This window comes from Nicotiana tabacum, chromosome 5, assembly GCF_000715075.1.
Source record: "Nicotiana tabacum cultivar K326 chromosome 5, ASM71507v2, whole genome shotgun sequence".
In the NCBI taxonomy this organism is placed as follows: domain Eukaryota; kingdom Viridiplantae; phylum Streptophyta; class Magnoliopsida; order Solanales; family Solanaceae; genus Nicotiana; species Nicotiana tabacum.
In genome coordinates, this window is record NC_134084.1 from 164,384,485 (window position 1) to 164,456,573 (window position 72,089).

The 72,089-nt window shown below is 39.0% G+C and overlaps 1 protein-coding gene and 1 pseudogene across 1 annotated transcript; one reads left to right on the forward strand and one right to left on the reverse strand.

Annotated features, from left to right (window-relative positions):
* Positions 1 to 26,671: 26,671 nt before the first annotated feature.
* Positions 26,672 to 27,396, reverse strand: LOC142181077 (pectinesterase inhibitor 7-like). Its single transcript, XM_075253209.1, has one exon. The coding sequence runs from the start codon at positions 27,290 to 27,292 to the stop codon at positions 26,672 to 26,674; it is 621 nt and encodes a 206-aa protein (XP_075109310.1). The 5' UTR covers positions 27,293 to 27,396.
* A 1,642-nt stretch (positions 27,397 to 29,038) lies between these two features.
* Positions 29,039 to 58,134, forward strand: LOC107789367 (DNA (cytosine-5)-methyltransferase DRM2-like; annotated as a pseudogene).
* The last annotated feature ends 13,955 nt before the right edge of the window (positions 58,135 to 72,089 follow it).

Here is a 72,089-nt window from a genome sequence, read left to right on the forward strand (position 1 = left end):
TTCATTTTTGTCCAACACAAAACAAAACCAAAAAAATAAAAAATAAAAAGTGAATTATCACTATTAATAGTTTTATTTTTTGTTTTTTTATATATAAAAAAAATCCGAAAATATTTTATTTTATTTATTATTTTTATTTTAAAAAATATATATATATAGTAATTTCGGAAATGATTTTAAAAAAATAAAAAATAAAAAAAAGTAAAAGAATGTAGAAAATTTAAAAAAAGTAAAAAGTTTTAAAAAATTTAAAAGTAAAATAAGGTTGGAATTAAAAAATAAATATAAAGGTATCTGAAAATTTAAAAAATTTAAAGTAATTGAAAGTAGCATTTTTAAAAGAAAAAGAAAAGATAGTGGTTTGTTTTTTAAAGAAAAGTTAAATAAAGTGAGATTCTCTTTTAAAAAAATAAAAAGTGGAATTTTAAATAAGATAAAGTAATTAAAGTTGGAATTTTAAAAATAAAAGTAAATAAAGGTGGGATTTCTTTTTTCTAAAAAAATAAAAGCAATTTGTAAGTGGGATTTCTTTTAATTAAAAAAATAATAAAATAATAAAAAAACAAATCTGAAAATTTCGAAAATTTTGCTATAAATAGAAGAGAAAATTTAGGAAGAGGTGGTGGAAAAAAGAGGAAAAACTAGATAGAGAGAAGAAGAAAAGAGGGGGCGGAGAGAGCAGTATACACTCGATATACACTCTGGATACACAGAATATACAGGGACAGAATTCATTTTGAAGAGTGTAAAAAATATAGAAACAAATTTTCTGAAATATTGAGAGTGGAAGAACACCATAGAGAGTTCAAATCTAGAAATAAAAAAATAAAGAGAGATTTCCGCACTATTTGTCTTCTCCATTTTTACTAGTTTTCTCCGTGTTGCTGGGATTTCTGGACTGAGGTGTTGAAGCTACTGTGTTGGGCTTTCTGCTGCTGTATGTTGCTGTGTTACATACTACTCTCCTACTTCTTTTCTTCTTGTACTGCCATTTTCAGGTACACATTTGTACACTCTTGGCTTGAAGCGAAAAAAATGAAATATTAATCAGGCTTTGTTTCTATTGAATTCCTCCTGTTTAGATTTGTGTTTGAATATTAATTTTTCTCTCTTTGTATAAAAATGTAGTTGATTGATTAATGAGTAATAAGGTTACATATGTATAACTTCTTCATATAATAATGTTAGTTTAAATTAATCGAAAAATAGTTAATCTGTTTTGATATTATGGTGTGTCAATCTCATGTTCTAGTATTATTGAATAAAAGAATATAGAATGAAAGCAGTTTTTCTTTGAACAAACTCGATCGCAATTTTCCATTCGCATTAACCGTAAACTAATAACTAATAAGTTACATCTTTTCAGCATGTAATTAATTGAGGTATTTTCTTTTGTTTTAGAGACAACTTAATAGAAAAAATGTAGTCACTGTAGGTTTATCCTTAAAAATAAAAATGAGATGAGCCTCGCCGAAAAATACAAAAATCGTGGGGCCCTCAGTAAATATTTGCTTTAAAATTGCTTAGACTTCGGGATGGACCGTTTGGCAAAATTCCATGGCCTTCCTAAAATAATGATACGCTAGTCACTTTAGGCGCGTATTTAATAACGTTATCTCTTTAAACTCGGGTGCACATTGATGTGACCCAAATCCAAATCTCAACGGAGTCGAGATATGTCAATAACCACGGGTGCATTGATGTAACGTGGTTCGAGATATGTTTTCACGACTTTGCAATTCTCGTAAAATAATAATTATGAAATCGGTAAAAAGATAAAATTTGCACATAAGTTCACATTTGTATAAAATCAGATAATCAAGACGAATATGACAGTTGAGCGACCGTGCTAGAACCACAGAACTCGGGAATGCCTAACACCTTCTCCCGGGTTAACAGAATTCCTTATCCAAATTTCTGGTACGCAGACCGTAATATAGAGTCATTCTTTTCCTCGATTCGGGATTAAATTGGTGACTTGGGACATCCTAAATCTCCCAAGTGGCGACTCTGAAATAAATAAATAAATCCCGTTTCGATTGTCCTTTAATTGGAAAAACTCCCTTGTACCCTCGCGGGTGCGGAAAAAGGAGGTGCGACAGCTCTGGCGACTCTGCTGGGGACTACTTTGACCCAGAACCACTGGTTCAGGATTAGAAATTCGAGCTTAGATAAATTGTTATATTTGGCTTTATCTGATTTTTACATGTTTTGAGCCTAATGTGCTAAATGTTGCCTTTACCGCTTTGATATTATCTGAACTGTATATAAACTGTGTCGAAACCTACTCTTCTTACCTCCGGGGATGTGCTTACTGGTTAAGACTCCCTATTCTGTTAGTGTCATACCCTAAATAAAAGAGGCTTGGAAAGTTTCTAAGCCAGTTGGCCTTTTGGTTCCCGGACAGGAGCTCCTTCCTCAACTCGAGTGGTCCGCTCGGGTACACTGTCTAGAACACCGACCCAGGTTTTGAACATAGAATAACGTGACTTCATGCCGGATCCCTAGTAGGAACGTTTGTTTGCATCACGTGCATTTGACTTTGGAGGCTCAACACAGGGGTTGGGTCTGTCTAGGACAGGTGTACCAAAAATGAAAATGACCATCCTGATGCATCTTACTTGCTACTACTTGCGCATTTATTTGATTCGGACTTGTGTGCTGACTGACTTGTGAATATCAGGAATAATATTTTGTAATTGAAAAAAAAACGAAATAGCGGTTAGGGAATTGATTGTTTATTTTTGAAAAGAAAACAAATGCCCAAATACTGTCAAAACTCTGCCGAAATTTTAAAAAAATGAAAAAAAAATGTCTTATTAGTTTGTTTTATTAAAAGCTAAGAAAAGAAAAAAAATCGTTGTTCTGTCTTGTTGTCCAAAAAAAAATATAGAAAAAAAATAGTTTGTCTTGCCATGAAAAATGAAAATAAAAAAGAGTCTTATTTTTAAAAAAATGTTTTTTATTTTTATTTATTTGTTTATGAAAATGTCAAAAAAAAAACAAAGAGTTGGGCGTTGAAAGTGGTTTTATTATTTGTTGCAAATATATATATATAAAAAAAATCCAAAAAGTTTTTCATTATTTCCAAAAATGTATATATATATTTATTTGTTGCAAAAATATTTTTCTTGTCAAAAAGTCTAGAAAGGTTTTTAGACTCCCAATTTTCAAAACAAAAAAATCCAAAAAAATATTTTCCATTATTGACTTCTTTAGAAAGTTTTTTTTATTATTAAAAAAAAAGTATATATATATATATATAATAAAAAAAAATCCGAAAATATTTCCTTCTTCTTTAAAAAATTGAAAAGGAGTTCAAATTTCAAAAAAATATTTTTTTAGAAAGCATCTCTTTTATTAAAGGTAAAATTCCAAAAAATATTTTCTTTCTTCTTTAGAATAAGAGAACAAATGAAAATTCAAAAAATATATCTTCCTTTTACTTTTGAAATTCTCAAAGTTCTAATCAAAAGAAAAGGAATTTTTAGAAGTCTTTCTTTCAAAAAGAAAATCAATCAAAAATCCAAAAAATAAATACTTCCTTTCTTTTTTCAAAGCAGTTGTTTTACAAATTCAAAATAATAATTTAAAATTAGTTTATTTACCTTTACCCGAACTACGGGGGTTTGATTCTCACCGGATGTGAGATACGTAGGCAACCCTCATCGGGTCCAACCCCCCTTTTGCTAAAAAGCCAAAAACAAACAAATAAATAAATAAAAAAACATTTCATAAATAAGTCGGGTGATGTCCAACCCCACCTTTTGCTAAAATAGCCAAAAGCAAATAAATAAATAAAAAAAACATTCAAATTTTTAATTCTGTCATAAAGAGGTCGGGTGACGCTGTTTTGTCAAAACATAGCCGAATGTTCCCGAAAGGGACGCCGGAAGGCTGACTTTGCATAAACAGCCACCTTCGGATCATTTTTAAGATTTGGTCCAGTTGACGCGCACAGCCTTAAAAATTTTCGTCCCCGAGGCGTTGAAAGGTCGTGTTTGCAATGTTGAGTTTTCTATTTTTGAAAAATGATAAAAAAGAGTCATAAATAAGTAAGGGTGATGCTGTTTTTGTCAAAAATAGTCGAATGTTTCCGAAAGGGACGTCGGAAGGCTGACTTTGCATAAACAACCACCTTTTGGGTCATGTTTAGGATTTTGGTCCAGTTGACACAGCCTTAAAAAATCTTTGTCCCCGAGGCGCTGAAGGGCCATGTTTGCAACACCACGTTTTTATTGTAATTTGAAAAAAAAAAGAGTTAGCGGTCAGGTGAATACCTTTGGGTTTTGTCAAAAATAAGCCAAGCCAACTTCGGCCGCGTCTTAAACCGTTCTTGCCGAAATAGCCTTAGAGTATCTTTCAGTTGTCGAAAGGCTATTTTCGTAAAAGAATAGACAAGTTTGTAAAGTGTCATAAAATAATCCTCCCCGGCCTCAAAATTCATGTGAAATTTGGAAGGGGCCACATTTGCAAAAATAACCATTTGGTTGCATTTGACAAACGGGGAAAGAAAGCTGGCCGTTTGTTTTTGAGTTTGTAAATCTTTTGATTAGAATATGCGGGTTGTTTGATTTTCAAGTTTGTAGGTCATCTTTAAACCTTTGAAACCCAGTTTGTTTTAATATGAAAATTTAAAAAAAAATGTTGAGTATTGTTTATCTTTATTGGTCCGAACTACGCAAGGTCTGATTCATGCGGGGTCATGATACGTAGGCAATCTCCATAAGATTCGACCGCAACAAAAAAAAAAGCAAAAAAAAAAAGAGAATGAAAAAGAAAAAGAAAAAAAAAGAAATAAAAAAGGGAAAAATGAAAAAAAAAATCAAAAAAAAAAAGAAAAAGAAAAAAAGATGTTGTCAATAATGAGGACCGGCTGAGTCCATTCTAACCTGTTTTGTTTTGAATCACAAAGAAAGAAGGTGGTTGGTTTGTGGTAAGCCGGAAATACAAGATCCAAAAGCACGCTTTGCGGGGATCAGGCGTGATGACAGAAGCATTCGAGTCCTATTGGGAACTTGTTGACTAAGGGTGATGATATTGAAGTTGGCAATGGTCTGGCAATACTGATGCAAAGCTCAGTGGCTAAGATGTCAGTTTCGCTAAAGTGGGAGGACGCTCCGTTCCTTGGTTAACAAGAAAGAAGCATTTGGTGGCTTATTTTGTTGTCATTTCTGTTTGTTCGGATTATTAGGATTGTAATTCGGATTTTGTTTTGTGTCAATATCTTTCCGCTTATCTTTCCGTTTTGTCACAGCGGTTTGTTTAAGTTTGTCCAGGTTGTTTTAGGATTTTATTTTGGTTTGTTTCGCTTGTCTTGTTGTTCAAACCATTCCACCGGTAGTCTAAAGCAAATCCAGTCTTTTATTATTTCCAGTCATCTTTTTGTTTAGTCCTTTTATCATTTTTGTTCAGCGCCGATTCTAGTGACATGACATGCGCACACAGTTTGGGCCTAACCTTAAAAGTTAATCATAAAACCCTGGAAAGGCGATCAGACCATTTAAAGGAAATAAGGACGGTTGAGATTATTCAGAGCTCGAGTCATATGGAACTGGGGCAAGTAAAATATAAAGAAAACCGTTAAAATCAAGATTCGCCAAATTGGCATGAGAATGAGAGTGTCACCCAACGGTGCCTTAGAAATGACAAAGGAAAAATAAAATATTTAACATAATTGTCAAAGTCCAGCACCATCGGAAGAGACTATAAATCTATTGTTTAATTGTGTTGTTTGCACTTGGCATGTTTTGAAGACTGGAATGATGAAGGCATTTTGTTCTGCTACCCAAACACTTTATCCTTCGTTACCCCTTTTTGAGCCTTATTTATTTTCTTTCATACCCCTCGTTCGGAATCAGTAGCAACGAAGAGAAAAAGAGAAAGAAAGAAAACAACAAAACGAAAAAAAGAAAAAAGAAAAGAAAATAAAAGAAAAATGATAGCATAAAAAAAAAAGAATGTCAAATGAAAAAAGAGGAATTGGGAACTACGTTTGACCTGATTCCTCAAAGAGGATACGTAGGCGCTTCACGGCTCGGTCATAGTTTTGAAAAATGAAAAAAAATCAGTTAGGATATCCCCAAGCAAGAAACTGGGGCAAAGGTTGCGTTTATTGTGAATAAATCTAATTCCGAAGGTTGTAACTAATAACCCAAAATTAATGTATTTTTTTAGCCTTTTATACCCTTTCTTTCTAGCCTATCCAAAACCCACATTACGGTCCAAAGAAAGACCTTCTGACCAGTCTTCAAAAGATGCCAAGTCAGACAAATGAGAGTCTTACCGGCGAACATAACATTCTGTTCCACAGCAGAAAGGACTCTAATCTCCAACAGAAAGAGTCATACCGGCGACACTCCAAATCCCCAGCTGGAAAGTAATACAAATGAGAGAGTCTTATCGGTGAAAACCTTCACAGGCACCATAAGGCGATGAAAGTTGAGAGAAAACTAAAATGAGAGAGGCTTGATAGTGAAAAAACCCTTCGGGCACTACAAGTCGAATAAGATTGGGAATCATATGGGGAATCGTCAAGGGAAGGTCTTGAGAGACGATTGACAGCAGATGATAGGCCACATACGCATGTCATGGCCATTAGAGTCGGTATCTGCGTTTGATAGATTTTTATTTATAGTTCCTTTTGTTAAAGAGTCATCTTTTCCTTTGTCTTTATTTTGTTTCTTTTTATTTTTTTCCTTTCATAGGAAAATTCCCTAGTAGAGTCTGTTTGGTCGGAACCAGTGGGAAATGACTTCAAAATAGGCCATCAACTAGTACATCCAAGTGGTACAAGGAACAGGCGCAAAACCCGTGTCAAGAAGGGTATCCCTATCAAGATGAGATTGATAAAAGGGATGGGCCAGTGTCAGCAACTAATATCATCCCCAGCAAGTTTGATAGCATAATGGAACACAAAGCTGGGAAAGGAGAAAGAGGAAACCATCCCCAACAATAGTGGCATGACCGCTTACCATGTTTTTAAACTAACAAATTTTTCTTTGATTTAGAAACAGGGAAAATGAACGTTATTGATGGCGGAAAGACAGGCCATAAAGAAAATCATCAAACCGGGGCAGAAAATTTTCTCATTGTGAAAATTTTCTCGAAGACAGGCGCCCACCTGAATAACGAGAGGAATACTTTTATGTCTTAGTATAGACATGCGCCCACCTGAATAACGAGAGGAATACTTTTATGTCTTAGTATAGACAGGCGCCCACCTGAATAACGAGAGGAATACTTTTTGTCTGTGCATTTCATATTTCAGGCACCCACCTGTATAACAAGGGAATACATATCATGTCTTTACTATTAGGTGCCCACCTGTATAACAAGGGAATACATTCCACGTCTGTTCCAATAGGAGACGCACTTCCTAAGCCTAGCCTTTACCAATAGGAGACGCACTTCCTAAGCCTAGCCTTTACCAATAGGAGACGCACTTCCTAAGTCTAGTTTTGCCAATAGGAGACGCACTTCCTAAGCTTTACCCATAGGAGACGCACTTCCTAAGTTATTTCACCCATAGGAGATGCATTTCCTCCTAAGTTTATTTTTACCCATAGGAGATGCATTTCCTCCTAAGTTTGTTTTAGTTTCACCCATAGGAGATGCATTTCCTCCTAAGTTTGTTTTAGTCCACCCATAGGAGATGCATTTCCTCCTAAGTTTGTTTTAGTTTCACCCATAGGAGATGCATTTCCTCCTAAGTTTGTTTTAGTCCACCCATAGGAGATGCATTTCCTCCTAAGTTTGTTTTAGTTCCACCCATAGGAGATGCATTTCCTCCTAAGTTTGTTTTGGTCCACCCATAGGAGATGCATTTCCTCCTAAGTTTGTTTTAGTTTCACCCTTAGGAGATGCATTTCCTCCTAAGTTTGTTTTTTACCCATAGGAGATGTATTTCCTCCTAAAGTTTATTTTTACCAATAGGAGACACACATCCTAAGTTAAGTTTCACCAATAGGAGACGCACATCCTAAGATAAGTTTCACCATTAGGAGACGCACTTCCTAAGTCAATTTCACCAATAGGAGACGCACATCCTAAGTAAGTTCCACCAAGAGGAGACGCACATCCTAAGTTAGTTTCACCAAGAGGAGACGCACTTCCTAAGAAAAATTTCACCAATAGGAGACGCACGTCCTAAGGAGACGCACTTCCTAAAAATAGTTTCACCAAGAGGAGACGCACATCCTAAGTTAGTTTCACCAACAGGAGATGCACATCCTAAGTTAAGTTTCACCAAGAGGAGACGCACTTCCTAAGTAAGTTTCACCAAGAGGAGATGCACATCCTAAGTCAGTTTCACCAATAGGAGACGCACATCCTAAGAATAGTTTCATCAATAGGAGACGCACTTCCTAAGAATAGTTTCACCAATAGGAGACGCACTTCCTAAGCTAAGTTTCACCAATAGGAGACGCACTTCCTAAGCTAAGTTTCACCAATAGGAGACGCACATCCTAAGGAGACGCACTTCCTAAGAATAGTTTCACCAAGAGGAGACGCACTTCCTAAGAATAGTTTCACCAAGAGGAGACGCACATCCTAAGTTAGTCCTAAGATAAGTTTCACCAAGAGGAGACGCACTTCCTAAGAATAGTTTCACCTATAGGAGACGCACTTCCTAAGAATAGTTTCACCAGTAGGAGACGCACTTCCTAAGCCAAGTTTTACCAATAGGAGACGCACTTCCTAAGAATAGTTTCACCAATAGGAGACGCACTTCCTAAGTTTAGTTGTACCAATAGGAGACGCACTTCCTAAGTTATTTCACCCAATAGGAGACGCACATCCTAAGTTATTTCACCCAATAGGAGACGCACTTCCTAAGTTAGTTTTACCCAATAGGAGACGCACTTCCTAAGAAAAGTTTCACCAATAGGAGACGCACTTCCTAAGTTTATTTCACCAATAGGAGATGCACTTCCTAAGTTTATTTCACCAACAGGAGACGCACTTCCTAAGTATAGTTGTACCCATAGGAGATGCACTTCCTAAGTAAGTTTTACCAATAGGAGATGCACTTCCTAAGTTTAGTTTTTCCCAATAGGAGACGCACTTCCTAAGTTTATTGTACCCAATAGGAGACGCACTTCCTAAGTTCAGTTTTACCATAGGAGACGCACTTCCTAAAGTTCAGTTTTACCATAGGAGACGCACTTCCCAAGTTCAGTTCTACCAATAGGAGACGCACTTCCTAAGTTTATTGTACCCACAGGAGACGCACTTCCTAAGTTTATTGTACCCAATAGGAGACGCACTTCCTTAAAGTTTAGTTTTGCCCATAGGAGACGCACTTCCTAAGTTTACTTTTATCCCATAGGAGACGCACTTCCTAAATTAAGATTTCACGCATAGGAGACGCATTTCCTAAATTATTTTCATTCATAGGAGACGCACTTCCTAGTTCAAAATCATTAAGGTTTCACCCATAGGAGACACACTTCCTAAGACTATTTAACCCATAGGAGACGCACTTCCTAAGTTTAATTTCGTGCATAGGAAACGCACTTCCTGAATTAAGTTTACTTTAGGAGACGCACTTCCTAGTTTGGCTTTTTCAGGTTATACTTTTACTTTAGGAGATGCACTTCCTAGTTGGGCTTTTTCAGGTTATACTTTATTTCAGGAGACGCACTTCCGGAATTGAGATTTCACCCTTAGGAGATGCACTTCGTAGTTTGATTCATTTTGAGTTCGACCATAGGAAACACAATTCCTAGTCTAGTTCTTTGAAGTTTTCACCCTTAGGAGACGCACTTCCTAGTTTAGCTCATTCCGATTCAACCATAGAAGAAGCACTTTCTAGTTTGAGTCCTTGAGGTTTTTTTAGCAGACACATTTGCTAGCAAGAGTTTTGGTTTTACTCGTAGGAGATGCACATCCTAGCCTAGTCTTTAGTTTACTCTCATCATTGCATCAGTAGTATAAATAGGTTACAATTTTGCTAACGACTCACAAATCTTCCCAGTGCAAACTGGGTTAGGAAATTCTCGTTTGTTTTGTTTGTTTTGGTTGTAGGATCCCACCTGGAGAATAGAGGTTGTTAAATTCAAGATGATGAAGCCAGGCGTCTGCCCATAATAACAGAAGAATACATTCCAGTCTTTACTTTTCAAGTGTTGAAGTTGGGAGCCCGCCCAGATAACAAAGGCATACATTTCAGTCTTTAATTTTCAAGTAGTGAAGTTGGGAGTCCGCCCAGATAACAGAGGCATATATTCCAGTCTTTACTTTTCAAGTGTTGAAGTTGGGAGCCCGCCTAGATAACAGAGGCATACATTCCAGTCTTTACTTTTCAAGTGTTGAAGTTGGGAGCCCGCCCATAATAACAGAGGCATACATTTCAAGATCAAGTCAGAAGACAATAAAACAGAGGGTTACAACAAGAATCTCCAACAGGAAACAATAAAATCTCAGCACCGGAAACAGAAGGTTGCAACAAGAGGTCCCAGCACAAATTCAGGCGCATGACTCAAAAGGAAGAAAAGACGCGTCTTGAAAGAAGCAGCTGGTGAACATTAAATCATGCCCAGCATAACAAGTCTGATGAAGAAAGCCGTACCCACCAGTGGAACCGCCAAAAGCTTAATGAAGAAAGCCATGTCCCCAGCGGACCGAGCAAAATGATGAAAACTGGTATTCAGAAAAGCAGATGGCCAGTATCATTCCAAAATTCACGGAAGAAAAGCACCGGAGGAAACACAAGTCGACAAGAAAGCAAGGCAACAAGAACAAATTTCAATCTAGCCTAGCTTATTGTTTTCTTTTAAGCACGGTGTAACAAGGAGATCGGTAAGTAGTGATAACAACATGCAACAGCAGTAACATCGCAGTCCCACGGTAGTCCCAGCTACCCAAACTTCCCGAACTACATTAACCTGATTCCCCTTTAGCCAGGGATATGTAGGAAACCTTTGAAGCAAAGGTTCGGTTAAATCTTTTTCAAAAAAAAAAAATGCTTCACACGGAGTACTCGGATGGACAAAAATCGCTCGCTTTATCTTTGCACGAAAACCCTTCGTGTCTCCGGGCAAAGAGGGGCAGCTGTAAGCACGTGATTTTTGCCCTATATGAGAAATACTCCCAAAAAAATGCAAAATAAAATGATTTTCCTTGGTGTGCAATTTTGAGTATTTTTGTGATATTTTTGGATAATTATTTGTATTTGTTTGTGTTTGCTTATTTGTTAAATTAATAAAAAATATAAAAATATGTCGCATTTTGCATGTAGGATTTAATTCTACAATTGTTAGTAATTAAATTAGTTTTACAAAAATTAAAAATTACAAAAATAGGCACCTTTTGCATTTTTAGCATTTAATGTCCAAATATACAATTTTATGCTTAATTATTACTTAATTGTGCGTTAATTGTTATTGGAAGTTAATTTGCACTTTTATAACTTAATTTAGTTCTTAATAATAATTTAAGTACTTTTATAATTTAGTTTTAGAAAAACAAAAGAAGAAAAAAGAACAAAAATACAAAGAAAAATCGGATTGGGCCACTTCTTCAATTTCAAACCACAGGCCCAAATAATTGCCTAACTTTCCCCATGACCCGGTCCGTTTTAAACCGGGTCGATCCGGTCCGCTCCATTAACCCAACACCCCTTCTTCATTTTTGTCCAACACAAAACAAAACCAAAAAATAAAAAAATAAAAAGTGAATTATCACTATTAATAGTTTTATTTTTTGTTTTTTTATATATAAAAAAATCCGAAAATATTTTATTTTATTTATTATTTTTATTTTAAAAAAAATATATATATATAGTAATTTCGGATATGATTTTAAAAAAATAAAAAATAAAAAATAAAAAAAAAGTAAAAGAATGTAGAAAATTTAAAAAAAGTAAAAAGTTTTAAAAAAATTAAAAGTAAAATGAGGTTGGAATTAAAAAATAAATATAAAGCTATCTTAAAATTTAAAAAATTTAAAGTAATTGAAAGTAGCATTTTTAAAAGAAAAAGAAAAGATAGTAGTTTGTTTTTTAAAGAAAAGTTAAATAAAGTGAGATTTTCTTTTAAAAAAATAAAAAGTGGGATTTTAAATAAGATAAAGTAATTAAAGTTGGAATTTTAAAAATAAAAGTAAATAAAGGTGGGATTTCTTTTTCTAAAAAAATAAAAGCAATTTGTAAGTGGGATTTCTTTTAATTAAAAAAATAATAAAATAATAAAAAAAACAAATCTGAAAATTTCGAAAATTTTGCTATAAATAGAAGAGAAAATTTAGGAAGAGGTGGTGGAAAAAAGAGGAAAAACTAGATAGAGAGAAGAAGAAAAGAGGGGGCGGCGAGAGCAGTATACACTCGATATACAGTCTGGATACACAAAATATACAGGGACAGAATTCATTTTGAAGAGAGTAAAAAATATAGAAACAAATTTTCTGAAATATTGAGAGTGGAAGAACACCATAGAGAGTTCAAATCTAGAAATAAAAAAATAAAGAGAGATTTCCGCACTATTTGTCTTCTCCATTTTTACTAGTTTTCTCCGTGTTGCTGGGATTTCTGGACTGAGGTGTTGAAGCTACTGTGTTGGGCTTTCTGCTGCTGTATGTTGCTGTGTTACATACTACTCTCCTACTTCTTTTCTTCTTGTACTGCCATTTCCAGGTACACATTTGTACACTCTTGGCTTGAAGCGAAAAAAATGAAATATTAATCAGGCTTTGTTTCTATTGAATTCCTCCTGTTTAGATTTGTGTTTGAATATTAATTTTCCTCTCTTTGTATAAAAATGTAGTTGATTGATTAATGAGTAATAAGGTTACATATGTATAACTTCTTCATATAATAATGTTAGTTTAAATTAATCGAAAAATAGTTAATCTGTTTTGATATTATGGTGTGTCAATCTCATGTTCTAGTATTATTGAATAAAAGAATATAGAATGAAAGCAGTTTTTCTTTGAACAAACTCGATCGCAATTTTCCATTCGCATTAACCGTAAACTAATAACTAATAAGTTACATCTTTTCAGCATGTAATTAATTGAGGTATTTTCTTTTGTTTTAGAGACAAACTTAATAGAAAAAATGTAGTCACTGTAGGTTTATCCTTAAAAATAAAAATGAGATGAGCCTCGCCGAAAAATACAAAAATCGCGGGGCCCTCAGTAAATATTTGCTTTAAAATGCTTAGACTTCGGGATGGACCGTTTAGCAAAATTCCACGGCCTTCCTAAAATAATGATACGCTAGTCACTTTAGGTGCGATTTAATAACGTTATCTCTTTAAACTCGGGTGCACATTGATGTGACCCAAATCCAAATCTCAACGGAGTCGAGATATGTCAATAACCACGGGTGCATTGATGTAACGTGGTTCGAGATATGTTTTCACGACGTTGCAATTCTCGTAAAATAATAATTATGAAATCGGTAAAAAGATAAAATTTGCACATAAGTTCACATTTGTATAAAATCAGATAATCAAGCCGAATATGACAGTTGAGCGACCGTGCTAGAACCACGGAACTCGGGAATGCCTAACACCTTCTCCCGGGTTAACAGAATTCCTTATCCAAATTTCTGGTACGCAGACCGTAATATAGAGTCATTCTTTTCCTCGATTCGGGATTAAATTGGTGACTTGGGACACCCTAAATCTCCCAAGTGGCGACTCTGAAATAAATAAATAAATCCCGTTTCGATTGTCCTTTAATTGGAAAAACTCCCTTGTACCCTCGCGGGTGCGGAAAAAGGAGGTGCGACACCATTAATCATGCTCGGCTGGAATTCTGAAGACATACTCTCGAGGAAGTGCATGCCAAAGGCTTTGACCTTTCTGCAGAAATTGAGAAGGTGAAGGCTTTGGAAGAAGAGGCAGTTGCACCGCCCTCTATTGATGAGGATTCTGTCAGCGGCTCCGAGAGTGGGGAGGATGAAGACAAAGTCCCCGAGGGAGAAGAGGCCTCCAAAGATCAGGCTGCCGAAGGTCAGACCACCGAAGATGTAGTTTCGGTAGATGTTGCCCCTGAGCGAGTGACACCGACGATAGACTAGGTCCTTTTTAATTTTATGTATAGGCTCCATGGGGGAGTTTTATAAATGTGTTTTGGACCATCTCTAGAATATAAAAGACTTTTGCTTCATATTTGTTTTTGTGTTAAATTACGCCTTGCCTTCACTTTTGAAATGAGATTTGGTGTTGTTGACGATCAGTCTGATTTATTGGACTTAGAATATAACACCCTTAGGTTACCCCTTAAGGTTCGAACTTCGAGCCGAGTCTTAAGTTAATTCGACGTCAGCTCAGGGTGAAGGACTTTTGAGTTCAAGCTAGGTAAGGTCTTGAGCATGGTGTGTTTCGGCTTTTAAGCTCCTTAAACATTGGCTCTTAGGCTTTTAAATATCGGCCCTTAGGCTCTTTTGGGCTGGCCCTTAGGCTCTTTAGGTAGGGCCAATTCGGCCTCTAAAATGGCTATAAGTGTTTCCCTCTTTCCGACTAAAGACTTAGTGAAAAATTTGGTATGCCTTAGCATGTATTTTTTGTATTCATATTCGTTCGATTTTTTCGAAGGTTTGATTGATTGGAACCTCGTTTGTAATTTGATATGCAACGTTAATCGAATACCTTTTGAGGTTTTTTCGAAGGCTGATGTTATCAAAGCCTTCATGTTATTCGAGGGATGATTTTATCGAAGCCCCTTATAATTTGATTTTGCCGAGGGTAGCTTGATTTAACCAATTTTTTCGAAGTATTTGAAGGCCTTTTAGTTTTATGGTAGAAGTCAGATGTCTCCGAGCTGCATTATTTCGGTCGTAGCCTTTTCCTATGACGGTAGTCTCTTATATAGCCGTAGCCTTTAGTCCCTGAGTGTGATGGTCTTGGCCTTAATATCGAGAGGATGCCTCTTTGAGGTCTTGTGAGCTCGAGTGTGCCTTTTTGAGGTCTTATAAGTTTGAGTGTGCCTCTTTGAGGTCTTATAAGTTCGAGTGTCCGATGACTCGATGTGTCGATTGTCGATGACAGTCCCCGAGTATTTGGGTACATTCGGGGTTTTGGCCCTTGAGCCGTTAAATTGTGAAAATAGTAGACTTCTTTGAGGCACAAAGTTTTTTGATATAATAAGAATGCTTCTTCAAATAATGCGTACATGTTTTGTCGCTGGGTGCTGGACTATTCTATATAGATACGGTTCATTTGACTGTTTGGCCCATTACAACATTCCCCTATCGAGGACCTCCTTGGCATGAATTGCTTTCTTTGAGAATGCATCCTCCAAGGGTGATGTCCCCAGTGTTCGAGGTTGATTGAAAAGGAGCCTTGAATACTCGTTAAATATTCCTTAGGTAGCATATAGATGTTGCCTCGTTAAAAACCTTGCCGGTAAAACCTATTTGGGACAAAACCCGATCTAAGGGAAAAAGAGTGCAACACATGATTTAAAACCTAAGGTCTTCGAGCTGAAAGGTGCCTCGATGTTTCCAATCGAACATCTGCAAGGAGCTAGTTTTAAATACAAATGGAAAAGGGGGGAAGGTCATACCTCGCCAGTAATAGCGTTTGAGCAACGGTACATTCCAGTTGTTTGGTAGCTGCTCGCCTTCCATTGTGCTAATTTGCAGGATCCTTTCCCGATGACTTCGAGGACACAACACGGTCCTTCCCAATTGGGGCCTAGTTTCCCTTTGTTTGGGTCTCGAGTGTTGAGAGTGACTTTCCTTAGGACTAAGTCCCCGACTCAAAAATATCAAAGGTTCGTCCTTCTGTTGTAATACCTTTCGATCCTTTGTTTTTGTGCGGCCATTCGAATTAATGCGGCCTCGCGTTTTTCATCTAGTAGTTCGAGAGAAGTGTTCATAGCTTCGTGATTTGAGTCCTCGATGGCATGCTGAAACCTGATGCTTGGTTCCCCGACTTCAATTGGAATCAATGTTTCGGACCCGTATACCAAAGAAAATGGGGTCTCCCTCATGCTCGATTTCGATGTCGTTCGATATGCCCATAGCACCTCGGGCAATATTTCTCTCCATTTCCCCTTTGCATCACCTAACCCTTTCTTTAAGTTTCGAATAATGGTTTTGTTTGTGGACTCTGCCTGACCATTTGCACTTGGGTGGTAAGGCGCTGATAGAATCCTTTTAAATTTATGGTCCTCGAGGAATTTTGTTACTTTGTTGCTGATGAATTGTTTCCCATTGTCACATGCTATTTCGGCAGGTATCCCGAACCAACATATGACGTGGTTCCATATGAAGTCGATGACTTCTTTTTCTCTTATCTTCTCGAATGCCTGTGCTTCTACCCATTTTTAGAAGTAGTCAGTCATAAACAAAATAAATTTAGCTTTACCTGGTGATGTTGGTAGGGGGCGGCGATGTCCATCCCCCATTTCATGAATGGCCACAGGATAGGATCGAATGGAGTTGTTCACCAGGTTGACGGATCATTGGTGCAAATCTTTGGCATTTATCACACCTTCGAACGAATTCCTTGGTATCATTTTCCATGCTATCCCAATAATACCCTGCTCTGATCACCTTGTGAACTAAAGAGTCGGCACCAGAATGGTTCCCACAAGTGCCCTCGTGGATTTCTTGTAATACATAATCGGTGTCCCCGAGTCCCAAGCACACTTCCAATGGTCCATCGAAGGTTCTTCTATACAACGTTCCATTTTCATCAATTGAGAATTGAGCTGCTTTGGCTCGAAGTTTTCTCGACTATTTTGGGTTCATGGGGAGCTTCCCATGCTTCAAGTAGTCGATGTACTTATTCCCCCAATCCTACGTTAAACTTGTTGAATTAATTTCTACATGGCATTCTTCGACCACCGACCTCGATAAGTGGACAACAGTGCTCGGGATGATATCATCTTCTTCAATCGATAAACCCAAGTTTGCAAGTGCATCTGCCTCGCTATTCTGTTCTCGGGGTACATGGTCCACTGTCCATTCCTTGAAGCGATGCAATGTCACTTGAAGTTTGTCTAAGTACCTTTGCATGCAATCATCTCGAACCTCGAAGCTCCTGTTTACTTGATTTACTACCAAAAGAGAGTCACACTTTGCCTCGATTACCTCTGCCCCAAGGCCCTTGGCCAGTTCGAGACATGCAATCATGGCCTCATACTCGGCCTCATTTTTAGTCAATTTAGAAGTTTTGATAGATTGCCTAATGACACCGCCCGTAGGCGATTTTAAAATGATGCCGAGCCCGGATCTTTTCACATTCGAGCCACTGTTTGTGAAGAGGGTCCATACCCCAGATGATGTACCCGTTTTTAGTAAGAGTTCCTTTTCTACTTCGGGTAAGAGGGCAGGCGCGAAATCGTCTACAAAGTCTGCCAAAATTTAAGACTTGATAGTTGTTTGAGGCTAATATTCGATATCATACCCTCCAAGTTTGATAGCCCATTTGGCTAATCTTCCCGATAATTCGGGCTTATGCATGACATTTTGAAGTGGGTACATAGTCAATACACATATAGGATGGCATTGAAAATATGGTTTTAATTGCCTGGATGCACTTATTAATGCAAGAGCTAACTTTTCCAAATATAGGTACCTGGTTTCAGCATCTCCTAGGGTCCGACTTACATAATAGACAGGAAATTATGTACCTTGATCTTATCGAACCAACACGCCACTTACAGCCACCTTGGACACGGCTAAATACAAGTAGAGTGTTTCATCCCCCTTCGGAGTATGGAGTAGGGGTGGGCTTGAGAGATATCATTTTAATTCTTCCAAGGATTGTTGGCACTCCGGAGTCCATGCGAAGTTATTCTTATTCTTGAGTAGGGAAAAGAAATGATGGCTCTGATCTGATGATCTCGAGATAAATCGGCATAGGGCAGTTATCCATCCGGTCAGCCGTTGTACAACTTTCACATTCTTCACTATGGTGATTTCCTCGATAGCTTTGATTTTATCAAGGTTGATCTTGATACCCCTGTTCGACACTATGAAGCCTAAGAACTTGCCCAAGCCGACTCCAAAAGTGCATTTCTCTGGGTTGAGCTTCATGTTATACTTTCTTAGGATATCGAAGGTCACCTGCAAATGGGTCAAATGGTCCTCTGCGCGTAGGGACTTAACTAACATGTCATTAATATAAACTTCCATGGATTTGCTTATTTAATGTTCGAACATCTTATTAACTAGGTCTTGATACGTGGCTCCTGCATTTTTCAGCCCGAAAGGCATTACATTATAACAATACGTACCATACTTCGTGATGAACGAAGTCTTTTCCTGGTGTCACACCTCCTTTTTCCGGCACCCACGGGGGTACAAAGGAGTTTTTCCAATTAAAGAACAATCGAAACGGGATTTGTTTATTTTATTCAGAGTCGCCACTTGGGAGATTTATGGTGTCCCAAGTCACCGGTCGAATCCCGAATCGATGAAAAGATTGACTCTGTTTAACAGTCCGCGAACCAAAAATCCGGATAAGGAATTCTGTTAACCCGGGAGAAGGTGTTAGGCATTCCCGAGTTCCGTGGTTCTAGCACAGTCGCTCAACTGTTATATTCGGCTTATTTATCTGATTTTTAACAATTAAGAACTTATATGCGAATTTTAACTTTGAACCGCTTTTATCAATTTTATTATTATTGTTATTATTTTACGGAGAATTACAGCGTTGTGGAAATGCATCTCGAACCACGTCACAACCAGTGTACACGTGGTCGTTGGCACATTTCGACTCTGTCGAGATTTGGGTTGCATAAATGCACACCCGAGTTTAGGAAGGAAAGATTAATTAAGGCGCGTCCTAAAGAGACTATTGTATCGTTATTTTTGGGAAGAGGCCGTGAAAATTCACTAGATGGCCAACTCCAAAGTCTATCCGGTTATTGAGTCCTTTTATTGAGGGCCCCGCAATTTGTGATTTACTGTGGCGAGGCACACCTCCTTTATTTTAAGGACAATCCTTAAGTGACTACATTTTTTATTTTTAGTTTGTCTCTAAAATAAAAGAGAAAAATCCTAGTTAATTACATGCTTAAAAAGGTCATCACTTATTTATCGGATTAAAGCAAAACACAACCGGAAAATTACAATCAAACTTGCATAAAAGAAGATTGTTTCATACCCTATTCTATAAGCCAATACTACTGAAATTGAAATTATAAATAAAGACGGAATTGACAAACAATATATTTTCAAAAAAAAGAAACTAATTATCCTATAACTAATTTAAACCCACCTTATTAGATGAAATAAACCGATGGAACTAATTGTTTTCAAATACTTGAAACTAAGCCAACCTTAATTACTAATGATTACGAAAGTTTGCTTAAGCTTGATCATTAATTTAAATAACCTATGGGATTAGTGTACTTAGCCTTACTATATTGAATCGCGCTTCAAATATATCAAACCTACGGATTATACGAAATTACTAACCAATTATATTTGCCTAATACTTACGGATTTTTATTACTAAGAAAAAAAATCACAAACTTCAAGTTACTTCTATTCCTATATTCGTGAGTTCAAAGCTAGATTTTACCAACCAATTAAATCGATTCACCACATTAACTAATTACCAATTTAGAGTTGGATGTGATTCCGAAGCTACATTATTTTAAACATATGAATTAACAAAACTAAAACTGATAACTATGCAATTCCTACGAAAATACGTCAAATAGTTCAACAATCTAACAATTTTGCTCAAATTAAACAGGCATATTGTATTAACATATATTCACGTCATGTTAAGGATCTTAGGTCCGTAATCTAACGTTATGCCCTATCTAGCTGTTAATCAATGATCTTACAAGAATAGTCTTAATACAACATGCCTCTACCCTTCATATAACTGGAAACACATAGCTAATATCTAACTAAAATACAATTATTCTATAATTAAATACAGAAATCTTCTGTCCATTTTATTTCGACTTTAATAATCAAACGTCGAGGTGATTCAAAGTAATGTACCTGATAATAGAACAGAAGAAGAAGGTGAGGATTAGTAGATCAGTAGCAGACAACAACAGCAATAACCAGCAATGACCAACAGAAATAAACCAGCAACAGATTTAAACAGACCAGCAGAATTCCAGCAATACCAATAACAACACAAACACCCAGTAATTGAACAAACTGAGTTCGGATAAAGTCAGAAGCAGAATCAATGGACTGCCAAATAGATTTAACAATCAAAGGACAAAAACCAGTGTTTGGAACCTATATTCTGTCTAGGACTCAATGGAATAGTATCTTGTGCCCTTAAACTCTCTCTTCAAACTGATTCAAAACCCAAGATCTCCTCCCAGATTCCTTTTTCCTCTCTTTTTTCTTAGTTTTCTTTCTGCTATTCTCTCTCTCCTTCTCCTCAAGGTTTTTTTAAAAGTCCTCTCCTTTTTTAACTCCCCTCCAACACCTTTTATACAAGTCTGCCCGACCCCCTCTTTTATTCAAATCAGAATTTCCACTAAAATCTGATTTTTCACTTTAAATCCCACTAAGGCAATCTTTTCCTTATTATCAGCCCTCATTCCCTTTTGTTCCCCATTAGTGTATTAATTAATATTCCACTAACAAAGCACTAATATTAAAATATAATCCTAACTATTTCATTCCTAAATCAGCCCTAAAACCCCTTAATATTACTGCCTCCTAATACAACTATTCAACTGTATTAAAATCTTAATTCTGAAATCTGTTTAACTAACAATTAACCAAAACTGATTTGATTACAGCTATAACCAACTAAGCTAGTACTTTAAGGAAGAAAATACATCAAATATAAAGGTTCCAGGGATTCAGAACAATGCTCCTAATCAAAACAGAATCTGAATTAATCGGATAACTAACAATTTGAAAACTATAAACAACAGAATGCCGAATGATTCAAACTATACGAACGACCTAATCAACGAAGCTTAATTAGTCGATTACGTATTAAAATTGACACTGAACAAATCAGCAACAAAGAAATAGGCAATTCGGGTAATTTCAGTGTTATTGACAGAATCATGGATTAACTGGAAACTAACTAATCGACGCAACTTATTAATCGATTACACACATAATAATTACAGCAAACATAAACAAATGACAGATTTGGACCAAATAAAAAGGTCTATTGAAGATGAAACAGAATTAATTAAAAGAAAAGTAGAAAAATCACACAAACTACTAAAATAGGCAACGAGATACACATAGAATACATGAACAGAAAGAAGGAAAGGAAAAATACCTCTGAATCTTAAAAACAAAAATGACCTAGTCTCGAACCGGACTTGACCTCTTTGAGGTCGAACGGACTTTAATCGAAGTTTTCTCAACTGAGAATACCTTGATTAAGGTCTATTAGACCCCAACCCTTCATTTAATCGGACAGACCCTAAGGTTTTGGATTTTTTAGGGTTCATATAGTCGATTTGGGGCTTGAAGGTTTCTGGTTAGATTCGAACCAAACCAAGCTTGGTTTGGTTACAAGTGAGGTCAGGGGAGTAACTGGTATGAATTTGGGGTGGGTTGGGGTAGGTTTCCGTTTGGCTCGAATCTTCAAATGAAGATTCGAGAAGATGGGGGAAGATTCGAACCACGAGTAACATATTTGGAACGGGGGTGGTCAGATGGTCTTAGGGTGTTAAGGTGGTGGTCGGCGGCATTGTTGCCGCCGGGTTTCAGGCGAAGGGGAGCTAGGGCGGCTAGGGTTTGGGGGGTTTCGTCTCTGAGACGATGATAAACAGGAAGACGAGGTAGGGTGTTTGATTTGGGGTGCGGGGTGATATTGAGGGCTTATATACGAAGGGGAGGGATGGATCCTGGCTGTTGGATCAGGTGAGATTGATGGCCAGGATCTCTTTACTTAAGGGAACGGTGTCGTTTTGGTTGAGTGGGGATTGGGTCGGTCTCAGACGGGATTGGGTCGGGTCATGAGGGAAGGCCTGGGAGCCATTAGATCAAAAGCAATGAACGGACCCGATTAAATACAATCACACGGCGTCGTTTGGTTTAATGAAAGAACTGAACTGGACCGTTAGATCTATTTGATCAACGGTCCAGATGGAAAATGCCAATACGGCGTCGTTTGGTTGTCTTTTGAGATTAACTGGATGGGCACCATCAAAATGACGTAGCTCTTGCCCTATACTACGTCGTTTGGTGGTCTTTGGGTTGACAGACTTGGGCCAGGTAGGGGGTGCAACCTTTGGGCCTGACTTCTCTTTTTAAAAACTGGCCCAGTCCGAATTTTCTTCATTTTTGAACTCTTTTCCTTTTTCTTCTTTAATTTTTTAATTTAAACACAAATCCTAATTAAATTGTAAAATCAAAAATAAAACTACACAAATATTAATTAACACTTACAACAATTAACACACAAATTAAGACCTTAAAATAAAATCACACAATGATAACAAATAGAATAAAACGCATATTTTTATGATTTTCCTTTTAGAGCCAATTAATGGTTTAATTATTTCTTAAATGCATAATTAAATCCTAGATATGCAACATGTATTTATTTATTTTTTGTATTTTTTCAATTAACTACAAACAAAGTAAACATTTAAGGACAAAAACACAAACAATTATCCAAAAATGCCACGCAAATCCTAAAAATTGTACACCAAGAGAATTTTGTTTTATATTTGATTTCTTTTGGAGTAGTTTTTGTGAAGCAAAAATCACGTGCTCACACCTGGTCCTCCGGGTTCATTTGAATTTGGTTGTACCTAGAGTAGGCATCGATAAAGGTAAGGATCTCGTGGTCGGTCGTAGCATCAATCAAACGATCGATGTTGTGCAATGGGAAGGAATTCTTTAGGGCATACTTTATTCAAATCTTTGTAGTCTACACACATTCTAAGTTTATTCCCCTTTTTAGGAACTATCACTACGTTAGCTAACCATTCGGAATATTTTACTTCTCTAACGGATCCTATCTTGAGAAGTTTTGTTACCTCTTTTTTGATGAATGCATGCTTTACCTCGGACTGAGGTCTCTTCTTTTGTTTCAATGGTTTAAATTCGGGATTGACACTTAGTTGATGGTAGTTATCTCCGGTGAGATCCCTGTCATATCTAAGTGGAACCAAGCGAAGAAATCAAGGAAGATGCTCGATCAATATGGCCTGCTCGAGTTCTTCGACCGTGGACTTCGTCGCATCCGATTCCTCGGGGGAAACGAAGGCTCAGGGGATGAGGAAATTTTCGTCCTCGACCACCTGTTCCTCGAACACCTATCCCTCGGGCTCAACCGAGGGTATAGGCTGTGAATTCTATTTGGCTACCTGTTCGTCCTTTGACTTTTCCGATGTGGATGGTGTCGATACCGGTGCTAAGTCATGTACTGCAAACATCTCCTTAGCTGCATGCTGCTCTCTATATACTATTTTCATGCCATCCTTTGTTGGGAACTTCATCATTTGATGAAGGGTCGATGGCATCGCCCTCATGCTATGGATCCACAACCTTCCAGGCAAAGCATTATACCTCATGTCACCTTCGATGACATGAAATTTGGTGTCTTGTATGGTTTCGACCACGTTGACTGGGAGGATGATTTCTCCCTTTGTTGTTTCATTTTCCATGTTGAAGCCATTCAAGACTCGAGATGCCGGTATGATTTGACCGAGCAACCCGAGATGCTCCACGACCCTTGACTTGATTATATTTGCTGAACTACCTGGATCCACGAGAACACGTTAACTTGAACTTTATTTAAAAGGATAGAAATTACTAGTGCATCATTGTGAGGCTGAGATAAGACCTCGATGTCTTCCTCGCTGAATGTGAGGGTGTCCTCGGGCATGTAGTCTCGAGTCCATTTCTCCCTTGTGATAGGTACTTGGTACATTTGAATATGGGTCCCTATGGGATGTCGACTCCGCCGATGATCATTTGAATGACATGTTGAGGTTCTTTAGGTTTATTCTTCCTGTTTGCGTCTCTTTCTCGGAAATGGTTCTTGGCCTGGTCGCTGAGAAATTCACGAAGATGCCCCTTGTTAAAAAACCGGGCTACCTCCTCTCTAAGCTGTCTGCAATCCTCGGTCCTATGCCTATAAGTAACATGATACTTGCACATCAAGTTAGGGTTCCTCTGAGAAGGATCGGTCCATACAGGCTTGGACCATCTAGTATCTCTAATTTTGCCAATGGTTGAGACGATACCCGAAGCATCGATGCTGAAGTTGTACTCCGATAATCGAGGTGCCTCCGTTGGTCCTGAGTGCCTATTAAACCCAGTTTTGCTCATGAGTCCTCGGGAACTTTGACCTCGATCTGCTCTTCGATCATTTCGAGGTATGTTACGCCTTGAAATGTTCCTTCAATCCTCGACATATGGTTGATATCTTTCCTTATTTGACCTTGACCCCCTGTCTGCATTTCCTGACTTCTTTGCTAGTAACCTACTTGGATAAACTAAGCCCGAGGGGGCTCCCAACTGGTCATCCTCGACCCTAATTTTTTATTGGTACTTGTTATGTACATCCGCCTAAGTCACAGCGGGATACTCAATCAAGTTCTTCTTCAGCTGCTTTGAAGCTATCGAACTTCGTTCATTTAGCCCCTGAGTGAAGGCTTGCACGGCCCAGTCAACAAAGACCGGTGGTAATTCCATTCGTTCTGACTGGAAAGGGGATACAAACTCCCTCAGCATCTCGTTCTCCATTTGCTTTATTTTGAATACATCGGACTTCTTTGTTGCACTTTATGGCACCGGCATGTGCTTTTACAAATGAGTCTGCCAACATGGCAAACGAATCGATAAAGTTCGGGGGTAATTTATGGTACCAAATCATGGCACCCTTAGACAGAGTTTCCCCAACTTTTTTAGCAAAACAGACTCAATCTCATCGTCTTCCAAATAATTTCCTTTTATGCCACAAGTATATGTGGCGATGTGCTCATTGGGATCAGCGGTTCCGTTGTATTTTGGGATGTCTAACATCCAAAACTTCTTCGGGATGGGCTTCGGAGCCGCACTTTGGGGAAATGGTTTTTGTACGAACTTCTTCGAGTCCAGTCCTTTCAAAATCATAGGTGCTCCCGGTATTTGATTGACGCTAGAGTTGTATGTCTCCACCTTTTTGTCATTTTCTTCAATCTTCTTTTCTTCGGTCTCAATTCTTTTGGCGAGCTCTTCGAGCATCCTTATGATGGTGGGGTCAGTCCTCAAGTTATTTCCGTTTGATCTTCGATTCTGGTTCAGCAGGTTGAGTTTTCTCATGTTCAGCATATTTTGACTTTGAAGTTGAGCGATGGTGATTAGTTGAGCCTGCAGCATCTCAAATATCACTTGGAGTCTGATCCCCCCATCTTCCATTCCTCGTGCTCTTTGGTCACTAGATCGAGCTTCCCTGTGTTCATTCCTTAGGGGATCTGTGTCTGAGTCCGCGTTTAGAGCATTATATAAACTGATATCAATTGGCTCCATATTTGGCACTGCCTCAGGGTTGATTGGTGGTACACTAACCCCTATACTGCTATTTTCTCCCAGACCTTCGTTGTTATGAACAGGTGAGTTTGCTGAGCTAGACATATTCTGAAATCAAAGAATCTTTGACAAGAAAAAGTGTAAAGAATTACATGTGTTATTAGAAAACTAGCACTAAAATAATCACTACTATCTTTAGCCCCACCGTGGGCGTCAAACTGTTTACCTCGAAAAGTGAGTAACAATTAAATGTGATTTGTGGTTTTAAAGATATGTGATTTATTCCAATACTAGTGAATATACAAGTAATATTAGGTTTAAGTAAGAAGAATTGATGAACCAAACCAGTGTTGTTGGAGTAATGGGGACCTCGAGCTCGATTATCTCGGGGGCCTCGAGATGAGTTAAGAGCAATAAAGTGTGAATAGTAAAGTAAAAATAATAAAGCTGAAGAACAATTGTGGAGCACAGTAAACGAGAAAGGCAGAGTAGAAAGTTCTGTTGCAGTGAATGATATTATTTTTACAAATGATTAGGGTCCCCTTTATATAGGAGGGGAAAACCCTAATATGGTACATTCCTAATTATGGTAAAGAATTCTATTGGTACACCTGTATAACAACCTAGTACGGACTCGTACTATTTCGTACAAATCTTATCCCTTAGTTTATGCCCTGATCCACGTGTCCTTGAGAAATTTCCGCTCTTTCTTGAGTGTCATCGAATTTGTATTGTCCTCGAGGTAGATCATGACGGGTCTCCGATTTGCTTCTCGAGGTGCGCATATCCCGGCCAGGCTCGATTCTTACTTCGAGCTCCCGAACTTGAGCTCGGGATATGATCAAGTCTTCGAAATCGAGCTCTCCGATTTAGACTGTATACAATAAATGGCCTTATTATGTAAAAAAAAAAATTGCAGTAATTTATGCATAGAATTTACATTCATACTTTATTACTCAACTTTTGTAGTAGAATGAATTGTAAATTCTAAATTCTAATAAAGAAAAAGGATTTAGTACCAAATTTATTGAGTTTTATACAAGATAGTAATCGAGAGGAAGAAAAGGTAAGAACTCGTTAAGAAAATAAAAAGATAGACAAAAAAAAACTTTGTTTGATTGAGGTCCCCAAATACACTCTTCATATACTCTTTGTTCTTTTTCTCCTACGACTACACTATGCAACCTAAACTTCTATGAAAAAAATACAAAATTCTCAATAATCTAACGTGATTAGTAGTAATAATCTATCAACTCATCTTTCTTTATTTCTATCAACTCGATCATCAATTATTCATAGTTCATTACGGAGTTGATATATCATATTGGCATAGTTATTTACCAAAGTAACGGCGTTGCTAGTCAACTCCTTCACCGTTGTTACACGATCACATACGTTCGATTTCAATGGCTCAACATCCTTAAATACATGCGTACAAGTCACGTTGTCAATATTGGTCAAGGCTGCACTCATCCATGTCTGAACCTTATTAATCTGAAACCCTAATGACTCACCTCCACAGTCAAACTCAATCAACTTTTCCATCTGTGTAAATGAGTCACGTATTTGGTTTACGGCGTTATATAGGGCTTGTATCTGCGCTTCATAGCCGGCTACGTTGGAAATTATATAAGATGCCAAACTCTTGGTTTTGCGTAGGCTTTTCAAGATGGCGTAAAAAGCGAGCTGTCTCGGGTCTTGCTGGACCGCATCGGCGTAAAATTGAAAGGAATTGATGCAGGTTTCGGGATATAACGTATTTTGACAACTGGTGTGGATATAATCTATGTCTTCCTGACTTGGACCGGGCCTACGGAGTTGCAACTTCGCGATCGCGGGGACAAGGCTGAGTTGAAGGAGAAATACGGCGGCAGAGAGGATGAAGAAGAGAGAATTTCGACGTGGGGTTTTCATGGTTTATCTGCTGTAGCTTTTCTTTAAACTTGCGGAGAAAGCAATATGAAGAGTTTGTTTTAATTATTTCTTGTTTTTGGTTGGATGTTGAGTCTTATGTAGGCAATTGGTCTTGGAGGGAATTGAAATGACTTTGCCCCTTGAAAAACTCAAATCTATATGGTTTTTGCTAGTAATAATTGACTGTCCTAATTATAAGAACCATAGGAAACTTGTAGTCACAATTCTAGTTAGACTACATCTCTTTTTGTCATATTAATTAGTGTTTATTTGAAAGTTTTATTATTTTTCTTTTTCTCCTTCAGCAAGAATATTCCTCCTTTTCTTCTAGTATTGTGTAAAGAGTTCAATTTTGAGTAATTCTTGACCATTAAATATAGGGAAGAACTCCTCCTTTCCGATCTTCAAAATTTACAATTCATATACTCTATAGTAATTCGCTGAGCCTCATTTCCAAATTTGGAGTATGCCACTGTTAAGGAACCTTCACTCTTAGAGGTTTTACATGAATTACTACGATAAATACTTTTCTTTGCCTTTACATCTATCAAATAATTTATTAAGTACCCTTAATATTGATGAGACAATTGTAAAGATCAACATTTGAGAACCTTCAAATAATATCAATGGTTCTCGAATTGGACCTAGTGAGCTTAGGTCCCATTTATCTACTCCCAAAAGTCCAATTTTATAGGTAAAAGTAGCACGGGCTAGCCAGTTTTCGGACTGGTCATTTAAAAATAGCCAGTGTTTGCAAAGTCATTGAAAAATAGCCACTATTTTGCTGCAATAGAGACCGGTCCAGCATAATATACTGGAGATCGGTGCACTTGTATATGAACTTCCAACATATTATGCTGGAACTCCAACACGCGAAAAGTTCCAGCATAATATACTGGAGATTGCAGCACATGTATATGAACTTCCAGCATATTATGCTGGACCGGTATATTATACTGGAACTCCAGTATAATATGCTGGAGTTCTAGTATACTTATGCTGGAACTCCATTATAATATACTGGAGTTCCAGTATACTTATGTTGGAACTCCATTATAATATATTGGAGTTCCAATATACTTTTGTTGGAACTTCAGTATATTATGCTGGAATATTTTTCTTGAATAGTGTTTTGTTCAAATTTATCTTTACATGAAAAGTGGCTAAATTTCGATTACTTTTGAAATCGTGGCTATTTTTGAATATCCACTTGTAAATCTAGCTATTTTTGAATTTATCCCATTTTATAGAATGTCTACTTTCGAGAGTATAGAATTCATTCTACTCTCCCTTCAATTACTTCCACTAATATAGGAGTAATTTAATAAATAATCTGGAGTTTTAAATATAAAAGTTAAAAAAATTCTTACCTTTACCCTGTTCTTCCCATTTTTTTATTTTATTTTATTTATTAAAATTATTTATATATGAGTGTGTAATTTCAAAACTAAACGAAGAAGGAGGCGCTTAATATTTTCGTACTGTCTCAATACTTGAGGGAAAAAATTCCAAGCGGGAGGGTTTCTACTCAGAGTATTATGCACAAGAATCTCTCTTTAGTCTTTGTTCCTTCACTCTTTGAGACTCTCCTCTGCTCTCAAAAGTTTGTACGTATATCTTTCTTTTCCATTTTCACTCTGTAAACAACAGGGCCTTCTTCTTTTTTTTGGTTTTTGAATTTGCTGAAACTGTGATTTTTTCCTCCTAAATCTTAGCTCTCTCTTTTTGTGTCTGTATTTTTGGGTAATGCGGGATATTAAGAAGGTTTCTGATATAGCTCAAAGCTGCTTCATAGCCAAAGCTTGTCTGGTAAGTTTTATGGTTTAAAAAGTTTTTGGTTGTTTGCTTGTTTGTAATCGGTATTTATCGGCATAAAGACCTAATTTTTGTCTGCATGGCATGTTTTAGCTGCAATTTGACGTTTTATTCAAAATTGTTAGCAACCTAGTTCCGCCATTGCAGAAAATGACCCCAAAAAGAAGAGAAAAAAAACTGATTTTGTACTAAAATTTCGGCTAAAAGTTGATATCTTTTTTAAAAATGGGAGGGCAAATGCTTAAGCTGAATGAGACTATTGGCACCTCCTGGCTCATTCTTATGCAAATTGTTTTGCACTAATATTTAATTCAACTTTCTCGAAAGCCTCTGTTCTTCGTCTGTGTATCTCCATAACCATTTCATATTAAATTCTGATTATGGTGCTTCAAATTTATTACTCCCATTCCACCATGTTTTTGACTAAGCAAAACAACTTGTTAATCACCTTGCTGGGCCTTGGGTATATTGACATTAGGTAGGTCATTTCTTTTCTCTGTATAGCTGCGGATCAATCAATTCCAAGTCTTGTATTTACTTGGAAAAATCATCCGTAGCCGGTGTGCTTTTGTTGTTACCTTGTCTCTCACTGAAGAACTGTTGCGATCAAAAGCACTCACGCAAGTGCACGTGATCGTCAAGTAATAGAGTAGTGAGTAGAGTATCGTTCCCACGAAAACTTATGATTAACTGTTGACTAATTCAAACTCAATTAATTTATCTATCCAAGAGGTTTTTCACAAAATAGAGATGTAATTATTTTACTACCTAAACTACCAAGCAATAATCTAACTAGAGCAATTAACCAAAACAAATGACAATTTTGAGTAACAAACAGTAGGAGAGGATATTCCAGGGTCACATGCTAGTTAACAATCGTGTTATGTTCTTAGCTTAAAAGGACTAATCGATTTACCTAGATTGTTGATTGACAGGGTTAATGTTACTCATAAGAATTTGTCGAGTTCTTACTCGCCTATTCAAGTTAACTCAATGCCTATATGTCTATGGAATTAAGATTAACAAGAATGCATTTACAATTCCTGTATTTCAACCAAGCAAGGCAATTGGGTATATGTCTATCCCAATTGCTAATCCGTTCCCCGAGGCCCGGGTTCAAGAACTTGCCCTATTTAATTCTATATGCAATCTAAAGTTCCCACTTTCGAGTTCAACTAAAGATTCGTAGATAGTATTTCACTGTTAGTTACTCAGCAAAATAATTAAAAGCAGAATTAAATAAACAACCCAATATGATAAACCAACTTTGTCATGTTGAATTTTAAACAACAACATTCATGTTTCATCTATGACCCTCGAACAATGGGTTTTAGCTACTCATGCTAGTGTTCATCACAAATAGATTCAATTTCATCCCAAATAGCAAAAACCAAGAGAAGAAAAGAAGAACTTGATGGTCAAATCTCCTCCTTGCCTCTTGTCTCTCTATTTCTTGCACTAGACTATGAAAACCTCCTCCCTCTTCCTTGGGCGAGCTTGACTTTATATAGGTTAAGTGAGTTTTTCTCCAGATTTCCAATTCTTCCCCTAAATAACTCTTCCCGGATTTTGGACTAGCGCGACCGCGCACCTGGACGCGCATCTGACCGCACTAATTGGCTGAGATTCTGTCGTGGACGCGCTAAAAGTAGCGCGGTCGCGCACCTGGGCGCGCATGTCCAGTTCTGTGTTTCATCACTTCTGTTCCTCGTCTTCAATCGTACTCAGCTCTGAGGGGTCTTTCTTGCTGCAAAATGGTTCCAATCACAACTGTTTAAAGCATCACCTAGGCTCCTCATCCTACAATATATACAATTCACAATTAGAGCCTATTTTTCATCAATTAACCATATTATGATATTGGAATATAATCAAGTGGGAGCATAAACAATCGCCAAATTACCTAGATTTAACCTATTATCAATACCCACACTTACTTCATTGCTAGTCCTCGAGCAATCAAACTATACATTCTAAAGGTTCCTTCACTCAATCATTTCCCCTAACGCCCTACAACCAGAACAATTTACATACATTACGCCTAGCAGTGAACAATCCTAGCCTCAAAAGTCGACTTTTCAAGTTCCATGCAATATTCATACTTCCTCAATGTACTCTACACAGAAGTCAAGACTTGCTTTTCCGTCACGAATCATATGCCCTCACAATCACATCAATGAAAATTGAATTCAATCCAAACATTCGCATCATATGCTCACATATATCAAAGAAATCACTCACCCTCACAAAACAAGTCACATGCAAGCAATTGGTACCATAAGCTTGCCCTTAATGCAAATCTCTACTAATGTAGGCTTGCTCGACCCAAAATCAATTAGGACTTTTTCCTGGTTGTAATATGGGCTAAGGGACGGGCAGGATATATTTCGGAATATGGACTAACCCTCCTAAGCACTTTAACACATCACATGAGCAACTTTAGCGCAAATTCTTCAACCCACTTCACTTCCATAAACAATATCACCCTACAAATACTCTCTTCTTCTTTAAGCACTATATTAATTCATACCCACTAGCTGGAACAAGACACAATGTATTCCTCTCTCTTTTTTTCTAGTTTATTCTTCTTTTCACTCAATTTCCGCTAGTGGTGTATTAGTTTACAAAACAAGTGCACCTTTCTTCCTTTTATTGGTTCCACTCAAAAGTCACCCCACACTTAGTTCCTTCTTACTTCTTTTAGCGCTCATCTCACAATTAAAAAGCTTTAAGAGGTAAAAGGATCAAAACAATGTCAATTAAGAACAAAAAGGGTATAGGCTCGTAATGCGGGTGCCAAGCAAATATTTATAGGCTCAAAAGGGTTAACTAGGGACAAATTTTATTTGTGACAAGCAATTAAGCTCAAAAAGATCAAAGAAAGCCTAAAATCATTTTTCAAACCGAGCATCACCTAAAATTCCGCTTCAACTCACATACCGGGCAAGTTCTAGACACAAGTATAATACATAGACTACATAAAAACCTTACCACACATGGCATAAGACTCATTCCAGATCGGCTCATCAAGACGCTCCATTACGAGCATTCAATTCAGCAACAAACATACAAATTAAGGCACTTTAGTGAGATTCAACAAATAAGACTAAGCGTTAGACTCTAGGGTCTATTGTGTTCAGGTGTGTCAACGCTATGGGTTCTCTTTTGATTCTCTAGCTCGTAGCCCATTAACCTAATATACAAAAAAACTACCTATATCCGGTTCAAGTTAAACCCTTGGAAAAGAACCGTGGCCTAAAGAAAAACCAAGGGGGAGTTGCTACACTATCTAAGAAAAAAAAATAAAAAAATCTTTTTGGTGTTTTCTCTAGACTAACTTCCCTCAAGAAAATTGTCTACAGGATCCGTCATCAGGAGGGGTCTACGTATTTGCCACCCTTTTTTTCGACTCAGTCCCTCAAGAACCCCGTCGACAGGGATCCATCGTCGGGACGAGCCATATAACTATTTTAAACCAATGATTCCTACTTAACAGCATCAAAATTATCAAAGCAAAATGAAACAAAACAAAACCAACAGTCAATTGATACAATCACATACATACAATAAAGGAATCCCCACCCTACACTTAAAAATGAAGACAGTCAGTGGCATTCTTAGGCCACGTGGTATCTAGTGAAGGAATAAAAGTAGACCCTCAGAAGACAGAAGCAGTCAAGAACTGGCCTAGGCCGACAACGCCAACCGAAATCAGGAGTTTCTTGGGGTTAGCTGGCTGCTATAAAAGGTTTGTAGAGGGGTTTTCCTTACTTGCAGCTCCATTAACTAAGTTGACTCAGAAAGCAGTTAAGTTCCAATGGTCAGACGCTTGTGAGCAGAGTTTTCAAGAGTTAAAGAAGAGGTTGACCACTACACCTGTATTAACCTTGCCGACAGGTCCGGGTGGGTTTACAGTGTATTGTGATGCCTCCAGAGTGGGCCTTGGTTGTGTTCTTATGCAAAATGGAAAAGTTATTGCTTATGCTTCCAGGCAGTTAAAGAATCATGAAAATAACTACCCCACACACGACTTAGAGTTCGCAGCAGTGGTGTTTGCATTAAAGATATGGCGACATTACCTTTATGGCGAGCATTCTGAAGTGTTTACAGACCACAAAAGCCTCCAGTACATTTTCAAGCAAAAAGAACTAAATTTGAGACAGAGAAGGTGGCTTGAGCTATTGAAAGATTATGACATCAATATCTTTTATCACCCGGGCAAAGCTAATGTGGTAGCAGATGCACTTAGTAGGAAGTCAATAGGCATTTTGGCCCATCTTGCAGAACAAAGGCGATCTTTGGGTCGAGAAATTCAAAAACTAGCAAATGATGGAATTAGATTGGATGAGACCGAAGAAGGAGATATAACTGCTTATGCCTTAGCGCAATCCTCCCTTGTTGCGCATGTTAAGGCTAAGCAAGGCGAAGATCCGTACTTAGTGAAATTAAAAGAAGGAGTCAGAAACAAAGAAATCATTGTTTTCACTCTAGGAAGTGATGGAGTTTTGAAGTTGAATGATCGGTTATGTGTGCCTGATGTAGGTTGTCTTAGGAAGGCCATAATGGAGGAAGCTCACAGTTCAAGGTACTCTATCCACCCAGGTGCTACCAAAATGTATCTAGATTTGAAAGAGTTGTATTGGTGGAAAGGCATGAAGAAACAAGTAGCAGATCATGTGGCTAAATGTTTAAATTGCCAGCAAGTCAAAGCCGAGCATCAGAGGCCTGGTGGCCTAGCTCAAGACATAGAGATACCACAGTGGAAGTGGGAGATGATTAATATAGATTTCGTAGTAGGTCTACCTCGCACATACCGTAAGCATGATTCAATTTGGTTTATTGTAGACCGACTGACAAAGTCCGCACATTTCCTACCAGTAAAGACGACATATTTTGCAGAGCAGTATGCGCAGTTGTACATCAAAGAAATAGTCTGATTGCATGGTACTCCAGTTTCAATCATATCTGACAGAGGCCCTCAGTTCACGGCGCATTTTTGGCAGGCATTTCAGAAAAGATTAGGTACCAAGGTCAACTTAAGCACTGCTTTCCATCCACAGACCGATGGCCAGGCAGAAAGGACCATTCAGACTCTCGAAGATATGATGCATGCGTGTGTTATAGATTTTGGAGGTAATTGGGATGATCACTTACCACTTATAGAATTTGCTTACAATAACAGCTATTAGGCCAGCATTGGTATGGCTCCCTATGAGGCATTGTATGGGTGGAGATATAGGTCTCCAGTAGGTTGGTTTGAACCAGCAGAGGTGCCATTGATTGGTCCAGAGTTTGTTTGTGAGGCCTTGGAAAAAGTTCAGCTAATTAGAGAAAGACTTAAAGCGGCTCAGAGTCGTCAAAAGTCTTATTCTGACAAGAGGCATCGTGAGTTAGAGTTCATGGTTGGTGATAAGGTGTTTTTGAAAGTTTCACCGATGAAAGGAGTTATGAGGTTTGCTAAGAAAGGGAAACTTAGCCCTAGATTTATCGGACCTTATGAAATTCTAGAAAAGAAAGGAAATGTGGCTTATAAGCTAGCGCTACCCATTGAGTTGTCCTCTGTTCATCCTGTCTTTCATGTGTCTATGCTTAGAAAGTACATTCATGATGAGTCGCATATAATACCTGCAGATACCATCGAAATTAAAGAAGGCTTGACTTATGAAGAGGTACCTATAGAAATTCTCGATAGACAAGTAAGGAAGCTGAGAACAAAAGATTTAGCATCGGTAAAAGTTTTGTGGAGTAATCATGATTCAAAAGAGGCTACATGGGAGGTCAAGGAAGATATGAGAGAGAAATATCCATATTTATTTGAGGAAAAAGGTATGTGAACCTAAGTTCGGTTTTACATTTATATTCCATTTATTAAATACAAGTTAGCAAGTGTTTATGTCCTTCCTAGATTATATTTAGTTGTCTTAGTGATTTAGTTATGTCAGAGTATATTTAATTCATTAAAGTGATTTACTTTTGCTAAAGTGTTGTGCTTTAGATTCTTGTTAGTTATTGTGGTACCTCCTTGCCGAAGTGTGAGTAATTAATTCATGGGCTGTGTATGGTGCCTATGAATGGCCTGTTGTGGTATATTTGGTTGTTGTTGGTGTAGTTGGGCTATTTGTGATAGGGATATATTTTTGGATAGTTCAAATTACAAGGAAAACTCTGCCGAAATTTTTGAAAATTTAGAGAGTTAGCCAAAATTTTGAGTCCCTTGGAAGAATGAGTAGTGCTAAGAAAATTTAAGAGGTTCAAGGACCTAAGGGATGATTGTTAGCTTAAGAATAAGGCCCTAGCAACATTCGAGGACGAATATTTTTAAGGAAGGAAGATTGTAACACTCCTCAAATTTATAAAAATTTTCAAAATAAGCTAATTATAGAACTAAATTATTATTATTATTACTATTTTTTTTATTTTGCCTATAGTGCAAAATATGTATATAATTGGATATACAATTAGGAAAAATATTAATAGTTTTAATATTTGTTAATTATTAAAAGTGGGTATCATTAAATACTATTTAAGTCAAAAAAAAAGGGAAAAGGGACTTAAAGCCCATGAGATGGGCTGTTGGCAAACAAAGGCCTTAAGCCTTAGGAAAATAAGGTTAGTCACGTATAGAAAAAAGGGCAGAAGGCAAAATAGGTTCTGTCATTCTCGTAAACAAAGACAGAAGGCAAAAGCACGTCCTACTCACTCACGAAACAGAGAGCCGGGCAACAGAAAATCTAGGTTTCTTTACAAACCACAAAATTCTTGAACTCAGGTAAGTAAATTTCCCTATTGTCAATTATCCTATAGTGGTAATAGGTAAGAATGAAATAGTTAATTCCCTTCTTCCTCCATATCAACAATAAATTTCATATTTAAGTGTAGTACTTTAAAAATTGATTAGAATGCACTGGTTATTGTAGAAGCGATTGTTTGACTGGTGTCAATTGGACTGGGGCCTACGTATTGGCTCGAGAAGTTTTGAGGTGAGTTGATATAACCCTTTACTAAAGTGGTTTAACTCACAAAAGCACGCATACAAGGTGTTTGACGAATTGCTTAAAAGAGTTTATCTTTATTTAATTAGAGCGAGTGAGTATCCATTAATTTAGAATTGTTCTAGCAAAAGTTTAGATGATATATTATGCTATATGGGCTTAAATTTTCAGATTTTTGTGTTATTCTTATATGTTATTTTCATGTTGAAAATTATGAAGAAGAAAGAATCTTTAGAAATATTTTTATATGTTTATTTCATTCTTATGTCATGCTTTACATTTAAGGACACCAATATGAGCATGTACATAATGTTCTATAAAGAAAAGATTTAGACTTGAAAAGTCACAAGAAGAAGTTTTAGAAAGAAAAACTTTTTTGGGGGAGTATCCTTTATTCTGAGAAGTGGTCATCGTCCAGGCCGAGGGTCCTGACCAAGGCATTGACTTCCCGAAACTACTTGTGCCAAAGTAGGGAGCATACGAGCCGAGGGTCTCGTTGCTGAGAATTTACTTAGCCATGCTAAGGTATGATACATGAGCGCTGAGAACCATGAAGCGAGTGGCACCTCGTGGATTGGGCCTATTCGATCAGGTTGGGATCAAACCCGTGTCGATCACATGGTGACTGAGACAGAATTAAGTCAGGATAGTTGGAACTCCCAAAGTATAAAGTGAAGTATTTTTTTTAAAGAAAGAAAAAGAAAAGAATTTCTTTTAGAATATTCATAAATTTCTATTATGCAATTAACTTAGAATTATTCTTATAAGTTTTATGTTTTACATGAATTTAGAACCTTTGCTCGTAATGTATATGTTATTAAAGTTTCTCCCCCTGTTGTTGAGATTCACTGAGTACAGTGGATGGTACTGACGTTATCTTTTGGGAACCTACGTTGGTCTGCGGTATAACGTAGGAACCGGATTTGCAGACGAGCAGGCTACGAGTTAGGACTTCCTTCCCTTCCAGTGATATTGGTGAGCTCTGCTTTTGTTCGTGGAGTATTCTTAGAGTCATTTTCATTTAACTATTTCTTTGTTTATTTAGAGAACTGGCCAGGAAATCTCATGTCCTGAGCAGTGCGTCAGTTTATCAGTAGAGGCTTCATAGACATAGTCATTGGGTTGAGATTCAGATGTTATTTTATAATAACTTAGCAATAATTCAGTAGTTACTACGAATAAAGCTTTTGAGTTGATTTATTTAAATATTTGAATTAATCAAAGTATTTGTTTAGAGTATTGCTTTGTTGCATATAAAGTTTGGAGTCATAATAGGGTTGATAAGTAGAGATGGTTCGATCGGTCATGTTTAGTGATCGAGTGCCGGTCTCGGCTTGTTCAGAAAATGGGTCATGACAAATGTGTGCAACCCCCGCCTCACCAACTCCTTGTACATGTGAGGGAAGTGTCTCTGGAGTTGTCTGACATTAATACCTCTCTCCGGAATTGGCGTTTTATGAGCCTTTTTCGCAAAGCGGGCCTGAGCATTGGCCGAAACAAATTTGGAATTATCAAAGGAGCGTGCAGGTGCAGCCCCTCATGACCTAGATGAACCAGCCTAGTTGCTCGACGAGGCCCCTGTGGTGCGTCGTTTCCTAGATGGAGTCATGATGCCTGCAAAACAGAGATACGTTAGCACAGCCCAACAGAAATTTTGTGACTCAATGTGGTTACTCAGACTTCACATGCATAAGGGGTCACAAACCATATAATCACGATCATTGGGACCTTTCCACAAACACCTTGGGGGCATTAGGCCTTCACAACCCCTTTTTAAACATTTTAGAACAAGAATCACCCACTGACACTCACCAACATCACATATCAAGTGGGATTCCACCCCACACTTATCATTCACCAACACTACAACATCTTGCACCAATTTCTCTACAAAATCTAAGTACAACTACTACAACATAGGCATAAGAATACAACCAAAAAATCTGAAAAAATAGAGAGAGAAATAAAAAAGAAGAAAGAAACTAGGGCTCATACCTGTGGTGAAGGAGAATGGGGAAGATGCTAGTGAACTCGGGGGCGGGGGGGTCATGAGATGGGGGACGGGTGGGTTTTGGGATTTCGGAGTGTTTGGAGGAAGGTTTTGTTTGTGTTTGAGTTGGAATGGGGGAGGGCTTTTCTTTTGTTGAATGGGGGGTTCAAGTACAGGGGGGCGTTTATTAGATGGGGGAAAGGGGTAATTGAGTCTAAAGAATAAACGAAATAAAAAAAACGAAAAACTGAAAATACACTTGAAAACGCCGGATTTTTTTTTACGGAACTAGCGCGTCCAATACATAACCCAAGAGCTACTAGCGTGCCCAGATACGCGTCCGGTAGCGCGGTCGCGTTCAACAGCGTGATCAGGTGCGCGGCCAAGTCAGAAAATTTGTAGTTTAGCGCGTCTAGTAGCACGGGCGCACACCTAGGCGATTTGTTTCTTCAACTTTTCACCTGTTCTTACCCCGTTCGATGGCCTTAGCACCTGCCCTTTGTCACCTGCATTGGTTAGCTCTTCCTAAAACACAAAATTAACACTACTACTATCGTTGGGTTGCCTCCCAACCAGCTCCTTATTTAACGTCGTGGCATGACGGTTACAACAATTCAATGGGTTGCCTCCCATCTAGCGCCTGATTTAACGTCGCGGCACGACTCAACACGTTCTCAAGCATCCGTCAAGTCCACCGAGGTCTTTTGACATGCAAAGTCACCACCCCAGTAATGTTTTATCCTTTGACCATTCACCAAGAAAGTACTAGTTGAACTCATATCTCGCAACTCCATAGCTCCATGAGGCTTCACACTTACCACAACAAAAGGGCCTGACCAACGAGATTTAAGTTTTCCTGGGAAAAGCTTCAACCTTGAATTGAACAAAAGAACTTCTTGCCCTGGCTCAAACTTTCGATGTTGGATGTGCTTGTCATGCCACCTCTTAGTCTTCTCTTTATACAATTTGGCATTTTCACATGCGTGCAAACGAAACTCATCAAGCTCGTTGAGTTGCAGCAACCTCTTCTCGCCAGCCAAGTCCCCATCCATATTCAGTTTTTTAATTGCCCAATAGGCCTTGTGTTCAAGTTCGACGGGCAAGTGACATGCCTTCTCATAAACTAACTTATACGGAGAAGTACCTATGGGAGTTTTGTATGCAGTTCGATATGCCCACAATGCGTCGTCTAACTTCCCTGCCCAGTCTTTTCTATTTGCACTCACTGTTTTCTTAAGAATCCGCTTTACCTCTCTGTTTGACAATTCCACTTGACCGCTCGTTTGGGGGTGATAGGTAGTGGAAACTTTGTGCTTGACTTCGTACTTTGCAAGAACATTATTCAGCAGTTTGTTGCAGAAATGCATTCCTCCATCACTGATCAACACTCTGGAAGTTCCAAAGCGTGTGAAGATGTGCTTCTTAAAAAAGCTTACCACCACCTTTGCATCATTAGTGGGAAGAGCAATGTCCTCCACCCACTTAGACACATAATCGACTGCCACCAAGATGTACCTATGACCATTGGAGTACGGAAACGGTCCCATGAAGTCAATTCCCCAAACATCAAAAAGCTCCACTACCAGAATGTTTTGCAGCGGCATCTCGTGCTTCTTTGTGATTGTTCCGGTTCTTTGGAACCTGTCACACATTTTAACAAAGGCGTGTGCATCCCTAAACAATTTTGGCCAATAGAAACCTGATTGTAGCACTTTTTGGGCGGTCCTGTCTCTACCATGATGACCTCCGTATGGCGAGGCGTGATAGCTATGAAGTATGGCATTCATCTCCTCTTCAGGAACACATCTTCGCGCCAACTGATCTGCGCAGAGCCTGTATAAGAATGGCTCATCCCACATGTAAAGCCTCACATCATGCAGGAACCTTCTTCTATTATCGGGTGTCAATTCTGGTAGTGTCACCCCGCTTGTAATAAAGTTCACATAATCTACATACCACGGGGCTGTGCTTGAGGTGATTGCCAATAACTGCTCATCAGGGAATGTTTCTTTAATTGCACCCCCTTCAGCTACATGGTTCCGATTTTCTAATCTGGACAAGTGATCAGCCACTTGATTCTCTGCTCCTTTGCAATGTCGGATCTCTAGGTCAAACTCTTGCAAGAGGAGGACCCACCGAATCAGTCTCGGCTTGGCGTCTTTCTTCTCAAATAAGTATCTGATAGCTGAATGATCTATGTAGACGATCACTTTGGTCCCCACTAGATATGACCTGAACTTGTCAAACGCACACACCACGGCAAACAACTCTTTTTCAGTGACTGTGTAGTTCATCTGAGCTGGATTTAGAGTTTTGCTCGCATAGTAGATGGAGTGCAATATTTTATTTTTTCTTTGCCCCAAAACAGCTCCAATGGCCAAGTCACTCGCATTGCACATCAACTCAAATGGTTGCTCCCAATCTGGAGCAATTATGATTGGTGCAGTTACCAACCTTCCCTTCAGCTCCTCAAATGCCTTCAGACAGGCAGCATCAAATTTGAAGGCGACATCCTTCTCAAGCAACCTGCACAAGGGAGAGGAAATTTTTGAGAAATCTTTAATGAAACGACGATAAAAACCTGCATGGCCCAAGAAACTGCGAATGCCTTTGACAAATATCGGTGGGGGCAATTTTTTAATCACTTCCACCTTTGCCTTGTCCACTTGAAAACCATCTTTGGATACCTTGTGCCCCAAAACTATACCTTCACGTACCATGAAATGGCACTTTTCCCAGTTTAGCACCAAGTTAGTTTCTTCACACCTAGCAAGTACTTTATCAAGGTTCATCAAGCAGTTATCAAAAGAACATCCAAACACAGAAAAATCATCCATGAACACTTCCACAAACCTCTCAACCATGTCAGTAAAAATGGCCATCATACACCTTTGAAAAGTCGCGGGTGCATTACAAAGACCAAAGGGCATTCTCTTGAATGCATACGTGCCATAAGGACACGTAAATATGGTCTTCTCTTGGTCCTCTAGGGCTATAGCAATCTGATTATACCCCAAGTAACCATCTAAGAAGCAGTAATACTCCTGGCTAACTAATTTATCAAGCATTTGGTCAATAAAGTGGAGGGGAAAGTGGTTCTTCCGTGTGGCATTGTTCAATTTTCTATAATCAATGCAAATTCTCCATCCGGTGACAGTTCTTGCAGGGATTAAATCATTATTCTCATTAACTACTACAGTTATTCCCCCTTTCTTGGGTACACATTGAACTGGGCTTACCCATTTGTTGTTTGAGATAGGAAATACAATACCTGCATCAAGCCACTTAATCACTTCTTTTCTTACCACCTCTTTCATGATTGGATTGAGTCGGCATTGTTGCTCTACACTGGGCTTGTGTCCGTCCTGCATGAGGATTTTGTGCATGCAAAAGGCTGGGCTAATGCCCTTAATGTCAGACATCGTCTACCCAAGTGCTCGCTTGTGCTCACGTAGCACTCTCAACAGCTTTTCTTCCTGCAATTTAGACAAGTCAGAAGAAACAATAATGGGTAAAGTGTCAGAGTCACCCAAATAAGCATATTGCAGGTGAGGTGGAAGAGGTTTAAGCTCCAATTTTGGGGCTTCCTCAACTGATGGCTTTGGAGGAGGTCCCTCTGGCCTATTCAAACGCTCAAAGGGGTGTATCCCTTGCATGTACGCACAAGATGTATCTAGGATGTGCATCATCTTCTCAACCTCCTCGTCGTCCCCCAGGCTATCAAGCAACATAAGTGCTTTCTCTAGAGAATCGTCTAGATATACACTCGGATAATGAATCTGCTCATCAGCCTCAACAACAGATATCATTGAGAACTCCTCATAGTGGCAGGGAAGTTGGATTGCTTTGTAGACATTAAAAACTGTTTCCTCGTCATCTACCCTCAAAATCATTTTTCCCTCTCTCACTTTGATAATTGCATCACTAGTAGCTAAGAGAGGTCGCCCCAATATGATTGGAACCAGTTCATCAGCCTCATAATCGAGGATAATGAAATCAGCAGGGAAGATGAATTTCCCAATCTGTAGCAACACATCTTCAATCACCCCTTCAGGGTGTGCTATCGATCTATTAGCCAGTTGCAACATCACAGTAGTGGGCCTTGGAGCTCCCAGGCCCAATTGTTTGAACAAAGATAGGGGAATCAATTTATGCTCGCCCCCAAATCGCATAGAGCACGACCCACATCAATATTACCAATGCGTACAGGAATCGTGAAGCTGCCAGGATCCTTAAGCTTTTGAGGGAGCTTATTTTGGACCATTGAAGTGCACTCCTCACTAAGTGCCACTGTCTCAAATTCAATTAATCTTCTCTTGTGAGCCACTATATCTTTTATGTACTTAGCATACTTTGGAATTTCACGAGCACATCAACAAGTGGGATATTCAATTGAACCTGGCTCAACATAGAGAGAAATTTTGTAAACATGCGATCATCATTCTTTTTCTGCAATCTCTGGGGGAAAGGTGGTGGTGGCCTTGGGGCCTCCACTGGCTCTAGAATTTTAGCAGCATTCTTTGGCTCGTGAGTCACTTTAGGGATCAACTCTCCCTCAGGTATGGGCTTGTCTTTCTTTTCTTTGGCACTTCCTCTAGCTCCCTCCCGTTTCTAAGTGTAACTGCATTCACTTGAAGGTTCTTTTCTGTATCACTGGGGAGAGCGCCTGCAGGTCTAGTGTTTTGATTTGTTGCTAACTGCCCCATCTGCCTCTCAAGATTTCTGAAGTCGGTCTTGAGTTGTTGATTGTCAATCAACAACTTCTTTAGCAAATCAATGGTACTTTCTTCCATTTGTTGGGGTGGTCTCTGATGGTGATTGAAACTCCCTTGGGGTCTATGCTGATTCTGATTCTGCTGATTTCCACCCTATGAGAAGTTGGGATGATTCCTCCAATTTGGATTATAAGAATTCTCGTATTGTGCATGCTGATTCGGTGGATCTTTGTTCTGTTGCCCCACATAATAGATGGATTCTAGATTTGTGGGGCACATATCACTCATATGACTATCGCCACAGAGTTTGCAGCAAATAGTCATTTGTTGTACATGTTGCAATGTTTGTGGCTGCTACATTGTCATCCTAGTCATCTGATTGGCCAGTTTTGCAATATCGGCTCTCATGGCTGACATGTCGTCGAGCTCAAGTAACCCAGCTAATTTTTGCTTAACTACCTTTCATGAATCACCCTCACCTTGCCAGTTATTATCATTAGCAGTGAAGTTATTCAGCAAGATTTGGATTTCACTGTACGGTCTGGCCATGCAACTACCCCCACAAGCTGAATCGAGATTCATCTTTGAAGCATCATCTAACCCATCTACAAATGTGTGACCCAATACCTCGTCCGTCTGGCAATGATGAGGACAGTCTCTGAGCATCTTCTTGTACCTTTCCCATGTTTGACGAAGTGTCTCGCCAGCTCGTTGTTCAAACCCAAGAATTTGACTCCTCAATATCTTTGTTTTCTTAGTGGGGAAAAACTTGATTAAGAATTTCCTTGCCAGATCATCCCAACTGCGAATTGAATTCACTGGCTCCTTATTCATCCACTCCTTAGCTTCCCCGATCAGTGAAAAGGGGAAAAGTGTCAGCTTGACATAGTCCTTAGAAACGTTCGGATAATTGTAAGTGTTTGTAATTTCCAAGAAATTCTGAATGTGCATCTGCGGGTCTTCATGAGGTAAGCCTACAAATAGCTCTGTGGATTGGATCAGCTGCACCATGTATTGTTTTAGCTCAAAATGCCCAGTGATATCAGGCTTCACAATAGCCTGAGTCATACTAGCTAGACTCGGCCTTACGGCTTCGATCACCGTGCGTTCCTCATTACCTGCCATCTCAATTAGCAGTGGTTGAACTACGATGTCCAACTCTCTTTCAATTCTAGTTCTAGTGTCACCTCCCTCCTCAATCTGTGAAGTGTTCGTTCAATTTCGGGATCAAGAGGAAGGAGATTGTTTGTGCTTCTACTTCTTCGCATTCAAGAAAAAAAACTTATATTGGCACAAACAAAGTGAACTGAAAATTAAAACTTGAATAAATAAATAAATAATAAAAGCTCAACTCAGTCAAGTAGCTAATTTCTAAGTCCCCGGCAACGGCTCCAAAAACTTGTTGCGACCAAAAACACTCACGCAAGTGCACGTAATCGTCAAATAATAGAGTAGTGAGTAGAGTATCATTCCCACAAAGACTTATGATTAACTGTTGAATAATTCAAACTCAATTAATTTGTCTATCCAAGAGGTTTTTCACAAAATAGAGATGTAATTGTTTTACTACCTAAACTACCAAGCAATAATCTAACTATAGCAACTAACCAAACAAATAACAATTTCGAGTAACAAACAGTAGGAGAGGATATTCCATGGTCACAGGCTAGTTAACAATCATATTATGTTCTTAGTTTAAAATGACTAATCGATTTACCTAGATTGTTGATTAGCAGGGTTAATGTTACTCATAAGAATCTGTCGAGTTCTTACTCGCATATTCAAGTTAACTCAATGCCTATATGTCTATGGAATTAAGATTAACAAGAATGCATTTACATTTCTTGTATTTCAACCAAGCAAGGCAATTGGGTATATGTCTATCCCAATTGCTAATTTGTTCCCCGAGTCCCGGGTTCAAGAACTTGCCCTATTTAATTCTATATGCAATCTAAAGTTCCCACTTTCGAGTTCAACTAAAGATTCGTAGATAGTATTTCACTGTTAGTTACTCAGCAAAATAATTAAAAGCAGAATTAAATAAACAACCCAATATGATAAACCAACTTTGTCATGTTGAATTTTAAACAACAACATTCATGTTTCATCTATGACCCTCGAACAATGGGTTTTAGCTACTCATGCTAGTGTTCATCATAAATAGATTCAATTTCATCCCAAATAGCAAAAACCAAGAGAAGAAAAGAAGAACTTGATGGTCAAATCTCCTCCTTGCCTCTTGTCTCTCTATTTCTTGCACTAGACTATGAAAAACCTCCTCCCTCTTCCTTGGGCGAGCTTGACTTTATATAGGTTAAGTGAGTTTTCCTCCAGATTTCCAATTCTTCCCCTAAATAACTCTTCCCGGATTTTGGACTAGCGCGAACGCATACCTGGACGCGCATCTGGCCGCACTAATTAGCTGAGATTCTGTCATGGACGCGCTAAAAGTAGCGCAGTCGCACACCTAGGCACGCATGTCCAGTTCTGTGTTTCATCACTTCTGTTCCTCGTCTTCAAGCGTACTCAGCTCTGATTGGTCTTTCTTGCTCCAAAATGGTTCCAATCACAACTGTTTAAGGCATCACCTAGGCTCCTTATCCTACAATATATACAATTCACAATTAGAGCCTATTTTTCATCAATTAACCATATTATGATATTGGAATATAATCAAGTGGGAGCATAAACAATCGCCAAATTACCTAAATTTAACCTATTATCAAGAACCTAACCACATAAGAATCTCCAGCTATTACCCAAGGAAAATTCCAAAGACCTCTTACAGCAGCAAGCTCAAGCCATAGATTTTTCCTCCTTGTTCTTCTGTTTGGTATGTATACCCTAGGCATAAGCCATTTCAAATCATTCTGTGTACTTGAGGAAAGTGCTGATTGACTGTGGTGTGGTCCCCAACAACTGGGTCGATAATTCCCAATCACTTTCATCCCTAAGAAGTAAAACTGCCCCAATACGTCCGCATGAGCCAATTTCTATATGTCCAAGCTACTTGTTTGGCCAAAGTTGTCTAAAATGCCTCTCTTCCCACTCTTCAACTTTTGTTTCTTGAAAACAATAAACATCAGGCTCCCATTTCTGGATCAGCATCTTGATGAGCTCTCGCTTCACTATTACAAGCGCTAAACTATTACTACCTTCGTCCCAATTTATGTGCCACTATTTGACTAGGCACGGAGCTTAAGAAAGAAATGAGAACTTTTGAAACTTGTGGTCTAAAACAAGCCTTACATTTATGCGGTTATAAATCATCTCATTGATGGTAAACAGGGGAATTTTAAGTTAAATTATTTTTAAATATAAAAATGTGACATTCTTTTTTGGACTAACTAAAAAGGAAAATGTGCCGCATAAATTGGGATGGGGGGAGTACTACACAAAAACATAACTTCTCTCTTCTTTCTTTTACTACATATCATGAGATGAATGTGGCGCGAGAAACAAATTTGTTCTTCTAAAAAAGATATTTTATTCTATCAAGCTAGGAGGAACATCTTTAGATATTCGGAAGAAAAATGTATAGCAGGGGCGGCAGAGATGAGAGTTAAATAAGAATATACAGAATTGTATTTATGCTATTGTGCCCATATTGGCTTTTTCCTTTTCTTGCTAAAGGTATGGGGTTTGGTCTTAATGTCAATAGATGAAGAAACTTATGTTTTTGAGTTTTCTGTGTGAGATTTGATAGAATATCTTTTTGCTTTGATGATTGCCTTGTGGAACTTTTGGCAGTAATTCAGGTTTACCTTCTCGTGTTATGTAGGCTGCTGAATTATTCTCCTTGCTGAACAAGTTGGAGGTCTTTTCCAGGGTTACCTGGAGAAATGGTAAATTTATCTTATTTCTCAATTGTCTAATACAGTGCAGTTTTTCGACTTCCTTCTGGCCTTCTAGATCAGAAAAAAAAGTTTATCGCCCTTTTATTTATATTTTGATAAAGGGAGGAAAAGCATTTATACTTTGTTTGAATTTCTTGTTCAATTCCGTGCAGGGGGAAGTCTTTCTGGAGAAGACGGTGACAATATTGACTGGGATACTGAAGATGAACTAGAAATACAGGGCACACCATTTTCCTCATGCACAGATTTAAGAACTATTGGGCAGCATGTTCTTAGTGGTGATGGTGAGGTAAATATTGTTTCGAGCCTATATTGATACCTACTGTCTACTGACCATCTTTTGGAAACACCAACCACCCCTCCCAAAAAAAAACATTGCATCTCAACTTATGATCTTTTGTGGTCTTCTCTTACCTGAAGGCGAGCTCATCATCAGTGCCCCGCCAGTTCATTCAGCAGTTTGTAATGATGGGATTTTTGATTGACAAAAGAAATTGTCCCACATCGGTGGATGATTTCATTTGGGGGAAAATATTTCCCTATAAAAGGAGGTCTAATGTTTAGGATTTAAACACACCTCTCATTTGCCTTCTTATCTTCTTAAGGCATTTGTATCATCTCTCTTTAGTATTATTTCACTTGTATTTCTGGAGTGGAATAAAATATTGGTTGTGTCTGAGGAAGTAGGCAAAATTGGCCGAACCTCGTAAATTCTGGTGTTCTTTTATTGTTGTCTTATTGTCTTATTTATTATTTGGTGGCTGTCATAATTTTTGGTATAGTAGTTGTGACTCATTCACACTATATACATTTGGCTTCCGCAACAATTGGTATCGGTAACAGAAGATACCAAACAAAATGATGGTGCTTCTAAGCAGGTGGAGTTTGAGGGAAAATTTATTTTTCCTACACAAGAAGCAGAGGAGGAAACAAATGAAGATTATCCTCTGGAAGAAGAGTCAGTAGAGAGGGAGATTCCAACTCAGGAACCTCAACAACAACTTGAATCAATTACAAATAGCAGGCCAAAAAGGACAATAACAAAACCCCGTTCGTCTTATAGAGACGGTTGCTTGTGTCGCCTCAATTGTAGCTGATAATGTTCTTACCACTTATAAAGATGCAGTCCAAAGTTCAGAAGAAGATAAGTGGAGGATTGCCATGAATGATGAAATACAGTGCCTTCATCACAATCATACATGGAGATTGGCCAATCTCCCGAAGGGAAAGAAAGCAATTGGGTGCAAATGGGTATTTGCAAAGAAAGAAGGATTTTCTAACCAAGAAGATGTTCGCTAAAAAGCAAGATTGGTGGCCAAAGGATATGCTCAAAAGGAGGGAATTGATTACAATAAAGTATTTTCTCCAGTTGTAAAACATTCCTCCATTAGAATTATGTTGGCTTTGGTAGCACAGTTGGATTTGAAACTAGTTCAGATGGATGTAAAAATGCATGAAAACTTGGAGGAGGAAATCTACATGACTCAGCCAAAAGGATTCAAAATTGCTGGAAAAGAAAATATGGTGTGCAAACTTGAAAAATCATTGTACGAATTGAAACAATCTTCTAGACAATGGTACAAGCGATTTGACGAGTTTATGTTGCGGCAAGGGTACAAGAGAAGCAAATATGATCATTGTGTGTATTTGCGCAAGCTTAAAGATGGTTCCTTTGTATATCTTCTCCTATATGTTGATGATATGTTGATAACTTCCAAGAATTCGGAAGAAATTGATAAGTTGAAGATTCAACTGAAGAAGGAGTTCGAGATGAAGGATCTGGGTGAGGCAAAGAAAATTCTTGGCATGGAGATAATAAGAGATAGACGTTCAAAGAAACTATGTTTATCTCAAAAGGAATATTTGAAGAGAGTACTACAATGTTTTGGCATAGATAAGAAGACTAAGCCAGTTAGTACTCCACTTGCTCCCCATTTTAAGCTAAGTACTACTATATCGCCAAAAGATGAAGTTGAACGAGAGTATATGTCAAAGTTACCATACGCAAATGTTGTTGGTAGCTTGATGTATGCAATGGTATGTACGAGACCTGAAGCTGTGAAGTGAATTCTACGGTATATTCATAATACTATAGATGTTGAGTTAGTTTTTGAGCAGGAAGACAATCAGTCTGTAGTTGGATATTGTGACTCGGATTTTGCGGGTGATCTGGACAAACGAAGATCAACTACTGGTTATGTGTTTACTTTTGCAAAGGTACCAGTTAGTTGGAAGTCTACTTTGCAGTCAACAGTTGCTTTGTCTACAACAGAGGCAGAGTACATGGCTATTACAGAGGCTGTGAAAGAGGCAATTTGGCTTCAGGGGTTGCTAAAAGAGCTTGGTGTTGAACAAAAAAGTATCACAATTTTTTGTGATAGTCAAAGTGTTATTCAATTAGCGAAGAACCAAGTTTATCATGCAAGGACGAAGCACATTGATGTTCGGTATCATTTCATCCGAGAAATCATAGAAGAATGTGGAGTCACGGTGAAGAAAATTCATACTACGGAGAATCCTACTGATATGCTAACAAAAGTGGTGATTGCGGTCGAGTTTCAACATTGTTTGGATTTGATCAACATTATTGAACACTGAAGATAGAAGATGAAGACACAACCAAAATTTGTTATTGAGAGAAAATTAAAGATGTGGAATTTTGTCAAGGTGGAGATTTGTTGATTGACAAAAGAAATTGTCTCACATTGGTGGATAATTTCATTTGGGGGAAAATATTTCGCTATAAAAGGAGACCTAATGTTTAGGATTTAAACACACTTTCATTTGTCTTCTTATCTTCTTAAGGCATTTGTATTTTCTCTCTTTAGTATTATTTCACTTGTATTTTTGGAGTGGAATAAAATATTGGTTATGTCAGAGGAAGTAGGCAAAATTGGCCGAACCTCATAAATTCTGGTGTTCTTTTATTGTTGTCTTATTGTCTTATTTATTATTTGATGGTTGTCATAGTTTTTGGTATAGTAGTTGTGACTCATTCACACTATATACATTTTGCTTCCGCAACAGGGATTTCCTGAAGAATCTATTGCAATAGAAATACAGCAAAATGGTATTGAATTTTCTAAGTTATACAACTAAAAATTTGATTTTTCAGTTGTGATATTTAATGTTATTTGATTTGAGACGCAGGAGAAAATGAAGATTTGGTGCTGGATGCACTTTTGGCATTCAAGGTAGGTAACATTTGCCTCATTATTTGACTTGTGAACACTGGATTCCTAAGATGTTGACTGTGCAATGAATAATGCCAATTGTTCTTTATCCGGTCTGCAGCTCTGGGCTTGGATTATGTTAAGAATATGCATGGTCTTTATCTGTCTTCATTATAATGGTGATTTTTCTCTGTCCTTTTATTTTTTTCACAAGTAATGATCCTCTAATACTAGCAAAACCCCCCCTCTATCTCAACAAAAAAAATGAAATAAAGATAGAAAACTTATGATTTTTTTTTATAGGCCCCTGAAGACTCTCCTGAAGAACAGCCCTATACTAGCCCTCAGCTGGATCCCTTCAATGGTTTTGACGATAGCTCTTTCGAGTACAATGAGAACCTTTTGGATGATGTTTATGTGGAAGATAGTTGGTCCTCCGACTCGGACAATTGTATAGTATGTTATCCTCAACCATACACCTTTCTCCATTTTTCTTTTCAGTGCCTAACTGTAGCATAGATTATAGTCAATCTGGTTTCTCTTTATTCAAAGTGATACATTTAGTCTTCTTTTTTTTTTTGAAAGAGCACCTTTTTTATCTTTGTAACACATAATTTATGTAATTCAACGTTAGTGATATGGTATTTTTGAACACCCGTGGTTTCTCCTACTAAATTTTATGTCTAATATGAGGTGGTTTAGCTTTACAAATTTGTGGAGAACTACTAATAAAATTAAAGGTATCTGTGATTTTACTAGTTGTCTTTGCAGTCATCAGGCTCTTCCAGTTGACACACAAGATACTACCTTCTTCTCCTTTTCTTTAATTTGGGTTTTGGGGGGACAGAGAAGTGGTTTTCCTTTCTACAAACAAGGAGAAGTTGACCTGTAAATATAGTGCTGAAAGTTGGACAAGTGATCCAAAATTAATTTTTAGCTGCTCACTACTTTTGGAGCCTGCATCAACTAATACTTCTTTCACCATTTAGGATTTTCGCTGGTCCTGAATCTTGTTATTGTTGAAGATGTCAAATTGTCCCACATCGGTTGGGAAGCAGAATGGGGGGGAGGGAGATTTTCCCCTATAAAAGAAGGCCTAATGTTTAGGATTTAAATACACCTCTCATTTGCCTTCTTATCTTCTTAAGGCATTTGTATCTTCTCTCTTTAGTATTATTTCACTTGTATTTTTGGAGTGAAATAAAATATTGGTTGTGTCCGAGGAGTAGGCAAAATTAGCCGAACCTCATAAATTCTGGTGTTCCTTTTATTGTTACTTTATTGTCTTATTTATTATTTGGTGGCTGTCATAATTTTTGGTATAGTAGTTGTGACTTATTCACACTATATACATTTGGCTTCCACAACAATTGGTATTAGAGCCAAGGTACTGTCTAATTATGCTCTGTGGTTGCAGCATAGTCTGATCTTCCACATCAGAAAAGATTTATCTTGGTAACTGAGTCAAGGTTCTGTCTGAGTATGCTCTGTGGTTGCAGCTTAGTCTGATCTTCCACACCAGAAAGGAAATAATCTTGATTTGTGTCGTCAGCTATTAAATAATATTTGTGTAAAAAATGGGAGACAATAAACAAGAAGAATCTACATCAAGTGTCAACAATACGTCATCATTGGCATCTTCACTTATGACAAGAATCGTGTCAAATGCGAAATTTGCGGTAGAAATATTTGACGGGTCCGGACATTTTGGGATGTGGCAAGGCGAGGTTCTAGATGTCCTTTTTCAACAAGGGCTAGATCTGGACATTAAAGAAAAGAAACCAGATGTTATTGGAGAAGAAGATTGGAAGATTCTCAACCGTGTTGCTTGCGGTACCATTCGATCCTACCTTGCTAGAGAGCAGAAATATTCATACACAAAGGAAACTTCTGCAAGTAAATTATAGAAAGCACTTGAGGATAAATTTTTGAAGAAAAACAGTCAAAATAAATTGTACATGAAGAAGAGACTGTTCCACTTCACCTATGTTCCTGGTACCACGATGAATGAACATATCACCAGTTTCAATAAGTTGGTCACAGATTTGCAAAATATGGATACAAGTTATGATGATGGTGACTTGGCCTTGATGGTGTTGGCGTCACTTCCTGATGAGTACGAGCACCTTGAAACTACTCTACTCCATGCAAATGATGAAGTTTCTCTCAGAGAAGTTTTTTCGACTTTGTACAGCTATGAACAAAGAAAGCAAGAAAAACAGAAGGGCGGAGAAGGAGAAGCACTATTTGTAAGGGGTTGTCCTCAAAATCAAACGAGGACAAAGAAGGGAAGATCCAAGTCAAGATCCAGACCCAGCAAAGATGAATGTGCCTTTTGTCGAGAAAAGGGGCACTGGAAGAAAGATTGTCCGAAGTTGAAGAATAAGGCCAAACATAACAATGGAAAGGCCATTATGGATTCAAATGTAGCTGATTGTGATGATTCAGACTTCTCATTAGTTACAACAGAGTCATCAACATCATCAGACATATGGTTGATGGACTCGGCTTGTAGCTATCATATGTGTCCCAACAGGGACTGGTTCGTAGATTTTCACGAAGGAAAATATGGAGTCATCCACACAGCGGACAACAGCCCTCTTACCTCATATGGAATTGGTTCAATACGATTAAGGAACCATGATGGAATTATCAGAATATTAACAGATGTTCGATATGTACCGGACTTGAAGAAGAATCTCATCTCTGTGGGAGCCCTAGAATCAAAAGGGTTCAAAAATCATTGCAGAAAATGGAGTGATGAGAGTATGCTCTGGTGCACTAGTGGTAATGAAGGCTAATCGGAAGAATAATAATATGTACCACTATCGTGGCAGTACAGTTATTGGGACAGTGACATCCAGTGACGACAAAGACGCAGAAGCAACCAAGTTATGGCACATGCGCTTGGGACATGCTGGAGGAAAATCCTTGAAAACTCTATCAAATCAAGGATTGTTAAAAGGAGTAAAGGCTTGCAACTTGGAGTTTTGTGAGCATTGTGTCAAAGGGAAACAGACAAGGGTTAAATTTGGTACAGCGATCCATAATACTAAAGGCATTTTGGATTATGTACACTCTGATGTTTGGGGTCCTTCCAAAACATCTTCATTGGGTGGGAAGCACTATTTTGTAACCTTTGTTGATGATTTTTCTCGAAGAGTGTGGGTGTATACAATGAAAAACAAAGATGAAGTGTTGGGAATTTTTCTCAAATGGAAGACGATGGTGGAGAATCAAACAGGCAGGAGGATCAAGTGTATTCGCACAGACAATGGAGGTGAATACAAAAATGATCATTTCAATAAGGTCTGTGAAAATGATGGCATCGTCCGACACTTCACTGTTAGACATACACCACAACAGAATGGAGTGGCAGAACGTATGAACCGGACCTTGCTGGAGAAGGTATAGTGTATGTTGTCCAATGCTGTCTTGGGCAAAGAATTTTGGGCTGAGGCAATTACATATGCATGACACCTCATTAATTGTCTACCATCTGCTGCTATTGATGGCAAGACACCATTTGAAAAATGGTATGGAAAGCCTGTTGTAGATTATGACTCTTTGCACGTGTTTGGCTCAACTGCATATTATCATGTGACAGAGTCAAAATTGGATCCAAGGGAAAAGAAGGCTATTTTTATGGGAATTACTTCTGGAGTCCAAGGATATCGCTTATGGTGTCCTATGACAAAGAAAGTAATATTCAGCAGGGATGTTACCCTTGATGAATCTGCTATGGTAAATAAGGTAACAGAAGATACCAAACAAAATGAAGGTGCTTCTAAGCAGGTGGAATTTGAGGGAAAATATATTTTTCCTACACAAGAAGCAGAGGAGGAAACAAATGAAGATTACCCTCTGGAAGGATATCCAGTAGAAGAGATTCCAACTCAGGAACCTCAACAATAACTTGAATCAATAGCAACCAGCAGGCCAAAAAGAACAATAACGAAACATGTTCGTCTCATAGAGACGGTTGCTTGTGCAACCTCAATTGTAGTTGATGATGTTCCTACCACTTATAAAGATGCAGTCCAAAGTTCAGAAGAAGATAAGTGGAGGATTGTCATGAATGATGAAATACAGTCCCTTCATCAGAATCATACATGGAGATTGGCCAATCTCCTGAAGGGAAAGAAAGCAACTGGGTGCAAATGAGTATTTGCAAAGAAGGAAGGATTTACTAACCAAGTAGATATTCGCTACAAAGCAAGATTGGTGGCCAAAGGATATGCTCAAAAGGAGGAAATTGATTACAATGAAGTGTTTTCTCCAGTTGTAAAACATTCCTCCATTAGAATTATGTTGGCTTTGGTAGCACAATTGGATTTGGAACTAGTTCAGATGGATGTAAAAACTGCGTTTTTACATGGAAACTTGGAGGAGGAAATCTACATGACTCAGCCAGAAGGATTCAAAATTGCTGGAAAATAAAATATGGTGTGCAAACTTGAAAAATCGTTGTACGGATTGAAACAATCTTCTAGACAATGGTACAAGCAATTTGACGAGTTTATGTTGCGGCAAGGGTACAAGAGAAGCAAATACAATCATTGTGTGTATTTGCGCAAGCTTAAAGATGGTTCCTTTGTATATCTTCTCCTATATGTTGATGATATGTTGATAGTTTCCAAGAATTCGGAAGAAATTGATAAGTTGAAGATTCAACTGAAGAAGGAGTTCAAGATGAAGGATCTGGGTGAGGCAAAGAAAATTCTTGGCATGGAGATAATAAGAGATAGACGTTCAAAGAAACTCTATTTATCTCAGAAAGAATATTTGAAAAGAATACTACAACGTTTTGGCATAGATGGAAAGACTAAGCCAGTTAGTACTCCACTTGCTCCCCATTTTAAGCTTAGTACTACTATGTCGCCAAAAGATGAAGCTGAACGAGAGTATATGTCAAAGGTACCATACGCAAATGTTGTTGGTAGCTTGATGTATGCAATGGTCTGTACGAGACCTGACATTTCACAAGCTGTTGGAGTTATTAGCAGATATATGCATAATCCAGGAAAGGAGCATTGGCAAGCTGTGAAGTGGATTCTACGGTATATTCATAATACTGTAGATGTTGGGTTAGTTTTTGAGCAGGAATGCAATCAGTCTGTAATTGGATATTGTGACTCAGATTTTGCGGGTGATCTGGACAAACGAAGATCAACTACTGGTTATGTGTTTACTTTTGCAAAGGCACCAGTTAGTTGGAAGTCTACTTTGCAGTCAACAGTTGCTTTGTCTACAACAGAGGCAGAGTACATGGCTATTACAGAGACTGTGAAAGAGGCAATTTGGCTTCAAGGATTGATAAAGGAGCTTGGTGTTGAACAAAAAGATATCACAATTTTTTGTGATAGTCAAAGTGCTATTCAATTAGCGAAGAACCAAGTTTATCATGCAGGGACGAAGCACATTGATGTTTGGTATCATTTGTACGAGAAATCATAGAAGAAGGTGGAGTCACGGTGAAGAAAATTCATACTACAGAGAATCTTGCTGATATGCTAACAAAAGTGGTGACTACGATCAAGTTTCAACATTGTTTGGATTTGATCAACATTGTTGAACACTGAAGATTGAAGATGAAAACACAACCAAAATTTGTTATTGAGAGAGAATTGAAGATGTAGAATTTTGCCAAGGTGGAGATTTGTTGAAGATGTCAAATTGTCCCACATCGGTTGGGAATTAGAGTGGGGGGGAGGGAGATTTTCCCCTATAAAAGAAGGCCTAATGTTTAGGATTTAAATACACCTCTCATTTGCCTTCTTATCTTCTTAAGGCATTTGTATCTTCTCTCTTTAGTATTATTTCACTTGTATTTTTGGAGTGAAATAAAATATTGGTTGTGTCCGAGGAGTAGGCAAAATTAGCCGAACCTCGTAAATTCTGGTGTTCCTTTTATTGTTACTTTATTGTCTTATTTATTATTTGGTGGCTGTCATAATTTTTGGTATAGTAGTTGTGACTTATTCACACTATATACATTTGACTTCCGCAACCGTTATAAATTTCTTGGGCACAATTATATAAGGGTTTTCTAACATTTTCCTTTTGCAACGTCTGACAGAATTCTGCTAAACGGTGCTACTTGAATGGCGAGTGCAGTTCTTTGTCTGAAAAAGAGCAGACATTATTATACCTGGCAAATATGGGATATTCAGTGGAAGAGGCTTCCATAGCAATGGAGAGATCTGGTGCGTGTATGAAATTGTATTTTGTCTTCTACATTACTAATGCTGTCTAAATCTTTTATCGTTAGACATTTAGTTTGGCTTTTGATATGTCATAAATATGCCAAGGTTTTATCACTTGCTGAAGAAATCTTATTCATGCAAGTTATATAGTGGATCAATTGAATAAAAATGATGTAGCCAACCCAAATTAACTTGGGATTGAAGTTCAGTAGTAGTAGTGGGTTAGTTGCTGTTTAGTAGTGGTGGTGGTAATAGTTGTTATATAGGAGTAGTTGTTCTTTCCAGGTAATTAATGTACTCTTCACAACTTTCTAGGTCCAGAAGCAACGCTTGACGTATTGATAGATTTCATCAGTACTGCTCAAATGTCAAGAGCAGAAGATGCCTATCTGCCAGAAGATGTGAAGGTACGCTTTCCCCGCAGTATTTTAATTGACTCGTGTGAGCTAACAGTTTGTTCAAATTTGTTCGCATATATAACTGCAAATTAGCAACACCATTTTTCATAGAATTGATGCCTCCCTTCCATTGTGACAGCCAAAACTGAAGCACATATCGAATGATAGTGGTGGATACAAGAGGAAGATGTACAATGAGTTGTGCAAAAGGAAAAAGCATAGGGCGATTCTTGATGAAGGGACAATTCGTTTGCCCAAACCCATGATTGGATTTGGAGTTCCTACAGTATCTCTTCCCACAATTGTCCAAAGAAATCTTTCGAAGCAAGCTGTCGGCCCCCCTTTACTATGAAAATGTTGCTCAAGCTCCAAAGGACGTGTGGAACACCATTTCCAGACACTTGTTCGATGTTTTGCCTGAGTTTGTCGACTCAATATACTTTTGCGCTGCTGCAAGGAAAAGGGGATATATTCATAATCTTCCAGTTGAAAAAAGATTTCCTTTGTGTCCACTTCCCCCAAGTACCATTCATGAGGCACTTCCCTTAACAAAGAAATGGTGGCCATCTTGGGATAAACGGACAAAGCTAAATTGTTTGCTAACAGCCATTGGGAGTGCAAAATTGACGGACAGGATCAGGAAAGTTTTGGAGAAATATGTTGGTGAGCCACCTATGGAAGTGCAAAAGTATGTTCTTGCAGAATGCAAAAAGTGGAATTTGGTGTGGGTTGGAAGAAACAAAGTTGCTCCTTTGGAGCCTGATGAAGTTGAAATGCTATTGGGGTTTCCAAAGAACCATACTAGGGGTATAAGTAGGACTGATAGATACAAATCCCTTGGTAACTCGTTCCAGGTTAGCCTAACATTCTTTCTTCTGATTTTCACTGTATATATCCAGTCTTATTTTGCAAAAATATAGCTCTTCCATTGGCTTATTGAATTTTTTTTCTTGTTAGAATAATCTTTAACATGGTACTTGGATCGATATTTCTATTAGGTCGACACAGTGGCGTATCACTTATCGGTGTTGAAAGATAAGTTTCCAGCTGGTATCAATGTATTATCGCTTTTCTCTGGAATTGGCGGTGCCGAAGTTGCTCTTGACCGTCTCGGGATTCGAATGAAGAATGTTGTTTCAGTTGAAAAATCTGAAGTCAACAGGGTTATTTTGAGAAGCTGGTGGGATCAAACAGCTCAGCAGGGGAAGCTTGAAGAATTTGAGGATGTGAAGGAGCTGACCCGAGACTGCTTGGAGAAACTGATGGATTCCTTTGGAGAATTTGATCTAGTAATCGGTGGAAGCCCGTGCAACAATCTTGCAGGTGGTAATAGGGTGAGCAGGGATGGGCTTGAAGGTACAGAGTCTTCTCTATTTTTTTACTATGTTAGGATATTGAACTTAGTCAAATCCATCATGTCTAGCAGACGTAGATAGTATTTCAGATTATATTATCCTATACCTTTTTCTCAATGTTGTCAATGCTAGGTTTATTCTTTGTAGGATATAATGAAGCTAGATAGTAATCGCAATTCTGCATTGTGCATGGCTATTTTACTATGAAATTAATGGAATTTTCATGGTAAACAAACTAATGTGATTGTTGTTGGTTTAGTTGTTTCGAAACTAGGTTCTTACAAACAGAAACAATTTTTTGCTGATAAACAACCTCAGGGTAAAGGTGCTGAAATTGTTTGTCATTTGAATGCCACGTTTTCCTGGGATTGTTACCTGGTGATAACATGTCTGTATTTGTTTGGGTTAAAGCCAAAGGTTCTGTTTGATACTATGGGAAAATATTGTCTGGTGCCATTTTAGAATCTTGATCAGGGTCAACTGATCTCTTAGGACAAAGACGGTTGTCATGCTTTAGTTTTCTCAGTCCTTTGGCAAAAGGACTAAATGGATTTAATTGAGTCAATAGATGTCAGGAGGAGAGAATATACTCAGTAAACATGAAAGGACTTTATCTTAATTGAAAAAAACAATTCTAAAAAGGAAATCAGAAAATTTCACACTTCATTCAAGAAATTAAAAGCACTCAAACTTTAACTTATCTTGAACAATTTGGGAGGAGCTATCCCTTAAGAACGATCGAAGATTTGCTCTTATTAATACAAAACAAGAACCTTATTCTCAACTTGTTTAATCTTGTGTCATTCTTTGATAGGGAAGCTAGCCTTGAGAGTTGCATAAGTTAGCAGCTCTGTGTTTTTCTCAAACATTTTCATATCTTCTTCACTCAAAGTAACCCGAACTTCCACTCCACCATCCTTTGTATCTATTAACATTATCATGTTCTTGAATTTTCCTTCGATTGTACTAAACATAATTGGCTTTCCCCGTCCAAAATCCACGTCATAAAATGAGTAACCACACCAGCTACTGAAATGGTAGAAATCCACATAATCTTTTCTACTATTCAAGCTTAATATATCCCTTAAGTGCTCTAGGATAGTTCCTATGGCCTCATCCCCTTTCAATCTTTTCCCACAGAGGCGGATTTATGTGGAGGGGGGTGGGGTACGTGCACCCATGCTTCCCTCCCTAGCCTATGTATAAACAGTACCAATTTTAAATTTTTTCTATATAAATATGTTTGTGACCACTCATGCTCAAATGACTACCTTGGTGCATTGGTAAGCTGGTGCCCCTGCATAACTGTGTTGTCCCTCAGGTAAAGGGTTCAATCCCTGTCAGTTACACCTTCTTTTTTTTTGTAATTATATTTTTTTTTTAAGTTCCTATTGGCTAAAAACATAGCCCACATCTTTTATGGGGAATTTGGGTATATACAATCAATAATCAAATTCCTAAAAATAAAATACACCGTCTCTCCCTCTCAACTCTCTCTCTCTCTATCGGCTAGAATACTGGATTCTTCAAGAAGACAAGAAGGCAACAATTTCTTCTCCATGTTCCTTTAAAATTCTCAGGTATGTAACTACTCTCTCTCCTTGCTCTGTATTTTAATTCACTCGCTGCAGCTTTCTTCTCCTCTTGCTATTCCCTGTTCTCTCTTTTCCCATTCTGCTCAGACACTCAGTGCTCAATGTTTGAATCTCTTGCCGAGATTTTTTCTTGTTGATGCCTTGATGGTGATTCTGATATTTATTTCTGAAATGAGAAGTTGTTGCTATTTCTAGTGCGAATTTGGGAGAGCTAGGGCTTGAAGGTCTTGAATTTTGATAGTTTATAGAATTTGTGCACATATTATGTTTGGGAAAATGCTTAGCTGAGTCAAAGATTGAAATCCATAGGAAAAAACTATATTGTGAACATTTCATTGGGTATCAAGAACATTTCATTGTATAGATTAATGGGTATGTTGCTTTTCTTTTCCTGTATTGGGTATCAAGAACATTTCATTGTATAGTTTCCAGACAAGTTTATTTGGAGTTTGTTTGTTTTTCTGCTTATCTAAAATATTTATGTCACTGCTTGTAATTTCCAATAGTTCAACCTTGAATCTTTATTGGATTAAAAAAAATATATTAATATAGTTTGCTCGTCAACTCGTTATCACCACAAATTTTATATAATCGAATCAAACATTTGTCTTAAAGATAATGGTGCACCCATGTTATTAAAATCCTGGATACGCCTCTGGTGCACAGGCTGCACGCGAGGGGGCAGACTGGCGGAAGTTAAGGGAGCTCCGACATAGGCCACAACTCGGGAGTATGTACGCGAGTTCACTACCTTAATGTTGCAAATCTCGTCATTGTCCGAGGAAGATTTCCTCTTCTACTTCATGGATGGGTTGCGAAATTGGGCAAAGCATAAGTTAAGAAGACATCAAATAGCCAACGTGAACGGGGCCATCGGAGTACTTAGTCATTTGTTGACTTCAAAATGGAGCCTGCCAAGTCCAAAGAAGGCAACGCCGAGAGGGATGAGGGAGATCATGATGAGGACAACGAGAAATGCATAGCCGAGGTATACAAGGGTAACCGCAAGGGGTCATCCCATAACGGACAAGGGTCCAAGAGAAACGGTAAGGGGCCGAAAAATGGTAGGGAGTACATGCCTAAAGGAGGGAGCTACTTCTGTGAAGGATCACATCGGGCAAGTGAATGCTTAGAGTTGGGGAAGCTTGCAGCAATGATAGGGAACTTTACTCAAGCACATAAAGATGACACCGGGGGAACCGCCTGTATTAGAGGGATGTGCTTGGAATCTAAGCCCAAAGTAGGGGATTCCAAAGCCTATCTTGGCACCATGCAAATGGAGCATGGTGGCAGCAAGAAAAGTTGGACGGACATAGTTGAAGAGGATGACGAGCTATAAAGTGATGGCATGCTATCGAACTTAGACGATGCACCAAGCAGAGGGTTCAAGTTTGCCATTAAGGCTGGACCACGAAGGGCAGCCAAATAGGGAGTAGAAGCATGGACTCGATGCTTGAGAAGCTGCTAGACTTGGTTGAGTCATGGGAAGATTCAGGTCAAGAGCAAGGGGCATCCGCTGGGCGGAGGATGGAAGTCATCATTGCTAGCCGTCCAAAGTACAAACGGCGTAAGAAGAAAGGTAGCTAGTACCTTTTGAAATGGGAAGGAGAACCGCTTCATAGGGCATCATGGCTAATGGACAAAGATCTTTGGTGATGCCAAGGCGAGGTGCGCGCATATGTGTCGATGATTTGTGCCATGGGTGGCACAAAATTGGGTGGGGGAGAGTGTCATGACCCGCCACATCATTATGTCACGTAGGTGTCACTTGGCATATATTTTTGCCATATGGAAGGACTACATAAGTTAGGGAAAAGATCTTAGTGGAATATTCTAGAACTATGGAGACTTTCCTTAGAAAAGTTTTATATGCATTTGTAGTAGGGCTTGTCACACCTCCTTTTTCCGTGCCCGAGGGGCGCAGGGGAGTTTTTTCCAATTAAAGGACAATCGAAACGGGATTTATTTGTTTATTTCAGAGTCGCCACTTGGGAGTTTTAGGGTGTCCCAAGTCACCAATTTTAATCCCGAATCGAGGAAAAGAATGACTCTATATTACAGTCTGCGTACCAGAAATCCGGATAAGGAATTCTGTTAACCCGGGAGAAGGTGTTAGGCATTCCCGAGTTCCGTGGTTCTAGCACGGTCGCTCAACTGTTATATTCGGCTTATTTATCTGATTTTAAATACAATATGAACTTATGTGCAAAAATTAATTTTAAACCGCTTTTATCATTTACTGTTATTTTATAAGACTTGCAACGTTGTGAAAGCATATCTCGAACCACGTTGCATCAATGCACCCGTGATTGTTGACATATTTCGACTTGGTTGGGATTTGGATTTGGGTCACATCAATGTGCACCCGAGTTTAAGGAAATTAAATTATTAAAGGCGCGCCTAAAGCGACTAGCGTATTTATTTTGGGTAGGACCGTGGAATTTTACTAAACGGTCCATCCCGAAGTCTAAGCAATTTTTAAGGCAAATATTTACTGAGGGCCCCGCAATTTGTATTTTATTTGGCGAGGCTCATCTCATTCCCTTTTTTTTTAATGAAATTGCAACGTCATGGACACGCATCTCGAACCACGTCACAATCAATGTACCCATGATTAGAAATACATTTCGAATCCGTCGAGATTTGGATTTGGGTCACATAAATGTGCACCCGAGTTTAAGAAGGTAAGGTTTATTAAAGCGTGTCCTAAAGAGACTAACGTGTTGTTATTTTAGGAGGGTTGTGAGATTTGCAAAACAACCCGTCCTGGAAACTAAATGCTTCAATAATATACATTTAACAAGGGCCCCGCATCTGCGTGTTTTGTTTATTTTCATCGAGGCTCATCTCGTTCTTATTTTAAAAGGATATCCTATAGCAACTACGTTTCTTGTCGTGTTCGTCTCTATCAATTGAAAACGGTAGATAGTCCTAATTAATTACATGCTTGCAAGTTGTTTGTAATGGAATTCGGAAATGCTTAACAACAAAAAAAAAAGTCGGGACCGAAGCTGCGTGCACAGTCGGCCAAACAAATAATCCTGGGCCCAAATCCAGCCCACGCGCGGTTGGCCAGACCTGGGCCACTGCTCGCTCGATGCGGGCCTGCCTGATCTGTCCTCGACCTGGGCTCGACCCTTGTGAGGTTGAGGCCGTGAACTTGTTCTGGGTTCTATTGGCGTGGTTTATCAGTTATAAAAGGATCGCCTATTAAAGGGAAAGAAATTAACTAGTAGTGGATAGTTTTCATGCTTGGCCTACATTAAAGAATATACTGCACAGTTAAACTAAGTCTAAGATACAACCTATTACATTGGGAATATTTTCACCTAACAACATACATATATAAACTAACATTCAGCTAATCTACATTGATATATACTGGGCATACAGGCTACTTCCATTATCAAAACAGGAATGAAAATTATTATACAGTACATGATATCTAATGTAACAATCTATGTATAAAAGTCACTCTTCAGGTCTTTTCTTTTGTATTCATGCTCAACTTTCCAATTACATTTGACAGAGTATTAGTCATGTACCTGGTATAGAGAAACAAAAGAAGAAGGAAATGATCAGCTGAGTGGTACGCAGCAAGCACAGCAGCAGCAGATAAATGGCACAACACAGCAACAACCAAACAGCCACAAAGATGAAGTTCACACGTTGGTCGAGCAACAGACTAATAATCCCAGGAAGACAGGATAGGAAACAAAACCAGTCGAGAAAGGAAACAGAATATTTTGTGCTATAGCCACAGAAGTTCAATAACCACCAAGGCTCAGCAAATAACCAGCACAGTTTCGACAATCAAGGAGACTAAAACTCAAACCAACAGCACACAGAAAGCTCAGTGTAGCAACAATCACAGCAGAAGAAACACAGACTTCTCTTAATGGAACAAAGAACAATCCCAGTTAGGATAACCAACTTGGTTTCTTTGTGCAATTCTTGGACAGTGTTCAGTTACAGTATTTCTGGAAATTTCTTTCTGTTTTTTTTCAGTTTTCTTCAACTCACAAGACCTCTCTTCAAGACTAAAATTTCCAGCCTTTTCTCTCTTTTTCTGAAGACTAAAAGTCCAGCCTAAGACTCAAAACTCCAGCCCTCTCTTATGTTCTAAAACAGCTTATTTATAAGCTAATCGACCTAGTGCAGCTAAGCTGCCTGCATCCTCAACTTTGCAGTCTGCACATCCCTATTAAGCTCATCCTAAGCATCTTTTGATGCCAGCCTTTTTGTTCCCCACGCCTGGCTTTCTTTAATCAAGAGTTATGGGTTCATTTTAGTATTCATTTTAAATTCCCATGCTCTTATGTCTTGTTCCCCATTGGCATTAATTTAATCCCAAATTAGTACCCTACTTGTCAGCTCATTTAAACTAATCATTTTTGTTCTTTTCAAACCCCAGACTACCCTTGCTAGCCCTTGATTATCACTGCCCTGCCCATTGCAGTATCAGGGCACTTTGGGCTTTAACCATTTGATTTCAGAATTGCCCCAGCCTGGCTTTTTTAATTGTTTACAAGGTAGTTACAAACTAATATTCATAGGCAATGCCCAATTCAAACCACAATACAGGCTCATTAGTCATGCGACATTATTAGTTCGTTCATTTCATTAGTTATAGAAAACTAATCGACGACATTTATCGAGTCGACTATACTAATTATAGCAGGTAATAATCAATCGCTCACATAAACAATACATTTAGGGACCTAAAGGGCATCAGACAATTTTTGTTCAATTACTGGGACCTATATGAGTTAACTTATCTGACGATTAAACTAATCGACGTTCATGTTTATCACAGAGTACATTCAGAATCATACACAGAACACAATCGACCAAATAAAAAAGGTCTTTACAGAGATGAAAGAAATCCGAATGAAAAAATAACAAAAAATAACAAACAAACATAATGACACATACTGACCACTTAATCAAAACTATCACAAAAGAAAGGAAAACTTACCGAAAATGTTTAAATCAAACAGACCCAAATCTGATTCAACTTCGAACTTTTGAGGCCGAACAAACTTTAACCAGGGTGTTCTCACATGAGAACACCTTGATTAAGGTCTATTAGACCTCAAACCCTTGTCAAGACTGGCCGGGTTCCCCAGGTGCATGTGTTTCAAGTTCTGGATTTTCAGATCTGGATTTTTAGGAGTTGTGGGTAGATTCGGACCAAACCAAGCTTGGTTTGGTCACGAGGAAGGTCAGGGGGTATCTGGTATGAAGATGGGGTAACTTGGCATAGGTACGGGTTCGACTCAAATCTTCAAATGAAGATTCGAGACGAACGAAAGTGATTCGAGGCAAATGGATAGTAGATCCATGTTCAGGAGAGGGAGGGGGTCTTAGGGTGTTCAGGAGGCGGTCACCGGCGTTCGTGCCGCCGGGTTCTGGTGAAAGGGAAGCTAGGGCGGCTGCTAGGGTTTGGGGGGGCTTCAGTGTTTGGATGAAGACGATGAGTGGGGGGTTAGAATAGGGGGCGTGGGGTATGATAGGAGGCTTATATACGGGCCATGATTGGGAGGCTAGACCATACGGTGCCATTTGGTTAATCAAGGGGTCGGTCAAAAACGGGAATGGGTCGGGTCATGAGGGCTAATAAGGGCCATCGGATCACTGGAAATGAACGGCTCAGATTAATCATCCCTGAAACGACGTAGTTTTGGTGTTGAACTACGTCGTTTTGATGGCCTGGGGAATGGGTCGCTTGGGCTGCTTTTGGGCTTAGAATATTCAAAACAAATAGGCCCAAGTCCGGTTAATCTTGCACTATTTTCTTTTTGTTCCTTTTTCCTAATTTTAAAATTAAATAAATAGAAATTAAAACAATTATTAATTTAAACCTTTAACACAGTTATCACTCGCATATTGAAATATTCAAGTAGGTTTAAATCACCACCTAGATGCATTTCATATTTTTTGTGGATTTTCTTTTAACGACCGAATTTAATTACCCTGACATACACGCTTTGTATTTTGATCGGTAAGACTAAATGCAAAATGGACAGACCCGCAAATGATTAACAACACATGTAACGGAAAACTTGAAACATTGTATAGCGCAGTCATTTGTCGCTATTTTTTATTTTCTTTCTGGAGCGATTGCCGGTAAAGCAAAAATCACGTGCTTACAGCTGCCCCTCTTTGCCCGAAGACACGAAGGGTATTCGTGCAAAGATAAAGCGAGCGATTTTTGCCCGTCCGAATACTCCGTGTGAAGCATTTTTTTGAGAAAGATTTGACCGAACCTTTGCTTCAGAGGTTTCCTACATATCCTGGGCTGAATAGGAATCAGGTCAATGTAGTTCGGGAAATTTTGGTAGCTGGGACTACCGTGTGACTGTAGTGCTTGTTGTTGTTGTTGTGCGCTGTTGTATGCTGATGTAGGATGCTACTGCTCAACCGATCTCCCTATTACATTGCTCAAAGGAAAACAAGAAGCTAAGATAAACTGAGGATCCTGAAATCTCATCCATCTTCAACTTGTTCTTGTTGCCTTGCTTTCTTGTCGGCTACCACTTTCCTCCGATGCCTTTATCTTGTGACTTTGGGAGATGATGCTGGTCCTTTGCTGACGTTTGAATGCCAGTTTTCATCACTTTGCTTGATCCGCTGGGGACACGACTTTCTTCTTTAAATTTTCCAATGGTTTCTTCAGTGGTATGTTTCTTCATCAGCATCGTCATACTGGGCATGCTACAACGCTCCCAAACTGCTTCTTTTGAGATGCGTTCCTTTTTCCTTTTGAATTGCGCGCTTGCCTCTGCAGTTGTCTGCTTCTTGGTGCTGGGGATTTTATTGTTTCCTGCTTGGGGATCTCTGTTGTAACCTTCCGTCTTCAGGTGGGGCTACTGATTCCAAACTCTAGAGCTAAAAGTATTCCCGCATTGTACTGGTGGGCGACCTAGAACTTAAATGTATTCCCGCATTACACTGGTGGGCGACCTAGAACTTAAAATGTATTCCCGCATTATACTGGTGGGCGACCTAGAACTTAAATGTATTCCCGCATTATACTGGTGGGCGACCTAGAACTTAAAATGTATTCCCGCATTATACTGGTGGGCGACCTAGAACTTAAACTGTATTCCCGCATTATACTGGTGGGCGACCTAGGACTTAAAAGTATTCCCGCATTATACTTGTGGGCGACCTAGAACTTAAATGTATTCCCGCATTATACTGGTGGGCGACCTAGAACTTAAATGTATTCCCGCATTATACTGGTGGGCGACCTAGGACTTAAAATGTATTCCCGCATTATACTGGTGGGCGACCTAGAACTTAAAAGTATTCCCGCATTATACTGGTGGGCGACCTAGAACTTAAATGTATTCCCGCATTATACTGGTGGGCAACCTAGAACTTAAATGTATTCCCGCATTATACTGGTGGGCGACCTAGAACTTAAAAGTATTCCCGCATTATACTGGTGGGCGACCTAGAACTTAAAAGTATTCCCGCATTATACTGGTGGGCGACCTAGAACTTAAATGTATTCCCGCATTATACTGGTGGGCGACCTAGAACTTAAATGTATTCCCGCATTATACTGGTGGGCGACCTAGAACTTAAAAGTATTCCCGCATTATACTGGTGGGCGACCTAGAACTTAAATGTATTCCCGCATTATACTGGTGGGCGACCTAGAACTTAAATGTATTCCCGCATTATACTGGTGGGCGACCTAGAACTTAAAAGTATTCCCGCATTATACTGGTGGGCGACCTAGAACTTAAAAAGTATTCCCGCATTATACTGGTGGGCGACCTAGAACTTAAAAGTATTCCCGCATTATACTGGTGGGCGACCTAGAACTTAAATGTATTCCCGCATTATACTGGTGGGCGACCTAGAACTTAAAAGTATTCCCGCATTATACTGGTGGGCGACCTAGAACTTAAAAAGTATTCCCGCATTATACTGGTGGGCGACCTAGAACTTAAAAGTATTCCCGCATTATACTGGTGGGCGACCTAGAACTTAAATGTATTCCCGTATTATACTGGTGGGCGACCTAGAACTTAAAAGTATTGAAATTGCTTCCCCGTTTTTCGAGAAAATTTTCGACAATCGGCAGAAAATTTTCTGCCCCGGTTTTTGGTGACTTCCATGGCGTTGCATCTTGCTGCCATCATCAATTCTTTGCTCTCCTGCAACAGACAAAAGGATTTAGTCAGTTTTAATCGTGGTGGTGCCTTTCTGGCGAGCCATTTTTCTCTCTTCCCCCTTTCTTGCTCTTTGTCCCCATAATTGGTTGGCGGGCAAGGTTGCCTGTTGGGGGTCTCTAGCCTGCTGGGGATTGGTTTTCAATTTATCCCCTTTTCTGCTTTCTCTTTAAACACATGATGTGGGAGTCTGCTTCTAACCCCCGAAACCACTCCCTTTTGGAGCATACTTCTTCCAACATTTCCGAGCACAATCCCTGGATTGCCTGGGGCTGGCCTTTAAGACTGTTTGTATTATCCTGCATTGGATGAATTCCCCTTCGGTTTCTGGTAGTAAGCTTTAAAAAATCCTTTAAAGACACATTTTAGGAAAAGAAATAAAGATATGGAAAGGAGAAAATCTTTCTGAACCAATATTTTGTGGGAGGAGACAATCAAAAGAACTTATCTGGAGGACACAATTGGTCCCCGTGATCATGGCGTGCACCATAGATTCCGACCCAGTCTATTTGTATCAATTGATTTGCCCGATGGTTTGACTTGCTGGGGATGATAAAAGAGTGTTCATTTCGTTTCGAATGTGGTAGCTTTGCTGATCTGTCTCGTCGCCTCATAGTGCCCTTCGAGGGGTTTTCACTAATGAGACTCTCTCTTTTCTCTCATCTCCCGGCGCCTTATGGTGCCTGTGAAGGTTTTCACCAATAAGACTCTCTCATTTCATATCCCTCATCTTACATCGCCTCTCGGTGCCTGTGAAGGTTTTCACCGATAAGACTCTCTCATTTTATTTCTTTCGAGGAATCAGGGCGTTGTAGATACGACCTTCTCTTCTGGAAACTCCTTTGACTATCAATCCATTCCCAGTCTTACGATCCTCTTCTTTGCTGGGGATTGGTGTACCATTCTCGGTCTTATTCGCCTAACTCGACATCTCTTGAACATTGATCGGGAGGTCTTTTGGACGTTGATGTTGGTTTTGGTGCGGAGTTAAAGAAAGGCTATGAAAAATAAAAATAATCTGATGGGTGATGTGCTACAACTTTTGGAATCAAACCTTTGTTGGATTTTAAAACATAACCTCTGCCCCAGTTTTCTTGCTTGGGGAATTTTTTTTTTTTCACACTTATGTTGTGCTATGTGCATTACGCACGCTGTGCCTATTATGCACACTATGTACCTTATGCATCGTGAGGCGCCTACGTATCCTCTTCGAGGAATCAGGTCAAACGTAGTTCCCACGGTTTTATATTCCTTGATTTTTCTTTTCTTTCTTTTCATTTTCTTTTCCTTTTCTTTTTCTTTTTCTTTTCTTTTCCTTTCTTTTCTTTTCTTTTTTTTTCGTATCTTTCCCATTAGTGATTCCAAAAGAGGGGTATTGAAAGAATTTGCTTAAGGCTCAAAGGGGGAAGCGAGGGTTAAAAGTGTTTGGATAGAAGAAAGAATTGCCTCCGTCATCTCATTATTCAATAAATGCCAAATACAAACAAATAAACCAAAATTGCCATAATTTAAAGAAATTACGCATAATATCTCTTGACTGCATCTGAATTGATAGCCATGTCGACGCATCTACCTTCGACATCTGTCAAACACAAAGCACCGTTGGACAAGATTCTGGTCACGATATAAGGCCCTTGCCAATTTGGGGCGAATTTGCCTTTTGCCTCGACCTGATGTGGGAGGATCTTCTTCAATACCTGCTGCCCTACTTCAAACTTCCTGGGGCGCACCTTTTTATTATACGCTCTTGCCATTCTCTTCTGGTACAGCTGACCATGGCACACTGCTGCCAGTCTTTTCTCATCTATCAGGCTCAACTGTTCCAATCGAGCTTTGACCCATTCATCATCATCAATCCCGGCTTCAGCGACCATTCGGAGGGACGGAATTTCGACCTCCGCTGGTATCACGGCCTCAGTTCCATACACCAACAAATAAGGAGTTGTGCATATGGAAGTCCGGACGGTAGTGCGGTAACCCAACAAGGCAAAGGGTAATTTCTCGTGCCATTGTCTGGATCCTTCCACCATCTTCCGCAGTATCTTCTTGATATTCTTGTTGGCTGCTTCGACTGCTCCATTCGCCTTGGGACGATATGGGGTGGAATTGCGGTGTACAATCTTGAATTGTTGGCATACCTCTCTCATCAGGCTGCTATTAAGATTCGCACCGTTATCCGTGATGATCACTTTTGGGATCCCAAATCTGCAGATGATATGGGAGTGAACAAAGTCCACCACTGCCTTCTTGGTTACTGATTTGAAGGTTTTAGCCTCAACCCATTTGGTGAAGTAATCAATGGTCACTAGAATGAACCTGTGACCGTTGGACGCTGCTGGCTCGATGGGCCCAATGACATCCATGCCCCATGCCACAAACGGCCAAGGTGCTGACATCGTATGTAACTCTGTTGGCGGAGAATGAATCAAATCTCCATGTATCTGGCACTGATGGCATTTCCTCACAAAAGTGATACAGTCGCGTTCCATGGTGAGCCAATAACACCCTGTTCGAAGGATCTTTCTTGCCAATACATATCCGCTCATGTGCGGTCCGCAAACTCCCGCATGTACCTCTTCCATAACCGTCATTGCTTGACTGGCATCTATGCATCTCAACAATCCCAAATCCGGGGTTCTTTTGTACAATACTCCTCCACTGAGGAAGAAACCATTCGACAAACGCTGAAGGGCTCTTTTTTGGTCTCCAGAGGCATGTTCTGGATATATCCCCATTCTGAGGTATTCCTTGATATCGTGAAACCAGGGTTCGCCATCTGCTTCTTCTTCTATGGCATTGCAGTAGGCGTGCTGATCACGGACCTGGATGTGTAGAGGATCCACATACATTTTGTCAGGGTGGTGCAGCATTGAGGCTAAGGTGGCCAAGGCATCCGCAACTTCATTGTGAACTCTCGGGATGTGTTTGAACTTCACCGATCGAAATTGCTTGCTCAGATCATGCAAACATTGTCGGTATGGTATGAGCTTTAGATCTCGTGTTTCCCATTCACCCTGAATTTGATGCACCAAGAGGTCCGAGTCTCCCAAGACCAAGACGTCCTGGACATCCATGTTAGCAGCCAAGCGCAGACCCAGAATGCAAGCCTCATATTCGGCCATATTGTTGGTGCAATAGAAGCGTAGTTGAGTCGTAACAGGATAATGCCGTCCTGTTTCAGAAATGAGTACTGCTCCTATTCCAACCCCTTTTGCGTTTGCAGCTCCATCGAAGAAAAGCTTCCAACCCGGTTCCTCAGGTAATTCCAAATCATTCGTATGCAACACCTCTTCGTCAGGAAAATACGTTCTTAAGGGCTCGTATTTTTCATCAACGGGATTCTCTGCCAAATGGTCTGCCAGTGCCTGGGCTTTCATGGCCGTCCTCGTTACGTAGATGATATCAAATTCTGTGAGCAGAATTTGCCATTTTGCCAACCTTCCCGTGGGCATAGGTTTCTGAAAGATGTACTTCAATGGGTCCAAGCGGGATATGAGATAAGTAGTATATGAAGACAGGTAGTGCTTCAACTTCTGAGCTACCCAAGTCATGGCGCAGCATGTTTTCTCGAGTTGAGTGTACTTGACCTCATGCACTGTGAATTTCTTGCTAAGATAGTAGATGGCCTGCTCCTTCCTTCCTGTGTCGTCATGTTGCCCCAATACACAACCAAATGAATTTTCCAAGACCGTCAGGTAAAGAATTAGGGGTTTCCCGGGCTTAGGTGGGACCAATATGGGTGGATTAGACAGATACCCTTTGATTTGGTCGAAAGCTTCCTGACACTCTGCTGTCCAACCTACCGCAGCATCCTTTCTCAGCAGCCGAAATATGGGCTCACAAGTTGTTGTGAGTTGAGCGATGAACCTGCTGATGTAATTGAGTCTACCCAGCAAACTCATTACCTCTGTTTTGTTCCTTGGCGGTGGCAAATCTCGGATGGATTCAATTTTGGATGGGTCTAACTCAATCCCCCGTCGACTGACGATGAATCCTAGCAACTTTCCTGATGGAACCCCGAATGCGCATTTGGCCGGGTTAAGCTTGATATCATACCTTCGGAGTCTTTGGAAAAATCTCCTTAGGTCTGCTACATGGTCCTCCTGACGCCAAGATTTGATGATCACATCATCGACGTACACCTCTATTTCTTTGTGTATCATGTCATGAAACACAGCAGTCATTGCTCGCATGTACGTTGCCCCGGCGTTCTTTAATCCGAACGGCATTACCCGATAGCAGTAGGTTCCCCACGGCGTAATAAACGCTGTCTTCTCAGCATCCTCTTCGTCCATTAGGATCTGATGATAACCCGCATAGCAATCCACAAAGGATCCGATCTCGCGCCCAGCGCAATTGTCGATCAGGATATGAATGTTAGGTAGCGTAAAATTGTCCTTGGGACTTGCTTTGTTGAGGTTGCGGTAGTCGACGCACACCCTGATTTTTCCATCTTTCTTTGGGACTGGTACCACATTGGCCAACCACTCGGGATATCGAGTGACCCGAATG

What these genes read in the sequence shown, in the direction of transcription:
- LOC142181077 (XM_075253209.1), bottom strand. Translation starts at nt 27,292, where the DNA reads ATGAAAACCCCACGTCGAAATTCTCTCTTCTTCATCCTCTCTGCCGCC.